This window comes from Canis aureus, chromosome 12 (genome assembly GCF_053574225.1).
Source record: "Canis aureus isolate CA01 chromosome 12, VMU_Caureus_v.1.0, whole genome shotgun sequence".
Classification (NCBI taxonomy): domain Eukaryota; kingdom Metazoa; phylum Chordata; class Mammalia; order Carnivora; family Canidae; genus Canis; species Canis aureus.
In genome coordinates this window covers 16,961,723-17,022,026 of record NC_135622.1, presented here as the reverse complement: position 1 = coordinate 17,022,026, position 60,304 = coordinate 16,961,723, and the positions used below count along the sequence as shown (strand labels likewise).

General features: G+C 43.4%; 2 long non-coding RNA genes across 2 annotated transcripts; one reads left to right on the top strand and one right to left on the bottom strand.

Moving 5' to 3' along the window:
• Positions 1 to 524: 524 nt before the first annotated feature.
• Positions 525 to 46,137, bottom strand: LOC144280712 (uncharacterized). The gene is made up of 6 exons (XR_013349107.1): positions 42,155 to 46,137; positions 17,395 to 24,756; positions 12,434 to 12,634; positions 11,123 to 11,282; positions 1,093 to 1,173; positions 525 to 693 (listed from the first exon to the last, which is right to left on the bottom strand). It is a non-coding gene; the product is annotated as an uncharacterized LOC144280712 (long non-coding RNA).
• Positions 26,723 to 40,323, top strand: LOC144280713 (uncharacterized). The gene is made up of 3 exons (XR_013349108.1): positions 26,723 to 26,852; positions 35,180 to 35,338; positions 37,102 to 40,323. It is a non-coding gene; the product is annotated as an uncharacterized LOC144280713 (long non-coding RNA).
• Positions 46,138 to 60,304: the final 14,167 nt, after the last annotated feature.

Sequence of the window (60,304 nt, the reverse complement as noted above, 5' to 3'; positions counted from 1 at the left end):
GGGTACCATCTGCACACTCTCCCTCTGCCTTGCTCTAGCTGAGTGAGTATGGTAGCAATGGGAGAAGGGGGGGGGGTCAAAAGGTATAGACTTCCAGTTACATATGTATAAAAGATATTTAAAATCTTCTTATAACAAAAATGAAAAAAAGCATGAAAAAGATCGATAAACCTGATCATACCAATATTGATAATTTCTGAAGAACACAAGATGCCATAAACAAAATGAAAGAATATATAAAAAAACTCCTAACTATGAAAAACAAAAACATACAATTGAATATTAAAATATATGAAACACATTAATAGACATTCATGGCAAAAAATAACATGAATGACTGTGAAACATGAAAACAGGGATACCTGGGTGGCTCAGCGGTTGGGTGCCTGCCCCTGGCTCAGGGCGTGATTCACGGTCTCAGGATCGAGTCCCACATCGAGCTCCCTGCCTGGAGCCTGCTTCTCCCTCTGCCTATGTCGCTGCCTTTCTCTCTCTGTGTCTTTCATGAAGAAATAGATAAAATATTGAAAGAAAGAAAGAAAACAATTTTCGTCTAGTTAGTAATCAGGGAAATTAAAATTAGAGCAACAGTAACATTATCTCCTCTCTTGGGTTGCCTAGCTGGCTCAGTAGGTACAGCATGCGATTCTTGATCTGAGGGAAGTGATTGCAAGTCCATGTTTGGCGGAGAACCTACTTAAAAAAAAAAAAAAAAGAAAAAAGAAAAAAGATTATTTCCTCTCTAGATTGAAAGAGAGAGAGAAACACGAGTGAGGACAAGATATTACCCACACGCTGCTAACGGTATATGGTTTTAGTCTGAATTGAAAGGAAATTTGACAGTATCTCAGAACTTAAAGTAGACATATTCTTTGACTTAGTAATTCCACTTCTAATCTAACTCCCCCCAAAAAATCACAAATATACACAACACACAAGAATGCTCACTGCAGTGCTGTTTGTCAATTAAGAATTGAAAGAAATCTGATGGCTAAAAATATATGGCACATCAATAGCTAAATATACCATGGTTCCTCCTATCTTAAGATACTATACATAGACTAAAAAATAATGACATCCATATGTACTCACGTAGACATTCAATGAGAAGATACAGGTTCAGAAACAAGTAGTATCAATATCTTGTTATACGGCAGAAAAGAAGTGCCTTGCCTGAGAAAGCAAATTTTTGGTAAAGCATGAGTAGTCATGAAGGAATTAAACCTTTAATTTACCTTTTTGAGAATTTTGCTACAAAATACACCCTTACTATTGCATAAGAAAACTGGAATAAAGGAACATACCAGATATTACTTCTTCCCTTTACTAAAAAGGGAAGGGAACAAACCAAGAGAATGAAGGGCAAAACGCAAGCAATTACGTCAGAAAGGCATCCATCAGCTCTGTTCTCCCTCTCATTCTTCCCTAAAGGAAGAAAAGAACCACCACCAACAGCAAGCACCTAGCTCCACCAGGTGGCACCCCTGGCTCACGCTGTTCACACAGTTCTCTGATAACGCGCTATATAAACGGTGCCTGAAGGTGTAGTCCTAGCATCTGTCTTTGCCTCTTTGGGGACTGGAGAGTCTATTCCCATGTTGTTGATGGGGAGCTTTCTCCCACTCCCCACCCCCAACGACCTTTAGAAAAATATATTTATTACAATTGCATTCTGCAAATTAACAAAGCACTTTGAACTCTATTATTTCTTAAAGAAACTTTAAGTCTTAAAGTACCTAATTAGCATAGTACCACCCAAGAACCAATTTGAAGCCATTATCATCCAACTGCTACCAGGACCCTAACTCTGTAGCTCTTCGCCACACCACAACCAGCTTCCCAGCTACTGCAGGGCTCTTCCTTTCTGTGGTGAAGAGATACTAGAAAGTCATGTTGGGACACCTGGGTGGCTCGGTGGTTGAGTGTCTGCCTTTGGCTCAGGTCGTGATCCCGGGATCCTGAGATCAAGTCCTGCATAGGGCTCCCAGTGGGGAGCCTGCTTCTCCCTCTGCCTGTGTCTCTGCCTCTCTCTCTCTCTGTGTCTCTCATGAATAAAGAAATAAAATCTTAAAAAAGAAAAAGAAAGTCAATGTTACCACACTGGAGTAAACTTGGTATGGTTTAAGTGTAGATTTGAGGTTATTTCTAATCCTCCTTTGGAGCAGGGGTTCAATGGCAGTGGAGATTCTTAATGCTCAAAACAGCACAAAGTACATTGTATCATTGTGTTTCTTGGACATTCAAGAGCGGAGGTAGTGAGTTGGCAGTTGATGTGAGTCTCAGCTACAGTGAAATGGTCTGAACTAGACATAAGTTCCACTTCTGAGGGAATACAAATAAATAAGTATTAGAATAATATTTTGAGATATTTTTTCCTCTTGCATATTTCCTTTTTAATTTTTTTAAAAAAGATTTTATTAATTTATTTATGAGAGACACAGAGAGAGAGGGAGAGATATAGGCAGAGGGAGAAGGAGGCTCCCTGCTGGGAAACCAATATGGGACTAGATCCCTGAACCCTGGGATCACACCCTGTACTGAAGGCAGATGCTCAACTGCTGAGCCACCCAGGTGTCCCTCCTTTTTAAATTTTCTGAATTGTGCCCCAAACCACCTCTGTCCAAGAAGTTGGGCTTAGTTTAAGTTGATTGTCTCAGAAGCAAGAGCATTAGCAGGAAATAGCATGCCAGTCTCTGGCTAAAGCCCAAACTCCCTAAGGAGATTAAGTGAGATCCCTCTGAAGGTAAATATCACAGTAGAGCTAAAATCAGAATGAAGAGTTCCCTTGGCTGAGAGGGAGGGTGTGTGTGGGGTAGGGTAAGGGAGCTAGGAGAGGTCTGGTGTTAGAGTGTAAAGAGTTAGGAAGTTTGCGGAAAGAAATGGCCACAGCCTCCCACTAGTTCCTGAGTCCCAGAGGCCCAGAGGATTGTTTGGCTCTATCTTTTTGTCAAATTCTTGAAATCCTACACAAGAGAAGACTCATGCATGATGTTATCTGGGCAGAGTTCTTGGGTGAGTGGGGAGAGTACAGTGTGATAGGACTCCAGAGAGATCTTAGGGCACCTGCGGCCAGTGAGCAAGCAGTGACACCCCTGCAAGGGAATCAGTAGTTAATTCTCTACAACTACAGAGTCAGAGACCTGTGAGGAGGGGCAGGGATGGACTGGAATTTACTGGGATTGAATTTCTGCTCTTCCTATGGAACAGCAGTAATGCTGGTGGTGCTGGGGCTCCAAATAGAAAACAAGTTAAAGCTAGATGAGGCTACACCTCTTTTATAGGAATCTAAAGACTGAGGTTCCTCCCTGACACATCTTGTTTTCTTATCAATGCTGCACCGCCATGCTAACCTATGAGGAGATTCCTGGAAACATTTATACTTATTTTATCATGACATGGCCACATGACTCCACTGTTTCTGAAGGAGGTCTGGAAAAAGAATTATAGATGTGGAAAGAAACAACACACTCAGTTTAAAACTATAAGCAACCGGGCATATGGGGACTGACTGCCAGTAGAGAATAGTAGAAGCTTTCAATGAAAGGGTCACACATCCACACACACATTCTACTTTCGCATCATCTAGAGAATCTCCCAGGGCACCACAGAAGCCTTATCTTCTCAGACAAAATGTTCCCACGTAGTCAAGATTCTATTCTTTTTTTTTAGATTTTCATTTCATTTTTTAAGTAATCTCTACATCCAACTTGGAGCTTGAACTCTCTTATCTATGACTTCAATTAACACCTCTTTGCTGATGGCTTCTTGGTCTACTTCTCCCTTCCAGACACCTCTACCTAGCTTCAGATACACACCTGGCAGCCTCTGCCCAAGACTCATCCTACAGGTACTAGAACTCAGTACAATTAAAGCATAATTCATGTTTCGTTTAGTCTCAAAAAAAATAGGATAAAAACAATCAGAGCACTTAAAAGCACACAAGTTTATTAAATTGCCAGGCAAAGAGCATATACCAAGGGAAAAATTCAGTGAAAACTCTACAGTTGGGGAACAGCTAGTGATTTTTTAAGTAGTGATGCTAATTAAGGGTTAAGTGAGTCTGTATGTCTGTTCCATTGTTCACTGGTCAGGAAAGTATTCCAATAGTTTTGTTAGGGTCTATCTTCACAGGGTCACTCAAGTTCATGGTCCTTTATCTACTAATTGGGATGAAATATATTCAATGTTGTCATTTTCTAGGCCAGTATAAGTGGAAAGTTTTGTTTTGTTTGACGATTTTACTTTGAATCAAACTGTGGTTGAGCAGTTCAGACTTTCCATTTGACCCTAACTGACCACTGGCAAGCAGTTCCTGTATGGAAGATGCATGAGATACCCATATCAAGCCTGCTGTGATGGAGCATCTACTCCTGGTGCCTCTCCTTGATCCTTTACGACCTGGAAACCCACCATCTTTATCATTTAAAGGAATCAAGCCTTCCATTGTGCTATGGAATAATCTAATTCTGCTATAGAATGTTTGGTTCTGTCTTTGTCTCATTCTTGAAATCCTACACAAGAATCTCATGGGGTGTTTCTACAACGTATTTCAGGAGAGCCAACTTCACTCACATCTCAAATGACCATCCTGCCCTTGCCCTTATTTTTTGTCTTCTTTTGGTCACCTCAAGTCCCTGCTTAGGACACATTTCTCTTCCTGGGCCTGGAAACTCTTTGGAGCATGATGCTTTTCAATTTTTCCTCCAGCTCCATTGGCATGGCAAAACTTGGGTAAGACTGGCTCACATAACTAGCTCCTTAGAATCAACTAACCATGCCTGCTTCCTGCCTGGTTCAGGGAGGGAATTTATCACAAAGGAGGGAGGGTTTTGGAAGATGAAGGACATATAAGTAGAGGCAATGGGGAAAAGGCAGGAGGGAGTGGTAGCAGCCAAGGAGATCATGAAGAATCTGCAGGAATCCTGAAGAGGGCATTGGACTGCACATAGCATCACATAAGGAGCAGAGCCTTGTGGGAACCAGTGTTCCCACAAGAGGCAGGAATCCACACACTTCCTCTTGGCTTCAGGGTAATAAGAGGAGGCAAGTGGGCCTAGGGTGAGCTCTGGGAAAGGAAGTGTGGAGCAGGCAGTCCTCTCTGGCCTCACTAGGTCTTAGAACTCATATTGTGGTCCTTGAGTCTGGAAATGGTAGACCAGACAAAGGGATTCAAGGTGGAAAGGCAGCCATCCAGTATGGATTTGATGAATTTCTTAAGAATTAAACCTGGCAAACAGAGCAATAGAAACCAACTTGGGATCTTTATTTCAAATGTTACTCCCAGTATGCCCTGGACAGAAGTTAGTTGCATGAATTTTTTAAAAAATGAACATGATAGAAGTGAAAAGTGGTAAAAAGAAAGGAAGAAGAAAGAAAGAAACAAAGAAATAAAGAAAGGAAGAAAGAAAAAAACTCAAATTTAGAAGCAGATACTATGGAATCTGGGGCATAGTAGGTCAACCTGCGACAAACACTTAGTGATTACCTACTGAGTGCCAAACATTCTAGGCGCTGGAAATGAACAATGGAATAAGACTTGTCCTTGGCCTTCTGGGAGGTTTTGTTAGAGAGCATGTTTTTCGGATATGGCATGAATCCTGCCTTTCTCTTCCTTCTCTACCAAGGATTTTCTGACCATCCTTTTAGATTAAATTCAAATCTTACTTGCTCCATGAAACCTTGTCCAACGGCTCTAAGAAAAAAAAAATTAGCTCTTTTTTCCTCTTTGCTTCTAGAGCATTCTTTTAAACTTGTGTTATGTTTTTTGTACTTTATTGCTATTATTTGTTTCTATATTTGTCTTCCTCTGTGGAGTGTCTATAAGAGAAACACTTTGTGTTATTTGGATTTGACTCAGCTAGATTTATGATGTTAATTAAAATGTGCACATTGACTCATGAGTGGGTTTTGAAAACAGTAGATTGTGAGCAGTGTATTTTAAAAATGGAGAAGAGAGTAGAAACCATCAAAATGATCCAGACATTTTAAGGATGAATAACGTCTCATGAAATTTGTTTCTATTATCTATTTGGATGTTCTGAGTCACAAGAAAAATGTTCTTCTTATTGAGGACAATTTTTAAAAAATCAGACATTAGAGGCTCAGATATTTGGGATAGACTCTAAAGAAAGCTATATCCAGAGATTCTGAATCTTTCAAACTGTGAGAGGGATCTGCACCGTACAGAGAACACTGGGTCAATTGATACAAGTTCATAGCTTCAATGAGCAAATAAAACAACTATGGATTATGTTATGGAGGTCAACAAGCTATGTCTGTGAAGACAGTAAATATTTTAGGTTTTATGGGCTTTAAGGTGTCTGTCGTAACTACTCAACTGTGCAAGAAGCAGCCAGAGATAATATGTAAATGAATGAGTAGGACTGGATTCCAATAACATTTGAATTTCATATATATTCAAATGTCATGAAGTATTCTACTTTTGATTTTTTCAACTGTTTAAGAACGTAAGAGCCACTCTTAGCTAATGATGTTTTTAAAATATACCGTATCAATAGAAAATTTGAATGGATGCAGAAGCCCCTGCATCTATTTGAACTTAATAAAATTTGGCAGGGCCTGCACATCAGATGATTGCCATTAAAAAATAGTTTGTTACAGTCCCCAAGAGGAGAGGGCCCACTATGTCATGGTATGGGGAGCACACACAGGGAAGGACCAAGGTCACTCCAGAGGAATGAGGGAAATGCAGGCAAAAGCTTTCCCTGTGGTTTCTGTGGGAGGAAATGAGTGCGTCAGGGTAAGCAGGTTTAGAATTGCCTAGTTTGAATAATTTCAAACTGGCTCTAGGGTGTAGGATCTGTCTTTGGTTATCTAGTACCAGGTTCTGCGGTGATGAGGGCGGGTGGATGGTGACCTGGAGTGTGAGAGTCCAGTAAAGCAGGTGGTTGGGGTTGTGAGCTCTGGACTGGTTTATATTTGAAAAGTGTGCTTATTTGTTTACTGTCTTTAAGAATTGTAATTCTTAGGGAAGGGCTAACCCAGGGAACACCAGGCCCCAGGTGTCAGAGCATCAGAATAGAGCAAATAAAATACATGGTTAATACACATGGGCGATATAAAAACAAGGGGCAGGGGATGCTTCGGTGGCTCAGTCGGTTAGGCAGTAAAGTGTCCACCTTTGGCTCAGGTCATGATCCCAGGGTCCTGGGATTGAGCCCCACATCGTTGGGCTCCCTCCCTGCTCAGTGGGGAGTCTAGTTCTCCTTCTCCCTCTGCCCCTCCCCTCCACTAATGTTGTCTTTCTAACTCTCTATCTCAAAAACAAAAACAAAATAATAAATAAATAAATAAATAAATAAATAAATAAATTGGGGGCAGGTCAGATTTGGCCCATGAGATGTAGCTTGTCATCCCCTGGGGTAAGAGCCCAAAGCTTATGTTGAAAGTCAAACATGCAGTGGTTGTGAAAAATAAATACATGGTAAATTAATAGATGTAGTAAATCATGAAGCTTCTTGATCCTTGCTAGCAACCAATAAAGAAAGAAATTATAATTTATGATCAAAAACCCCAGCATCCATTCAAACTTAAAGAAGACCTTATCCTATTTGGCCTATGTATTCTGTTCATTCTGCTCCTGTAGTCCCCAGAACTGAATATTCCCTGGCCTGCTCTTTCTATCTTTACTGAGAAGGGCAACAGTCAGAAAACGGAACTTGAAATTCTCAAAGTAGTTGTCAACATGTTTATATCTGCACAAGCCTGCTAGGAAAATATTAGTGAGATCTCTGTCATCTCATCATTTCCCCCAGGCTAAATCAGTTTTTGGAGTTCATAATCTCATTATACCATTGTGAATTCCTTGAGGGCAAGGATGCTGTGTTCCTCCCCATGACTATCTTGCTCATGTCTTCTTATTGGACATGAGACCAGCCTGGAGCCCACACCTCCCTGGACCTGGTGCCTGCCCCAGTCTCCAGGGGCAGGTGCAATCTCTGGCAAGTGCCCCCTCGTCTGTAGCCCGGGAGATGGAGTCCCTAGATCCCAAAGGTTTCAGGCCTTTCATGTGCCCCTCCTGCTGTCTACAGTCACTCTTGCCTTTTCCCTGGCCCATTCCCCATTCTGGACGTCTGACCCTTCTCATCTCCCTCAGATGTCCTGCAAGTTGACAAGCCTGAGACTGTGAGAAATCACAGCCACCTGTTCCCTTCCCTCATGTGGCTGTTCACACCTGGTCTGTACAATGATCAGTCCTATCACCTTTTGCCATTGGTCTTGTCTATTAGGCCTCAGTTTCTTGAGGGTGGAGGGCCTGATGCCCAGGAGTTACTCCATAAACATTCACTGGGTGGATGCATGAGTGAATGAGCAAAAGCAAATGCATGCCAGCTTGAGAAAGAGGGAAGAGTTTTGAGGGCAGGTTTAGGAGTGACCACTGTGTCCTGTGAATGGGCCCCGAATATTCCTAGTGGCTTTGTAAATCTTCATTCATGTTTGATAGCATTTGGGAGTGGCAGCAGCTCAGCTAGAAAAGTGCCTCCTGCAGAGACTCTGCCAGGGAATTCTCAGCATGCCCAGGGAGAGAGGGAGTCAGAGGGAACTTTAGGGCGTTTAAAGGACGATCGTAAGTGCACATGTAGGGACGGCCAGAAGCCCTCAGTGATGCTCCTGCAGGGTTGCAGGGAGGAGACACACAATCCTGACTTAGACTATGTCATCTGGCTAGATTTTTCCTACACATTGTGGACATTGTCCACAATAATAACCTTTTTTGTCATATTTCCTTCATTACCACACATCGACTGATGACTTTACTGGAGTATGAAATTTATCTATTATTTTACTGGATATTATGAATAAATGAGAGTATTTACACTGGTTGATGGATCTAGGATGCCTTTTCTCTCTACTTTATTTTCAACATGTTCTATAATATGTATGTGCTCATTTCGTAATGGACTAAGAAACAAATGAACAGTCCGTACACAGCTCTTCTCTCCATCGTGTGCTTTTCTTTGTGTTATGTGGCTGGAGAGCTGTGATGCAATGTTTAGCATGTGGGCTCCAGAGCCACAGTGCTAGGGTCTATATATTGTGCTTTGTGAGTTTGGGCACTTCACTTAACCTCTGCGGGCCTCAGTTTCCTCATATGGAAAATGGGAATAACGATAGCACCCGTCTCCTATAATTGTTATGAAGGTCTAATGAGCAAATATGTGTACAATATTCTGAATGATGTCTCCAACATAGTAAGGTTCAAGTCAATATTAGCTATCATTTCTATTTGTGTATGACGTTAATACCTAAAAAGAAAAACAGCGAGCCTAACAACCCAAAATGGTTATAAAAGTCTGTTTACAGGGGTGCCTAAGTGGCTCAGTCGGTTGAGTTTGTCTGACTTTTGATTTTGTCTCAGGTCATGATCTTTAGGTTGTGGGATCATCAAACTCTGTGTCGGGGCTCCGTGCTTAGCAGGGAGTCGGCTTGTCCCTCTTCCTCCCACCCCCCACCACCATGCTTTCTCTCTCTCTCTCTCTCTCTCTCAAATGAATAAATAAATAAAATCTTTTTTCAAAAGTCTGTTACAGTGTTTTGTTGACTTATGACATAGGTTAGAAGACTTTCCATTCAAAATAACAAAAATAAAATAGTTGTGTTGCTCAAGCCAGATGCTAGCTATGGTAAGAACCCAGTTCTACCAGCCGGGGTCCTTCCCAGCTCTGGAAGGCCCAAGTTTGGCTGTGCTTGCACTGCCCTCTGGTGGAGATCTTGCGGGAGAGCTGGAGGCGAAAGGACCGCTATATTCTCACTGAACAACACAACCAAACAAAAACACATGCATATAATTCCCTTTCACAGCTTGGACAAAGTGATTTTTTAATGGAACTCTCTGTCTCATTAGGCAACAGCCTGCAGCATAGGGTGGGAGCAGACACATTGTGGCGTCGACTCTGAGTTCTGGTTGTTGAGTATGCTCTATGGGGTCTACTGATCTCTACCATGCTCTTCAATGCACAGAGCATCAGATCAATCCTTACAGCAACTCTTGGGATGGGCACATTGACCCCCACTTCAATGATGATGCTGAGATTTATGGAAAAGCAGTGACTTGCCCAACATCACACATCAATGTATTTGGTCATTGGTTATTCAATGTGCCAAGTAGAGCCAGGGACCAGAGGTTGAATAATCCCCTCCCAAGGGCTCAGAGCATGCTATGAGAAAACCATTAGGTATAGTGGTTGCTGGGGTGTAGGGGGTGGCCCAGTGGACCAAAGGGATTTATACAAAGTTGGTCAGAAGAATTCCCAGAAGTGGAGCAATTGAGCTCAGTCTTATTTTTTTTTAAGATTTTATTTATTTATTCATGATAGACACACACACACAGAGAGAGAGAGAGGCAGAGACACAGGCAGAGGGAGAAGCAGGCTCCACGCAGGGAGCCCGACGTGGGACTCGATCCCGGGTCTCCAGGATCGCGCCCCGGGCCAAAGGCCGGCACCAAACCGCTGAGCCACCCAGGGATCCCCAAGCTCAGTCTTAAAATAGGAGTGGCATCTTGCCAGGTGACAAAAGCCCCCCTGACCTTGTAAAATCTCCCTTGTGATATAATACCTTGTAATATATATATGACCGAGCATAAATGAATTCTAATATATATTTAATCTTTTTGCTTTGATCATTAAGTTTAAAATTTTAAAATTAAACAAGCAAGAGATCATTATTAAAAAATTCTTAAAATTACAGAAACAAAAATAATAACTATTTTGGTTTACATATCTCAGATTCTTTTTTTTCTGCACAAAGAACTGTGTATGTATCAACCTAGCAAGACGTCAGGAGCATTGTCCTATGTCAACAAACATGGACGTTCAACACATTTCCAATGCTTGCAGAGTGGTAAATCCTGTGGTTGCACCACAGTATATTTGGCCAATACCCTGCTGGTGGACATTAGGGCCATTTACTGAACAACTCTGCAGCTATGTCAAGCTGAGCTGGAGAATGGGGCCGAGATACAAGCAGCTGGGGACAAGCCAGGTAATAATTATTCAGTGACCCACCCTTGCCTTTCTTCTAAGTTATTTGCTTTAGATGTAGCTGCAATTTTGAAAGCTAATCTGGGTATTTTGCAAGAAAAACAAATAAGCAGAAGTACCCTTTGGAGCATTAAAAGTAGACGTGGTTTGTGTGCAGTGAAGTCTCAGAGGCTGGCTGAAGTGGCCTCTGGGAGCCGGTAGATGTGGGACAGCACCAGACTTTTCATCTTCCCAAGGATGTGTTCGTTACGGGCAGAGATTCTGAAATGCCATGTAACCCTGCAAATATAGACATTCCCTTGTCACCTTATCTTGTTTTGAAAATGAAATTTATGTCCACAAAAGTGAGGTGTGCTTATATCCTAATGAAACCTTACAAGAGTCTCTGAGTTCCAACACAGGCATGAGTACTTTAGGTCTCAGTGGTGGGTCCTTGAAATCAACATACCTTGGCCACTTTCTTCCCTCTCTTCCCCTTTTCTCACCCCTCTCCTAGTTTTTTTTTGAATACTTACTTTGTGCCAGGTGTTTCCCAGCTCCCGGGGTGGAGGAGTGGGGGGGATTGGGGGCCGGGGACACATAGTGGAAATGTGCTGACCTGACCTGTGAGGACCTTGTTCACAGTCCCTGGGGCAGTCGACAAATCTAAAAATGCATGTGTCAGGGCAGCGTGTGTAGGTCCGAGGGAAGCAAGTGTAATTGTGTCTACAGAGGTCACAGAGGTCTGTGGAGCCGCTGAAGTTTGAGATGCATCTTGCCAGGAAGGCAGGGGGGACATGCTCGTGTAGAGGGACCCAGGGTGAAATCAGCAGTCCTACTTGCACAGAGAGAAGTACAAGGCATCTGGGGTGCTGGGAGCCTGCTGGGGGTACGGCCGAGGCTGGAGAGAGAGCAGGGCTTTGTAGGGCTTGGAGACAGACAGGTTTTCTGCTCCACATGATGAGGAGGCACCTAAGGACTCCTAGTGAAGAAATTACAGTGTGTCATGAGTCATGACCCTTCTTGGGTTCCTTGCCTTCAAGCGAACTCTACTCCGAAATGACCTTCCCATCCCATCTCCCTTTTCATCTGGCTCACTCTGATTGCTCCTACATGTTTCAGCTCAAATGTCCCTCCCTCCAAGAGTCTTTACCAGAGACATCCCTTTTGGTTCTGACACCGCTACTCAGTATTCACGTCACGACCTGTCATGAGCCTCTGACACCTGTAAAGTGAGGATCACAACACGGTCTCTCTTCTAGGCGGGGGCAGGATGTGAGGGAAGGGAGAGGGGCTTCCGACGATGGTCACTGCTGATTGATCTGTGTGACAGCAGCAGGGAGGTGATTGGAACCAGGTCAGGGTCCTGAGAAGACTGCACACTGGATGGGAGTGTGAGGGGCACTCATTGGCAGAGGAGGGATGTGAGTAGTGGGGGGCGGAGATGGTACCTGGCAGATGGCTTGGGGATGGTGGTGGGGCAGAGAGGGCCGAGGACTGCTGTGATAGGGAGAATCAGGCCAGTTCAGACCCAGAGCTTCCACTTCAGTCTTTGCCCCTGAAGAGCAGTACCAGGCTTGGGGCAGCCCTTGGAGGGTGGCGTCCTCCCGGAGCGTGGAGAGCCTCACAGGGCAGGCCATCACCACGGAGTCCTCGGTGAGGAGAGGAAGAGAAAGAGAGAGAGAGGAAGAGAGAGAGCCTCAGGGATCTCTGAACTCAGGGGCACCCAGGCTGCAGTGATGCCCAGGCCTTGGTCTACTTCCTGTTCCCACTAAGTGTCACAGCAGAGGCACTAGACTTTCTCTAACACGACTGGGGGGCCATCGAGGGGAGAGGCTCTAGTTCCCCAGCAGAGCATGGAACAGAGAGAGGGCCTGGGAAAGATTTGTTGCATACATTGCAACATCTATGTTGAACAAACCTGGGTGGGACATGATCAAAATACATTTTTATTTATTTATTTTTTAAATAATAAATTAATTTTTTATTGGTGTTCAATTTGCCAACATACAGAATAACACCCAGTGCTCATCCCGTCGAGTGCCCCCCTCAGTGCCCGTCACCCATTCACCCCCACCCCCCGCCCTCCTCCCCAAAATACATTTTTATTTTTGTCCTACCATCCTTTTAAAATTTGCCCAGGACTCTTGCCTTTTCTGTTCTCACTCAGGCAATAACTATCTTGTAGTCACTTCAGTTGTGAATGGTCTCACTCAAATAATTAGAAAGGCTAGTTTGTGTAATAGTAATAATAATAAATCAGAATGGAAATTAGTATTCAATCTTGTCCCTTCCTCCTTGCTGTAGCAGATGGATGAAAACCTGCTGAGAGGCCGGTGGTCAACTTCTCACTTTCTCAGCTCCTGTCCCCACATCGTGCTGATGAAGGCTGGTAATCGGTTGAAGGTGAAATAACTAGGGGTCACGACAGGGTGTCCTGTGGTGGGAGTGTGGCTGAGGGAGCCTCCTCAAGAGGCAGATATCTGAAGCAAAGGCTCTCACCTGTACTGCCTTCATGGACTCTTCAGAGACCCCCTGCAGCTCCCTGTGACCATAGCCCCTGTGACGTGGGCATTGTGTTCTGTCTCTTTGGATGTCGTTCCCCTGAGCCCCTGGTTCGCTGGTGGCCCACTGTGCATGGAATCTCACTATTCCGGTCACTCACAGAGTCCTCACTGATGAGTCCTAGGAAAGCAGCCCTGTCCTGTGCGGCCTCCCCTGTCCTGTCCCGCTGCCCAGGCTGCCTCAACTCTCAGAGCACTTTCTGCACCCCCGGTCTGTGTGAACACAGGGTGGGATCTTCTGGTACATCTATGGAAGGCCCCTGGTCAGGCTCAAGGGGAGGAGGCCACCCCTCAACACTCCTTGAAAAGGAAGTGGGTACTTGGCCACAGCGCCCTGCAAAGAAATCTTTTCACAGCGCCTCCCCTCCTCTCTTGACACTGCACAGACCTCTCTGTATTCTCAATTAGGGGACAGGGCTCAGGGATCACAGAACCTGCTGGAGATTTCCTCTGTGAATTCTGATATGGGGCCTGGCTCACACCTAACTCTGTGGGGCCCAGTGAGACAAGGACAGACAAAGTCCCGTCTGCCAGGTCTCTGAAAACCCCCCTTTGCAAGTGGACAGTCAAGTTCAGGCAGGGGGAGTTCACTGTTCTGAGAGTGGGGATCCCACAACCGCGGGGAGGAGGGGACTGGACAGCCCTAACGTCGAAGCCGTCTTTATTCCATTCACCTGGGATCTCCTTTAAGCCATCATTTTTAGGTGGGGCTATTGCTGGGACTAAACCCAGCAGAGTATGGGAATGGGTAAGACTGCGCCATCAGCTTGCTGTGCAAACGTGGGCCTCTCTCTCGTTTTTCCCAGGGCCTGGCGAGGACCCCCCCCCCCCCCGACCCCCGCCCTCAGCCGGGGGTGACCCTGCTTGAGCTCACGAGGTCGCATCGGCTGAGTCCCGCCTCCAGGGCCGCCAGCTGGTCCCAGGAGCCCCGGGGCAGCAGGCTCCCCGGAATCGAGCGCGCCTTTGTTCTCGACTCAAAACGCAGGTTGAGCTGTTCTGTCTCCCGGTCTGGGCAGCGAGCTCCTGGCATCCACCTAGACCTCTAAGAAAAGTACCCTGGGTGACCGGTTAGGGGAGTCCAGGCCGCCCCATCTCTTCCCTGCCCCTCCCTTCCACCTCTGCTTAACAGCCCATGAAGGCCAAGTTGGTTTTCTGAGTCTCCAGGCCAAGAAGAAAGAGGCTGGCACTTGTCTCACGAAAGCAGGGAACTACAGGTGTGATCTTTTAATCTTTCGCAAGCCCCCCCTCTTGTAAGTCACTCTGCCTCAAAGGAAAACTGTGTCTAACACGCTTTAAGATCTGGAACAGTCTGCAGCCCTGACCTCCAGAGCAGACCTCTGGGAGCGCCTTTGAAATTGGCGCAGTGTCCAACCCCTCCTACTTAAGGAAGTGACTTTAGATTCCAAGGGCTCCTTCATGCATGGCAATTCGTTTTTAAAGCTTCCAAGGGCAAAGGGTGGACTGACTCCGTGGAGATGCAGAGTGGGGAACCTAGAGTTCTTGTTGCAGAGATGGAAGTCACAGAGTGCCGGATGTCATTCCAGTGACTAAGCCACCTCTTCACTTTACTGAATAGGAGCCAGGCACTGAGGGGAGCAGGGCAGGAGGATACATCCCACAATCCAGGATAACACTGGCTGCTATCTTTGAACGTGGGCATAACTCAAAGCATCCGGCGGCGGGGCGTGGGGGGGTACTGCATATGTTATTTCTAATCCTCATGTCTATTCAGTAGGTATTTATTACCCCCCCCCTTTTATAGATGGGGAAAGTATGGCTCAGAGAACTTAAGGAACCAATCCAGTGTCATATAGCTAGTTATTAGCAGAGTTGGGATTCCAATCCAGATCTTAGGACTCTTAGGACTCTATGACTCTACGACTCATTCTCATCCCATCGTGCTATGTTGCCTCTCAAGAATGATATCTGTCTTGGAAGAGGATGGCAAGAAGATAGCTAGGAATGGATCTTGCCTATTTCAGGGGGTCCTTGCGAAATCCCAAGTTTAGACAAGTGATAGCTTTGCCTGTGAGTCAGCCATGAAAATCATTCTGACTTATGGTCCTTGGCAGATAGAGTAGGTGGGGACAAGGGCACAGAATGAGCACAACCGCTTCTTTTTCTTGGTAGCACGTGGGCTTCTTGTTAATCTGCATCCACTTTCACATCTCCGTGTCTTTGCCCCCACTGCTCTTCTGCTTTGGCTCTCTACCCTACTCCATGTGGGGAAAGTCCATCTCCTCTGCAGAAGAGGGCTTGCTTTTCTCATGACTCCCCTAACACCAGGTGGAGTTAGGTACTCCCTCATCTGTGTTCCCATTGTTCTTGTCCAGGCCCCATGCAGCAGACATTATTCAAGGCATTATTCATTGTTTGTGCAGACCTAGGGCTGCCATGGTGGGAGGGGAATTCTCTTTTACAAGACAGAAGCAGATGCCAGGAATGATCAGAGCCCCATCCGTTGGAGAACAAGGAGATGTGAAGGGATCTCCCTCCAAGGGCGGGGGGTCACGGCCAGGGGGAGAAGTTGGGCCAGGAGCCAGGCACCTAGAGAGGGCAGTGGGGGCGAGCCCAAGTCAGGTCCAAAAGTGTGTGAGGCGCGGTGCCCGCACACAGATGGCCAGTCCTCAGTCAGTGGTTGATGCAAGGGGGAGAAGATGAAGTGATGAGCAGCCTTCATAAGCCAAACCAGAGGCTGTGTTGGTCATGGGCAGTTACCACAGTCCGGGCTGAATTTGTCATGCTCCTGGAACTTCCCTCGGTGTTTCCCAACTGGCGTCCCTGCCAGTGTGACCAAAGACCTGGACCGCCTGGATGGTAAACCACCCCGAGCCTCCCGGCCAGCCGCACTCTGAGCACAGCTCTCCCCTACAGGCTCCTGTCTCCAGGCCTCCACGGTGGTGCTACCAGAGGACTCAACCCCCCTGTGTGGGGGCCGGCCCCTACCCCTGGCTATGAACCCAATTGTGCCCCACACCCCCTTGTTTTTCTGACTGGGTGTTGGGAATTTCCTTGGTTAAGCCTCCAGGTCTTCCTTCCTTCTGGCTTTAATGAGCTCATTTATTTTTCTTTTTCACTTAGCAGGTTTTAGGGCTGGTTAATGAGTGGTGGGGTTCTCTTTAAGAGCCAAGTTAGGCCAAGCTCAGGGCACTTTTCTTGCCATTTCCAGTTCCCAAGTCCCCAGTGTCTCTTGCAGTCTCTCCCAGGCTCTGGCAGCCATCCTCCTCAATTCCCCTCTGTGGAAGTTTCTGGAATACAATGACACATCGGCCTCGGGGCTTTATTTTGTTTTGTTTCTTCACATGTCTTCCCTGGGACAGTTGTTTCAAGATGATCTTGTGCTTTCTAAAGAGAAGAAGCTGTCAAAAGCCCAGGAAAAGGGACCCATTTTTAAATGCAGAATTTCCCCTTTAGGTTTTATCTGAAGCTTTTGGTAGCTTTTGGGGTGGGGGTGGGGGGTTGGCTGTGAATTCCAGGGAGACTTGCCAGAGGCTATTTAAACCTCCTTTGTGTAAAGTGTTGTAAAGAGCTGCCAGGAGGGAGCACTAATAGAAGGGAACTTGGAAGCCTTGCTGTGGTGGTTGGCACTTGGGAAACTTTCAGCCCAGAGAGAAGGAGAAAGAATGCAGGGTCCATGTGGCAAGAACAGGGATCCATAGGGACTCAATGGCTTACTCAGTTCCCAGAAGCTCCTTGAGGTAATGACTTCACAGCTGCTTTGGTGAATCATGTACCACAGAAAGTTTAGCCCAAGGAATCCTCTTGCCTGTTTGTTCATTCATTTATCCATCCATCCATCCATCCATCCATCCATCCATCCATCCATCCAATAAGCAAAGATTGAGTACTTGCTGTGAAGCAGGCACTGGCCTAGGCCCTGGGGTGGCAGGAGGAATGATTGGACACAGTCCTAATAAATGTCCACAGGTCATCTCCATACAGTTCAGGAAGTGAGGATCCTATGCAAGAGAGTCAGATAGAGAGTGGGAAGGCACCAGAGGATAAGTCACAGAAACCTCAGCATGCCATGCTTCAGTAGTTTGCAGGACTGTTGTTAACTCCTCATTTCCTGCTGAACTCCTGAAGCTTAGGTTCCACACTCCCCTCCTGAGCTCCACTCCCCACTGTGAAGTCACAGCCCTCAGCCAGCCTCTGTGAAGGGTCTGAGCTGGGGGTGGTAATGGGTGGCCTGAGGTGCTTCCATCCCAGGTGAGAGCAAGGCTCTTGGGGCCAAGTGTCCTTGAGGCCCAAGATAAGTTTTTGAAGCTTTTTGTCATCTGACCCTAGCAAAGATCAGAGAAAGGGGAGGCAGCCTGCCTTTAGCTGTGTCAGCTGTGGGTATTAGTTTGCTAGGGCTGCTGTAACAAAGTCCCACAGAATAGGGGGCCTGAGGAACGCAGTTTATTGTCTCACAGTTCTGGAAGCTAGAAATCCAAGATCAAGGTGTCACCAGCGTTGATTTCTTCTGAGGGCTGTAAGGGAGAATCTGGCCCAAGCCTCTCTCCTAGCTTTCGGTGGTTTGCTGGCAATCTCTGGCGTTCCCTGGCTTTTAGCAGGCCCACCCCAACTTCTGCTTTCATCTTCACAAGGTTTTCTCCCTGTGCATGTGCCTCTGAGTCTGAAATTTCCCCTCTTATGAGGCTTCCAGTCATATTGGATGAGGGCCCACTCTAATGACTTAACTAATTATATCTGCAATCACCCTATTTCCAAATAAGGACCGACATTCTGAGGTCTTGGGGGTTAGATTTTAAAGGCAGGAGTTTTCAGGGGACATAGTTCAATCCCTAACACCATGTTTCTGACTTTATTGCCCTCCTGCTACCATCAGCAATGCCTATGAGGAGGGCGCCAGAGTACCGTACCTCAGAAAAGCTCAGGGGTGGTGGGTGCCCCAGGGAGAGATCAGAGGGTGGCCTGGAAGCAGGGAGACATCTGCAGGCAGGAGGGCGTTAGTGCTGAAAAGGAGTATGGCCCAGGGAAGCCTCCTGAGTGGCTGAGGAGTGGCAGCTAGCGGTGCAGGGATTTGATCCTCTATGCCTTTGGGCCGAGAGCTGGTAGGAACCTGAATGGAAGGAAAGCCCCAAGCAGGCAGCCCTTTGCCTGGGACAGAGTTGCCAGAGGAGGGCAGGGGCAGGCTGCCCCTAGGATCTGAGTGAAGTGATCCCTGGAACTTGTGGGGAAAAAAAAAAGCAACCAAGGTCCAGAGTTCTGAGGTACTTTCAGATAGTCTGGCGGGAGAGAACTGGTGGCGTGTGGGGCTGCTCTCAAGGGTGCCTGTGATGACCGAGGCTTCATGAGTGACTTGGTGCTCCTTCGTGCCACCATCCAGAATCTGCTGAGACTCTCTTAACCACATCCTCTTTGAAACACAGAGGAATTTAATTAAAAAGCATAATTATACTGTATCATTGTAATAGTTCACTTGTGGACTTTGACAGATAATTCTGAAAAGGAAAACTGAGAACATTTACCTCACCAAATATTAAAATTTAAGATAAAGTAATTGTCATTGAAATAATATATTTTGGCACATGAATAAATGGAATAATGGAATAGGCCCATGGAATAATGAAAGAGGCTAGATTTCAGGAATGGACATAGTATGTTGACATTTCAATTCAGTGGGAAAATTAGGATTGATTCAAGAAATGGTGTTGACCTAATCAGCTCTCCATCTGGGAGGAAAAAGCAAAGTAGACACCACCTCCTATGTATTGCTCTCATAGGCAGCAGTAAATCTCAGATGGGTTTGGTTTAAAGATGTAACTGTAAATAAACAAACGCAAAACATATTTGAGGAAAATTTAGTGGAAAATTCACTTTCCAAATTTCCAAATTTGTGTAACTTTGGAGGAGAAGGAATATTTTTAATAATTGTGGAAATCCACAGAACTGAAGGGGGGAGAAAGGACACATGCTTGCTTTTTTTTTCAGATTTTAAGAAAAAAAAACACGATAAGGAAAGTCAAATGACAAAGGATAGATTCAGCTAAACATGGGTAGCATGTACGAAAAGATGTTATCCTTAATTTACTCAAAGCTCATGTAAACTGGTAATAAAATGACAAAAGGCAGGAGGAGCATAGGGAAAAACAAGAACAGGCAATTCACAGAAAGAAAATAAAGATTTAAGTGGAGTCGAAAAGGATTGGTCGGAGAAAGTCAAATCTGATGATTTATTTGTCAGATTGGCAAAAATTTAAAACACCAATGACATCTTGTGCTTGAGAGAATGTAGGAAGATGAGCACTTTTACACTTTGCTGATATGAATATGAAATGCTGAAACCTCCAGGAAAAAGAACCTGGCAATGCTTATTAAAGTTCAAAATGCCACCATTGACTCAGCAACCCTGTTTTGGGCAGTTATTCCAGTAGATTTAAAATACCAGTACCCAAGAATAGATGGACATGGATGTTGACAGAAGCACTCTTTGCTGTGGCAAAATATAGGGCAATGTATAGCCATCCACCACCAACAAAATAATGGAATAAACATGGTGCCTCCATGCCGTGGGAGGTCATGTAGTTACCACAAAGAGTTAGATTTACCAACATATTCATCTGGAGAGATGTTAATCTATTAAGTGCAAAAGCAAGTTGTAGAAAGTGTGTATACTATGACCCCTTTTCATAAAAAATTTGAATAAAAGCAAATAAGACTTAACACACACGCCCGTTCTGTGTGTGCAGGTACTTACTCCAGTGGGAGAAGGGCGCCCTCACAGCGTGTGCTACCTCCAGGCAAGGGCATGGGATGGCATGAATTTTAACTTCTTGTTTCTGTATCTTTGGCCTTTATGCTTATTAAAAGAATCATGTTTTTGCTTTTTTAATTAAAAGCAATTGGGTAAAGGCAATTTTAAAGGGGGGAAAAAAGGGACAAAGTGTTTAGAACACTTCAGTGACTCACTGGGCCCTCAGGATACAGTCCATTTTCTTTAATGGACTTACAAGGCCCCTGGGATCTGGTGTCCACAGGCAGTACCAGCCTCTATTTCCTTTTGTTCTGCCTTTTTCCCTTCTGTTTTCCAGCTGTGCAGGCCTAGGAGCATTCCTGACTGCACTCTGCTCATGCTGCACACCTTGAACCTCCTTCCGTAGGCTGGGCAAAGTACCCACCTACCCATTCTTATAGCTCCTGTACCGATGTCTCTGGTATTGTGGCATTGTGGGCTTCCCCCTTAGTCCCCTGTTAACTTAGTGGATGGTAATTACCAAGAGGCAGGAGTAGCAAGTGTCACGGTATCCCTAGTGCCTTGTCTAGCTCACTGTAGGTACTAAACACAGTACATGTTTGTTGAACGAATACAAGAAAGAAGGATGAAATGAATAAATGGATACCTGGCGTCAGAAATAAAAGCAAAAAACATAGCCTGTGCCCTCAAAATTGCATGGTGCAGAGAAAGGCATATAAACAGCCCGGTTATAATGTAAGAAGATAATTATCATTACAGGTCTGAGGGAACATAAGCTGCCCAAAATCGCCTGGGGAGGTGGGGGAAGTTTGGAACGTTTCACAAGTGAGAAAACATTTAATCAGAGATTTGAAGTATGAACAGAAATTTACCAGGAAATAAGAGGATGGAGTGATGTTTCTGGCACACGGACCAGCCCCTGCAAGGGCATGGAGGCATCAAAGAGCATGACATAGTCTGAAAACCTCAAGTGATTTAATATTGCACCAGCATAAAGTTCAAGGTTGGGGAAAGGAGTATGTGAGAAGATAAATGGAGGCAGTTATTCCGGAACCAAATCATTCACAAAGGTCGCTGAAAGCCAAGCCTGTGAGTTTAGAGTTTAGAGGGGGCAGTACTATGGAAGGTTCGAGCAGGGGTATGACATGAGAGGGCTTAGATCATACCAGCAGAACTCGAAGGGGAGGTGAGGGTGGGGGCGTCAGATGATGTCAGATGAAGGGAGACTGGCCAAGTGTGCACAACAGGAAGGAAGTCTCTACAGTCCTCCCTGGCGAAGGCACCAGGCTAGGCCAGGGCAGGGACTGGAGCAGTAAAAAGAGGTCAAGTTGACATGACTGGGCACTTGATGGGCTGGCATGAGGACGGGGAGGGAGTCCAAGTGGACTCTCAGATTTCCAATTCTGCAGCTGGTTTTCTTTATTACAACACGGATGACCAGAAGAGAAGCAAGTCTGAGAAAAGCAGAAAGAGGAGAACTGCTCTGTTTGGGCCATGTTGAGATTATGCCTTTCCTAGGGCTGCTAAGTGCTGCAAACTTCATGCCTTCAAACCACAGAAATGGAATTTTCTCACAGTCCTGGAGGGTAGAAGTTCCAAATCAAGGTGTGGGCAGGGCCAGCTCCCTCTGAGACTCTGGGTGGCATCCTCCCTTCCCTCTCCCCAGATTCTGGTGGTGGCCGGCAGTCCTCGGTGTCCTTGACGTCCTTGGCTTCAGCTGCAGGGCTCTGGTCAGTGTCTGTCCTCACGTGGTGTTCTCCCTGCATGTGTCTTCCTTTTTTTTTTTTAAATTTTTTTAAATTTTTATTTATTTATGATAGTCACACACACAGAGAGAGAGAGAGAGAGAGAGAGAGAGGCAGAGACACAGGCAGAGGGAGAAGCAGGCTCCATGCACCGGGAGCCCGACGTGGGATTCGATCCTGGGTCTCCAGGATCGCGCCCTGGGCCAAAGGCAGGCGCCAAACTGCTGCGCCACCCAGGGATCCCTGCATGTGTCTTCCAATGGCACTTTCCTCTTCTCCTGAGGACACTAGTCATATCGGATTAGGGCCCACTGCCATGACCTCCTCTGAACCTGATTATATCTGCAAAGACCCTATTTCCCTATAAGGTCACATTCACAGGCACTGGGGTTAGGACATCAATACAGCCTTTGGTGGTGGTGGTGGTATGGGGCGGGGTGGGGGGGGCACAATTCAACCCATAACACTGAGTTTGAAGGTCCATGGGACCTTGGGTGGAGGTATCCAGGAGCCCTCTGGTTAGATGGGAGTGAAGGCTCAGGGGAGATCTCGGGCTGTATCTTTATTTAGAATCTGCCATCAAAGAGACAAGCATGAGGTGATCACAGCAAGCAGGCAAGGGGCCTGAGAAGAGACTCCCAGGGGAAGTCATGGTCAAGGGGCTGTAAAGGGCAGAGGATCCCTCGTAGGATGGTGGTGGCTGAGAAAAAGGGCTAAAGTGTGATGCGTGTTAGAGGGACTCTGGGCATGGCTGACACTGAGCTGGCCTGTGTCCTTCCTTTGCCGGGGGCTGACCATCACCCACTGAAGTACCAGCGTGTATTTTTTGTTGCCTGGTCCTTTCACGTCTGAATCTCTCTCCCACGTTTGACACAGCTTTTTTTCCCCTTATTCAGGAAGCACTGGAGCCCTGCAGCCATCTCTTGTAGGAGTCAGCAGGGACTTTAAGAGATGTTGTTGGGGCAGCCGCCTCCCTAAACTCAGCACTACAGTACAGCATTGATAAAGCAAACAAGGCTGGCTTGTTTGTGTTTTGCGTTTCTTCAGAAATGAGCTGGCAGTTTTGTAATAACACAGAGGAATTACACTTTACTACATCACCAAAATATTCCCATATGGCCATAAAAGTGTTGTCCAGAGCATATACAGTCTTTCCCCTCCCATCACACATACCCACTCAGCCATAAGAGAGCTGCAAAGCCAGCTCTTGGGTATCAGAGAAAGCTACAGAGTCTCGAATGTGAGACAGAAAGTCAGGGCAGATCAGAATGACTCAGCCAAGGGCTTCTGGAAGGTGTGCCTTTCAAATATGGTAAATAACAGATTGTGCAGGGTCCCTGGCTGGTTTCTTCCTTGTTGCAACCAATGCATCTGATAGGCTTATGGTGGACACTCAACAAATATCTCCAAGCTTGGGTGAGCTAGGATGTGAGATGTGTGTCCACACTGGGATCAGTAAATGACTGACCAGCAATGCCCAGCCGATGTGGCACTCTCCATCCACCGATACAGTGTGAGCAGGAGTGAGACGCTCGCACCTCACCTTTTCTTTTCCCCTGTGGGATCCCGACAATCAGTGGCCAGGCCTACTGCAGATTGGCAGTGCTGGGCTAACCCTGCTCATTCCAGCAAGACCCATCTTCTCTGGCTCTGGAAAATGCATAACAAACAACAGCCAGAGTGATTATTTGCATTATGACTTAATAAAAAACAATGGCTGATATTTATCAAGTGCCTGCTATGGATCAGGCTCTGTGCTAAATGATTAATATGCATTATTACAAGTAACTTGCAAAAACTCTGCAAGATAGGTGCTATCTATATCGTCATTTTAAGACGAATATAAATCTTAAAATGATGAAGTCACTTTACTCAAGTTCTTGCTCTAGAATGTGGTCTTGGGGGTGTTTGCACCCAGACCATGTCTGGGACTAGAGCCCACCCACCCGCTGAAGCCCTTTGCTGCGCTTGTGAGATTTGCCAATCTCCTGGTGAGATTTCTTGTGAAGTTCCTGTATGTTTAATTTAGGAATTATTGCCTAAGAGATGGGGTGAGAATGGTGTGGACAGTCAGGAAGCCCTCAGGGCTGCTGCTGTCAGGTTCTAGGAATTAGGACACAATTTTGGTTTTAGGAAAACAAACAGTGGTGAGCTTAGCAGGAAATGCAGAAGGGCCTGAGTGCCCAGGCTCATTGCTGCCCGTGAGCTCTGCATGTTTGTCAGGTTCTGTTCAGCTGTCACCGCATGCCAGTTTACAAAGGGCATGGACTCGCAGTCTGGGCTTATCAGTCAGCAAATTATGCATCGGATTCAGTGACTCATAGCCTTTGGAGATTAGTAAGGCCCTCAAAGATAATCCAGTTTGAGTCTTTGATTTCACAGGTGAGAAGTGTGAGGCCCAAAGGGCAGAGCAGGGCCTATGACAGATTAAAGATGGCTGCATATTCTTTGACACTTCACCCACAGGAGGAGAACTGTATCCCTCCCCTCGAATCTGGGCAGGCTCTGTGACTGCTTAGCTTATAGAAGGCTGCCCAAGTGATACTGTACCGGTTTCTGGACTCAGGCATTAGGAGACCAGAAGGTTCTACTTCCTGCTTTGTGAACATGGACTCTTGGAGCCCAGACGCCATACCATGAGGAAACTCAAGGAGCATCTTACACAGACAACGTGGAGAGGTATTGGGTCAACAGCCCTTGCTGATGTTCAGTATTTTGTGGCCAACGTGGAAGTGGGTCCTTCAGCTCCAGTCAAGTACTCCTTCCTAGAAGCACATGGAACAAAAATAGCCATCTCTGCAGAGCCCTGCCGAAAACACAGATTTTGAGCAAATGAAACACTTGTTGCTATTTTAAGCCACTACGTTTGGGGCACAAAGTCTGCTGGACTTAAATGTTTTCAGCAAAAGTTACCAAATCTAATGATTGTGAAAATCCCTGGATCTGGAGGTTGGGTATATAGATTCTTGGGGCACATTTCAGCATATATTGAATTAGAATCTTTAGGGGTGAGACCCAGACATTTCCTTTGTGTTTGTTTGTTTATTTCCCAGATGATTCTGAAGATCAGCCAGCTTTGAGAGTCACTGATCCTGAGTTGTTTGCAATTGGGAAAAATGTCCCAGTATTACCTGTGTGCACAGATTATCCTAAACTAGATATTAGTGGAATGTTTCTATTTAGATTAAAATCCCTGGGTGTGATGGGTTATTTCTATTCTGCAGTTAAGCCAACCTGGGGATCCCGTGTTCTTAAAATACTTACACTTCATTTAACTTGGTGTTGGCCTGGATGTCTCTGATGTCCCTGGAATGGGCAAATGTGTGCAAATAAAAGGAATTCATTAATCATTAATGTTGTTTGTTAAATATTTATGGCTTTCTCCTCTTGTAATATAGTAAGATTGCATTTCCTGGATCCCCATGATTGAATGGGACCATATAAATAACTCTGGTTAATGAGCAGAAGTGATATGTGTCACTTCTGGGCCAGAGCATTTTATTACAAGTGCAAAACCCTCCAGAATTCTCTCTCACAAACTACATTGTGAGTGACAATGTTCTGGGTTGTTTTAACAGCACAGTTCCCTGAGTGAGAATGACGTATAGGGCCTCCTAGCTGACCTACAGCGGACATATGGTATTAGCAAGAAAGGAATTTTTATTGTTTGAAGCCACCGAAATTTAGGGAAGACTGTATTATAACATACTCTAGCTAACCAACTGATAAAGCCAGAGATGGTAGGCTTATCATTCTGAAGCCTCTTCTCTCTGTCTACTGGGAAGGATCATGCCCCATAGCTAATTTAAATTATTTTTCGGGATCCCTGGGTGGCGCAGCGGTTTGGCGCCTGCCTTTGGCCCAGGGTGCGATCCTGGAGACCCGGGATCGAATCCCACGTCGGGCTCCCGGTGCATGGAGCCTGCTTCTTCCTCTGCCTGTGTCTCTGCCTCTCTCTCTCTCTCTCTGTGTGTGACTATCATAAATAAATAAAAAATAAATAAATAAAATAATTTACTTATGTTTAAAAAAAATAAAATAAAATATTTTTCTTCTTTAAAGACTTCTTAATCACAAAGTTCTATTGCCAGTCTTGCATGAATGAACACTTTTTCCCCCAGTAAACTTGTCAGGGACGTGTCAGTAGTCTCAGAACAGCCAGTAAGTGTTGAGAACATGATGTTATCAGTTGAAAAGTAATGGCTTTTGTTTGCCCTATCACATGGGATCTGATAATGATGAATCCTGGGGCATAAACTAATTTTTTAAAAAGTGAACTTAAATGTCTAAAATATATTGTGTAATACTATCTTTTCAAAGGACTTTCTTAAAAAAATAAAAAATAAGAAAAAATAAAGGGCAGGGCGCCTGGGTTGCTCAGTGGGCCAGGCCACCAACTCTTGATTTTAGCTCAGGTCATGGTCTCAGGATGGTGAGATAGAACCCCATGTAGGGCTCCAGGCTGGGCATGGAGCCTGTTGGGGTTCTCTCTCCTTCTCCCTCTGCCCCTCCCCCTGCCTCCCTCTCTAAAATAAGTAAGTAAGTAAGTAAGTAAATAAATAATATAAAAGGCTTTCTAACAAGGCATGTTTCTTGACTTTTCTGAAAAGCCACTGGTGTGAGATCCTCTTTTGTCAGTGAAATGAACGTGGGTTTCCTACACTCAACAAAGTTGTGCTTTATATTAAGATTTTATTTTCAGAGATCATTTTTCTCTCATTTTGTAGCAGAGAAGCTGAGAACCCTGGTATTCAAAGAGAGGAAGTGCTGCGTTGTCTCAGGAGCCAGCATGAGATGCTGCACCTATGCTTCGACCTGTCACTGGTCGCATTCCTTTCCTTAAGAGAAGAATGGGAACTGAGTAGGTATTTCTTTCTTTTTTGCAAAGAGTCCCCAATGCTTCTGGGTATTCAAGGTGGTGGGTTTATTTCACTATTTAACAAATAATTAAATATTTCCTTATTTGATCTATGTTTGAATTTGGTTTCTGAATTTAATATCTTTAATACTTTATTCAAGTAATATGCATATATATTTTTTTAATAGATAATTTGATTATTGCGAATAATGCTGAAATCCCTCCTTTGCTAACTCCCATTTCCCATTCTCTTTTCCAGGGTGGATTGCTGTGATCAAAATTATATATGTATTCCTTTGATTTTTTTATACATATGTTTGCATACATGAATGTACCTGTAAAATTATGTAGTATTTTTGCATTTTATTTTTTTTTACATACATGGAATCTAGTGTACCTACTGTCTGAAAATTTCTTTTTTCACTTAACAACATATCTTAGCTTTCTATGTCAGTATAGAGAAATCTTATTTTTTTTTAAGATTTTATTTATTTATTCATGAGAGACACAAAGAGAGAGAGATACAGAGGCACAGGCAGAGGGAGAAGCAGGCTCCATGCAGGGAGCCCGATGTGGGACTCGATCCTGACACCCCAGGATCACGCGCTGAACCGAAGGCAGATGCTATTGCTGAGCCACCCAGGCGTCCCTCATTATTTTCTATAACATGGATGTGCAATAGTATATGTAATAATTTATCTATTTAAAGACATTAAGGTCATTTCCAAGATTTTGTATTCCAAATAGAATGGCCACAAACATCTTTACATGTGATTTGTGCACATATGTGAATGTTTCTGTAGATTTCATACAGAAAAATGGAATGGTTTTGTCAAAACTCTGGAACTTTTTTTTTTGCCTATTTATTTATTTGGTTTCAGAATTCAGTGATTCATCAGTTACATATAACACTCAGTGCTCATTACATTAAGTGCCCTCCTTAATGCCCATCCCTCAGTTACCCCATCCTCCAACACTCCCCTCAGTTTGTTTCTTAGTTAAGAGTCTCTCATAGTTTACCTCCCTTTCAATTTTCATTTTATTTTATTTTTCCTTCCCTTCTCCTATGTTCATCTGTTTTATTTCTTAAATTCTACATATGAATGAAATCATATTTGTATTTGTCTTTCTCTGACTGACTTATTTTGTTTAACATAATACCCTTTAGCTTCATCCATATCATTGCAAATGGCAAGATTTCATTCTTTTTGATGGCTGAGTGATATTCCAAGGTCTCTATATACCACATCTTCTTTTTTTTTTTTTTTTTTTATTGGTGTTCAATTTACTAACATACAGAATAACACCCAGTGCCCGTCACCCATTCACTCCCACCCCCCGCCCTCCTCCCCTTCCACCACCCCCAGTTCGTTTCCCAGAGTTAGCAGTCTTTACATTCTGTCTCCCTTTCTGATATTTCCCACACATTTCTTCTCCCTTCCCTTATTTTCCCTTTCACTATTATTTATATTCCCCAAATGAATGAGAACATATAATGTTTGTCCTTCTCCGACTGACTTACTTCACTCAGCATAATACCCTCCAGTTCCATCCACGTTGAAGCAAATGGTGGGTATTTGTCATTTCTAATAGCTGAGTAATATTCCATTGTATACATAAACCACATCTTCTTTATCCATTCATCTTTCGTTGGACACCGAGGCTCCTTCCACAGTTTGGCTATCGTGGCCATTGCTGCTAGAAACATCGGGGTGCAGGTGTCCCGGCGTTTCATTGCATTTGTATCTTTGGGGTAAATCCCCAACAGTGCAATTGCTGGGTCGTAGGGCAGGTATATTTTTAACTGTTTGAGGAACCTCCACACAGTTTTCCAGAGTGGCTGCACCAGTTCACATTCCCACCAACAGTGTAGGAGGGTTCCCTTTTCTCCGCATCCTCTCCAACATTTGTTGTTTCCTGCCTTGTTAATTTTCCCCATTCTCACTGGTGTGAGGTGGTATCTCATTGTAGTTTTGATTTGTATTTCCCTGATGGCAAGTGATGCAGAGCATTTTCTCATATGCATGTTGGCCATGTCTATGTCTTCCTCTGTGAGATTTCTGTTCATGTCTTTTGCCCATTTCATGATTGGATTGTTTGTTTCTTTGGTGTTGAGTTTAATAAGTTCTTTATAGATCTTGGAAACTAGCCCTTTATCTGATATGTCATTTGCAAATATCTTCTCCCATTCTGTAGGTTGTCTTTGAGTTTTGTTGACTGTATCCTTTGCTGTGCAAAAGCTTCTTATCTTGATGAAGTCCCAATAGTTCATTTTTGCTTTTGTTTCTTTTGCCTTTGTGGATGTATCTTGCAAGAAGTTACTATGGCCGAGTTCAAAAAGGGTGTTGCCTGTGTTCTTCTCTAGGATTTTGATGGAATCTTGTCTCACATTTAGATCTTTCATCCATTTTGAGTTTATCTTTGTGTATGGTGAAAGAGAGTGGTCTAGTTTCATTCTTCTGCATGTGGATGTCCAATTTTCCCAGCACCATTTATTGAAGAGACTGTCTTTCTTCCAATGGATAGTCTTTCCTCCTTTATCGAATATTAGTTGCCCATAAAGTTCAGGGTCCACTTCTGGATTCTCTATTCTGTTCCACTGATCTATGTGTCTGTTTTTGTGCCAGTACCACACTGTCTTGATGACCACAGCTTTGTAGTACAACCTGAAATCTGGCATTGTGATGCCCCCAGATATGGTTTTCTTTTTTAAAATTCCCCTGGCTATTCGGGGTCTTTTCTGATTCCACACAAATCTTAAAATAATTTGTTCTAACTCTCTGAAGAAAGTCCATGGTATTTTGATAGGGATTGCATTAAACGTGTATATTGCCCTGGGTAACATTGACATTTTCACAATATTAATTCTGCCAATCCATGAGCATGGAATATTTTTCCATCTCTTTGTGTCTTCCTCAATTTCTTTCAGAAGTGTTCTACAGTTTTGAGGGTATAGATCCTTTACATCTTTGGTGAGGTTTATTCCTAGGTATCTTATGCTTTTGGGTGCAATTGTAAATGGGATTGACTCCTTAATTTCTCTTTCTTCAGTCTCATTGTTAGTGTATAGAAATGCCACTGACTTCTGGGCATTGATTTTGTATCCTGCCACGCTACCGAATTGCTGTATGAGTTCTAGCAATCTTGGGGTGGAGACTTTTGGGTTTTCTATGTAGAGTATCATGTCATCGGCGAAGAGAGAGAGTTTGACTTCTTCTTTGCCAATTTGAATGCCTTTAATGTCTTTTTGTTGTCTGATTGCTGAGGCTAGGACTTCCAGTACTATGTTGAATAGCAGTGGTGAGAGTGGACATCCCTGTCTTGTTCCTGATCTTAGGGGAAAGGCTCCCAGTGCTTCCCCATTGAGTATGATATTTGCTGTGGGCTTTTCATAGATGGCTTTTAAGATGTCGAGGAATGTTCCCTCTATCCCTACACTCTGAAGAGTTTTAATCAGGAATGGATGCTGTATTTTGTCAAATGCTTTCTCTGCATCCAATGAGAGGATCATATGGTTCTTGGTTTTTCTCTTGCTGATATGATGAATCACATTGATTGTTTTACGGGTGTTGAACCAGCCTTGTGTCCCAGGGATAAATCCTACTTGGTCATGGTGAATAATTTTCTTAATGTACTGTTGGATCCTATTGGCCAGTATCTTGTTGAGAATTTTTGCATCCATGTTCATCAGGGATATTGGTCTGTAATTCTCCTTTTTGGCGGGGTCTTTGTCTGGCTTTGGAATTAAGGTGATGCTGGCTTCATAGAACGAATTTGGAAGTACTCCATCTCTTTCTATCTTTCCAAACAGCTTTAGGAGAATAGGTATGATTTCTTCTTTAAACGTTTGATAAAATTCTCCTGGGAAGCCATCTGGCCCTGGACTCTTGTGTCTTGGGAGGTTTTTGATGACTGCTTCAATTTCCTCCCTGGTTATTGGCCTGTTCAGGTTTTCTATTTCTTCCTGTTCCAGTTTTGGTAGTTTGTGGCTTTCCAGGAATGCATCCATTTCTTCTAGATTGCCTAATTTATTGGCGTATAGCTGTTCATAATATGTTTTTAAAATCGTTTGTATTTCCTTGGTGTTGGTAGTGATCTCTCCTTTCTCATTCATGATTTTATTAATTTGAGTCTTCTCTCTCTTCTTTTTAATAAGGCTGGCTAATGGTTTATCTATCTTATTAATTCTTTCAAAGAACCAACTCCTGGTTCTGTTGATCTGTTCCACAGTTCTTCTGGTCTCGATTTCGTTGAGTTCTGCTCGAATCTTTATTAACTCCCTTCTTCTCTTGGGTGTAGGATCTATTTGCTGTTTTTTCTCTAGCTCCTTTATGTGTAAGGTTAGCTTTTGTATTTGAGTTCTTTCCAGTTTTTGAATGGATGCTTGTATTGCGATGTATTTCCCCCTTAGGACTGCTTTTGCTGCATCCCAAAGATTTTGAACGGTTGTATCTTCATTCTCATTAGTTTCCATGAATCTTTTTAATTCTTCCTTAATTTCCTGGTTGACCCTTTTATCTTTTAGCAGGATGGTCCTTAACCTCCATGTGTTTGAGGTCCTTCCAAACTTCTTGTTGTGATTTAGTTCTAATTTCAGGGCATTATGGTCCGAGAATATGCAGGGGACAATCCCAGTCTTTTGGTATCGGTTCAGACCCGATTTGTGACCCAATATGTGGTCTATTCTGGAGAAAGTTCCATGTGCGCTTGAGAAGAATGTGTATTCAGTTGAGTTTGGATGTAAAGTTCTGTAGATATCTGTGAAATCCATCTGGTCCAGTGTATCATTTAAAGCTCTCGTTTCTTTGGAGATGTTTTGCTTAGAAGACCTATCGAGTATAGAAAGAGCTAGATTGAAGTCACCAAGTATAAGTGTATTATTATCTAAGTATTTCTTCACTTTGGTTAATAATTGATTTATATATTTGGCAGCTCCCACATTCGGAGCATATATATTGAGGATTGTTAAGTCCTCTTGTTGAATAGATCCTTTAAGTATGATATAGTGTCCCTCTTCATCTCTCACTACAGTCTTTGGGGTAAATTTTAGTTTATCTGATATAAGGATGGCTACCCCTGCTTTCTTTTGAGGACCATTTGAATGGTAAATGGTTCTCCAACCTTTTATTTTCAGGCTGTAGGTGTCCTTCTGTCTAAAATGAGTCTCTTGTAGACAGCAAATAGATGGGTCCTGCTTTTTTATCCAGTCTGAAACCCTGCGCCTTTTGATGGGGTCATTAAGCCCGTTCACATTCAGAGTTACTATTGAGAGATATGAGTTTAGTGTCATCATGATATCTATTCAGTCTTTGTTTTTGTGTACTGTTCCACTGAACTTCTTCTTAAAGGGGAATTTTAAGAGGCCCCCTTAAAATTTCTTGCAGAGCTGGTTTGGAGGTCACATATTCTTTTAGTTGCTGCCTGTCTTGGAAGCTCTTTATCTCTCCTTCCATTTTGAATGAGAGCCTTGCTGGATAAAGTATTCTTGGTTGCATGTTCTTCTCATTTAGGACCCTGAATATATCCTGCCAGCCCTTTCTGGCCTGCCAGGTCTCTGTGGAGAGGTCTGCTGTTACCCTAATACTCCTCCCCATAAAAGTCAGGGATTTCTTGTCTCTTGCTGCTTTAAGGATCTTCTCCTTATCTTTGGAATTTGCAAGCTTCACAATTAAATGTCGAGGTGTTGAACGGTTTTTATTGATTTTAGGGGGGGATCTCTCTATTTCCTGGATCTGAATGCCTGTTTCCCTTCCCAGATTAGGAAAGTTTTCAGCTAGAATTTGTTCAAATACATATTCTGGCCCTCTGTCCCTTTCGGCGCCCTCGGGAACCCCAATTAAACGTAGGTTTTTCTTCCTCAGGCTGTCGTTTATTTCCCTTAATCTATCTTCATGGTCTTTTAATTGTTTGTCTCTTTTTTCCTCAGTTTCCCTCTTTGCTATCAACTTGTCTTCTAGGTCACTCACTCGTTCTTCCACCTCGTTAACCCTCGTCGTTAGGACTTCTAGTTTGGATTGCATCTCATTCAATTGATTTTTAATTTCTGCCTGATTAGCTCTAAATTCTGCAGTCATGAAGTCTCTTGAGTCCTTTATACTTTTTTCTAGAGCCACCAGTAGCTGTATAATAGTGCTTCTGAATTGGCTTTCTGACATTGAATTGTAATCCAGATTTTGTAACTCTGTGGGAGAGAGGACTGTTTCTGATTCTTTCTTTTGAGGTGAGGTTTTCCTTCTAGTCATTTTGCTCAGTGCAGAGTGGCCAAAAGCAAGTTGTATTGGGAAAAAGAGAAAAAGAGAGGAGAGAAAGAAGGAAAGAAAAGAGAAAGAGAAAAAAAAAGGGAAGAAAAAGAAAAAAAAAAACGAAAAAAAAAAAAAAAAGAAGAAAAAGAGAAAGAAAAAGAAAGGAGAAAAAAAGGGGGTGGGGGAAGGAAACAAATCAAAAAGCAAAACAAAACAAAAACAAAAACAAACAAACAAAAAAAGAACCACCGGGGAGTATCTTCTGATTCTGTGTTCTTTAAGTCCCTTGGCTTCTCCTGGAAGTTGTCCGTCTAGCTGGTGTTCTGGGGGAGGGGCCTGCTGTGCTGATTTTCAGGTGTTAGCAGTTGGGGGAGCTGCTGTGCCCCTGCCTGGTGCAGGGCTCAGTGGGGGTTGTTTGCCCCGTGAGGCCGCAGGAGGAACAGCCCCAGTGGCGGGGCAGCTCTGGAAACCTGGATTCAGCTCCGGCAGGAACTCCGTCTGCAGGGCCTGGAGGCTCCGGGGCGGGGCCGCTGATCTGCTCAACTGGGGCAGGAGCGTCCTCGCTGTCCTGGGCCCTCCCGGCCTCTGCCTGTCCCGGGGGAGGCGGGATCCTGGGCTGTGTCCCGGCGCCCTGTGCTCCGGGGCCTGCGCTGTTGGATTCGCGCTCCCGGGCCGCGCAGCCCCCTCCGCGGAGCCGCCGCCCGAGCCCCTCCGAGCTGCTCCTGGAACCGCGCAGCCCCCTCCGCACGGAGCCTCTTCCTCTGCCCGAGCCCCTCCGAGCTGCTCCCGGGGCCGCGCAGCCCCCTCCGCGGAGCCGCCGCCCGAGCCCCTCCGAGCTGCTCCGGGTCCCGCCGGGTCCCGCCGTGCGCGCTGCAGCCCTTAGGGAGCTCGGCGCACTCTCCTGGGTGCGCAGTTGCTGTTACTGACCCGGGGAGCCCGAGGGCCTCCTCGCCCTCCTGGGTCCTGCTCCACCTCCCTGCGAGCCCCTTTCCGCCCGGGAAGGTCGGTGCAGCTCCTGCGTCTCCGGGACGGGGCTCTCCTGTCCTGGGGACTCTCGCCCCGGCCTCAGCCCGGCTCCTCGCGGGGCCCCTCCCCCTCGGAGGCCTTTGTTCCTTTATTTCTTTTTCCCCGTCTTCCTACCTTGATAGAAGCGCGAACTCTTCTCACTGTTGCATTCCAGCTGGTCTCTCTTTAAATCTCAGGCCGAATTCATAGATTTTCAGGATAATTTGAAGGTTTTCTAGGTAGTTTGGTGGAGACAGGTGATTTGGAGACCCTACTCTTCCGCCGTCTTGCTCCTCCCTATATACCACATCTTCTTTATCCATTCATCTGTTGATGGACATTTAGGCTCGTTCCATATTTTGGCTACTATGGACATTACTGCTATAAACATTGGGGTGCAGGTGCCGCTTTGGATCACTATGTTTGCATTCTTGGATAAATACCTAGAAGTGCAATTGCTGGGTCATGGGGTAGCTGTATTTTTCACTTTTTGAGGAACCTCCATACTTCTTCTAGAGTGGCTGTACCAGCTGACATTCCCACCAACAGTGTAAGAGGGCTGCCCTTCCTCCGCATACTTGCCAACATTTTGGAACTTTTTTTTTTTTTACATTTACAATGCTGTGCTGTATTTTTTGAAAAAACCAAACCAAACAAACAAACAAACAAAAAAACAAAACCTCACACATAAGAGGACCCATGCAGTTAAAAGCTGTATAGTCAGTGGTTGCTACCTGTCCTTTTGTCAATGCCTCTTCCATTATTACCGGCAACGGTTACTTGAAGTTTGTCTTCTTGCTGCCTTTCACAGATAGGGCTCATAGGTTTATTTCCTCCATGCCCTGGCACATTTGCACTTTTATATTGTGGTCTTTCACCTTTCCTGTACTTCCTGTCCTTCTTAGGCCACTGCAGGCAAGAAACTTAGTTCCTGCAAGTCAAAATGAACCCAGGAAGCATGTGGTACACACTGTGATCAGCTACCACTGGCCTTCATAATTCCCAGAGCTCTTAGTTTGCATCTTCTGCCCAATCTCAGCTTCTTTTGACTTTTCTCACACATATTTTGAATCTATGGATTAGGGAGAAGAAAAAGAAGACTCTTCTTTTAAGGACATTTTCTGGAAGTTAGAAGCAGCCCCCAATACTTTCGTCACACTGTATTGGCTGGAATCCACAAACCATGGGAAACAAACCATCTTGGAACTTTCATTTTAATAGATATCTTCAATTTCCTTCCAAGTGAGTATATCATTACATGAGAGCAGCCATTTCTCACTATTTTTGTCATCCTTTTATTTTAAGAAACTTTTATCTCAAAGGTGAAAATACTTTATTTGCATTTCTCCAGTTAACAGTGAAATTAAACTGTTTTTATATTTTATTTCTAGAAATTCCTTAGAATCTTTTCTCGTTATCCTATTGGACTGCTTATCTTTTTCTTATTGATTTATTGGCATTTCTTACATTTTTCTGCATACTCTTCCTTTATCTGTCACATTCATTGCAATGATTTTTTGAGTATTTCTTTCAACTTCGTTTGTGGTTGTTTTTTCTGGCTGCCTCATTGCCTCTGTTATCCATTAGTCAAGTTCTTGTATTCCTTGGGTCTGGTGGCTCTTTGTGAAGGTGTAGCTTTCCTCCAATGTTTGATGTTTTGTGATGGTGAGCAATTCTTTGTACATGTTCTTGTCTGTTAACTGCGATGCATGCATTACCTGCTCACTAGCCTGCATAGCACATGGTGAGAGGTAGGAGAGAGAGGCATTGCACGCTGCTGGGCTCATACTCCAACATGCCTATGGAGCACCTAGTGAGGAGCAAATTGCTGTCAGGTGTGTTACCCTGATAGCCTCTTAGGCACGAGAGAGCTCCGCATACTTGCTGGGGGTTGTGAGCTGCCCAAGGCAAAAGTCTGTTTCTCTGTTGACACACACATGCTCGTTCCTAAGCACAGATAGCTCTGTTGTTTGCTGTCTGATCCAAGTGGATCAATCCAAGTGGGAGGCTTGGATGGGAAGAAGGGAAGATGGAAGGAGGAAGGATTCCACACACTTGGTGTCTCTTACTGTGAAAGCCTAAATAAGAACTCTGTTAGTGATTGCAGGACCCTCCTTTCCTACCCTCCTGGTAGGCTGTGCCCTATTTTTGCTTTGCGTTTTGTAGGTGCCCTCTCCTGTGTGCATTGGGGTTGTGGTTTTCTTCTTCAATCCAACCCTATCTGTATTCCAAGTTTTAGTGACTTTTTTCCTGATTTCTGGTTCACAGATGGCACATCTTGTTTTTTTAGAGTGGACAAGCCTTTCTAAGAATTTGGAGCAGAGGTTGCCATGCAAAATCTGTCAGCTATCTTGAATCAGAAGATCAGAAGTCATCCGATGTGATTTATATTGCACTATTCCATCAGATACTTCTGAAATATTAAATGCCTCTCTTGAGCTGCAGAGTACGGGGAGGTTAGAGGGTTTGTCTCATTAATGTAAATATTCTCATCTAGCCACAGTCATGCTAGACTATTTACATAAAACAGTGTAGATAGACGGAAGGAACCCAGACAGTGCAAAAAAAAAAAAAATCTATCTTTGGATTTATCTCTGACAGTATTGTGTATGGAATTTCCCCAAAGGCCCTATCCTGACTTAGGAGCTGCATGTGTCCATTGTTTTTGAATATCATTTACATATTCGTATCCTAGTCAGTTTTTAAGTTGCAACAGTCTTCAGCCCTCACTAGTAAGTCCTCTGGGAACAAAACTGTCCTCCAAAAAACCTGGCTAAGCGAAGTGGAAACAAACAGACCGTAAATCTCACAGAACAGCCTTGGCTTTGTGGCTTGTGGCTGGGGGCAATATTTGTGTAAATTGCTCATGCCCATGACAAATATGTGCCCTTGCAACTTCTCCTTGATGAGGCCATGCCTCTGGTGAATAGGGAAAATCCTGCTCATGAGTGGTGGGCCTCAGCAAACAGCCCTTCATTTCTCCTTCCCCTCTGCCTCCCTTTCAGGTGCCCGGACTCTGTGTTAGCTCCTTCTACCTACAAGCTTGGGACACGATGAACAAGGACCAACTCTGCATCTCAGTGAGCTTCAGGCAATGTGTTATTTGGGCCTGAAGTGATCCTGGGTCTTGCCCCTACCGACCAATATACACAATCCCTTGAAAAAATTTGGTTCACGAGTCACAGGCCAGCCTCCACAATGAGAAGTAGAACTGGCATCGACATTTAGGTTAACAGAGAAGATAGGTGAGATAATTTGAATCGTTTCCATTAACCTATTTGGAAATTTTCTCCTGTGAATGTTGGTATCTATTTTCTTACACGACGAGAAAGAAAAAGGGAACGAGGCTGAATTTTCTTCAGATGGTATTTTGAGAGATATTTGAATAACTTGAAGCAGAGAATAAAAGTTTATTTTATTGAATGTAGTCAGAAGAGGTTAACTGACTTTGTTCTCAGATCACCAATTTGAGGAAATTGAACATATCCTGAGAGACCCTATTTATCAGGCTCTTGATGGCTGGGAGAATTTTACATCCTCGTTGAAATGACAAGATGTGAATACACTAACCTTGAAACTGCAAGGAGAGAGAGTCATGAGGACCTCTCATTTATTGAAGGAAGTAAAGATATTTTGAAATCAAATTGGACATATCTTCCTTTATCAGACTGCCCTGGATTCAGAGAGAATACAGATTGGTGGAAATTGCAGATATTTGATGGAAATGAATTCATAGTATTAAAAGAAAGTCTTAGATTTTTAAAATGCATGTGAATCATTATGTTTCTGTAGCTACTCTTGGAATGGACACTTCAAGATATTCAGAACTGCTGAACATTAGCTTCCAGCAATCTGACTGTTTGGGTTAAAAGTGTATCCACCAGGAAGAAGTCATAATCCTGAGGTTTTGGAGACAGTGATAAACCTAGTAGACTAAACTACGAATATATTCCTTATGTTTGATAACAACTAGCCTGTTGATACCAGTTCCATAATTAACAGGGGTGAAATTGAACTCACATTAGTAACAGGCCTCTAACTGTTTTATGGAAACAAAATTTATTAAAGTGTGTTTTAAGGGGACACCTGGGTGGCTCAGTTGGTTGAGTGGCCAACTGTTGAGTTTCAGCTCAGGTGGTGATCTAAGGGTCCTGGGCTCTGCTCTTTGTCACTATCATGGGGGGGTGGGGAGGGCGGTCGTGCTCAGCAGGGAGCCTGCTTGTCCCTCTCCCTCTGTCCCTACCCCTGCTCATGTTCTCTCCCTCTTTCAAATAAATAAATCTTTAAAAACTGAAACTAAAAAAAAAAAAAAAATGATGCGTTATGGTATTAGAGCTAAAAAGCCCATATTTCTGGCTAACAAATGCATTATCAGTAACACTTACATGCAGTTCACATACATCTGTGGCCCAGCACCGGGAAAATAAAGTACCCAGCTGGATGCGGGTGCCTTTGGAGAGATTCTGACTCATGGCTGGTTTCCACAACAGTTGGAGGACGACTAAATGCCCAAGGATGATTGTGCAGGATGGGTGCAGGTGCTGGTATTATTTGGCCAGACTTTCCCCCCATATAAATGGGATGATGCTCTCTTTCATCTTTGTGCCTGAGGTTCTGTTTTCATCAGCATTCTGTAAGGAGCCCCCATGGAGGGAATGACCAGCTCATCCAAGCAAAGGCTGCACAGGATCCAATGCAATCCCTGTGTACTTTGTGCTCTGTGTTTTGCCTGTGGCCATTTCAGCTCCCTGACTCGGATTTTCCTTGGTCTTTTTGGGATGGCTGCATGACGCATTGTTGGTAATGAAACTTAAATCTTTACTCTGGATAAACGCCATCCTAAAATATACGCTTTTCAGCTTGGATTATTGCCACACTTATTTTACAAACATTTGTCTGCACTAAAATGTGATTTTAGTTTTTTGTCCAAGATCTGTGACAGATTCTAATCCCCCTCACCCCTGGCCTTGTTTTCCATCTTTATAAATGGGACACTCCTCTCCAGTTGAGATATCTTTGGCATACTTTTCTATCTTGCTGGCCCTCTTGCCTTTAAGCCATTTGTGACTGTTTAGAAGCAATACAGACTTTTTTTTTTTCAGCTCTAATGGATTAAGCCATAGGTCATGTTCTAAAAAAAAAAATCCTTATGAGTGGTTTTATGCTGTACAGTCCTCAGACATTAATTTGCAGCCCTTCAACATTATATAGTCATGCAAAGCCTGGGGGAGAGAGGGGAGAGGTTGGCCTCTAAACCGTTTAAATGAAACTAGCTCGAATCTTTTTATGGATTTTTTTTTATTATGAAAGTCATATAATACCTATTAGAGAAAAAGAAAAAGAACCCAGTATCGAGAGAAAATGTGTATTCATTTTTAGTGTCTTTTTTTTTTTCTATTCACTTAGATTGCACGGCAATTGGGGCTACAACTCAGATTTGTATCCAGCTTTTCCATCTCATATTACATCATAAATATTTCCTTATGGTAATACTAACTTCACAAACATGTGTAATGGCTTCAAGACACGTAATCATAGAGATGTACCATAATTCAATAGCTCCTATATCATTGTTTCCAAATTTTCATGAGTGTACATAATGATGTAATGAACATCTTTGTGCATATGGCTTTCAAAAATTATTTTCCTAGGCTGGTAGTTTGCTGCCTAGAACTAAACTCCAAACTCTAGGAAAGTCTCTCCAACATGAAATTCAAATATTTAAAAAAGAAATCTGAATAAACCCCTTAGACTCATGGTACATTTAACAAAAGAACTGACATAGGTGCCATACATTGACTCAAATATAGACTTTTTCCAGATGTCCCTAGTTTTTTTACCAAGGTCTTTTTTTCTGTTCTAGGATGCAATCCAGGATACCATAAAACTTTTAGGATTTAACTTTTAAAACATGGTAATAGTAGTTTACTCGGAAAAAGAGCTGAGTTGTGTGTTTTCTGGGTCGTTGCATAGCTAATAATGTCTTTTTGACTCTGACTCATAAATGGCAGCCTTGTGGGTAGGATTCTTGAGTCATAATCCCCCCTCGCATTTTCCTCCTTTATTATTATTTTTTTACAGATTTTATTTATTCATTTATTTGGAGAGAGAGAGAGAGAGAGAGAGAAAGGAGCAGAGGGAGAGGGAGAAGCAGACTCAGTGCTTAGTGCAGAGCCCGATGCAGGGCTCGATCTCACCACCCTAAGATCATGACCGGAGCTGAAACCAAGGGCAGGATGCTTAACTGTTTTCCTCTTTGAAATATTCGGATTTATCACATTTCTTTTACATTTCTTTTTCTTCAGTCTGATCACTTTGAGTTTTTTTCCTATGATCTCTCTCCTCATATGATCTTGCTCCTTGTGTGATACTTGGCAAAGCTTCACAACTCTGATTGCTTGCAGCTTGTCAGAATCTCATTGGTGGTTTGCTGTCTAGCACTGGATCAAAACTCAAGAAGTTTCATCAACAAAAAATACAGTAGAATTGCCACTACTTCCATCTTCAACACTTGGCTTTTTGACACGCGCATGATCACGATACCTCCTTTGGCAGCTAGATCACTTTGTTGCCTCATACTGAATGTCTATTCAAATAAAATGTTAATATCAAATAAAAAGTTGGTAATAACATGAGGAAATGTTGATGATATCATATGATATGAATATTTCCTGTTCAAATAAAATAAAATGCATGGGTTATTGATCTATCTTAACCCATGCATTCTCAATGGGAGGGATTAGTGGAAAAATCTCTACATTACAATGGTTTATGGCTCTCCAAAGCTCAGCCTTACCCAACAAAATCTTATTCTTTAATATTTAATTTCTTTTAGGAGATGTTAATTAAAGTGTTTTCCTTAGGAGAGGTGATAATGAAATTTATACAATTGTTATCTCCAACAAAATACAGATTGTCCCAATCAGATTGGCCTCCCAAATATAGGGAGGCCTAAATGTATAAATATCTTTACTATAAATTGACCCAAACCATCAATTATCAATAAACTATTAAACGAGGCAGCACCTTGGTCATAAAATTAGTGGCTTGGCACAGACCGAAGACTCTTCTTCATAGATAACATGATATCATTTTGAATACAGACATATAATATAATGAAAGACTCTGCTAAAATGAAGACATACTAGGGCTAATGGCATTTCCTTGGTTTATCAATCAATGACATAAGTTAAATAGTAAATGAAATCCATCTGTAACAACTATTAATATATCTTTCCCAGTCCTTAATGATCTTTGCATTCTCTCTCAATGCTTATAAATCGTCACCACCACCACCATGATCATCATCACCACTAATTTTTATTGAGCAACAAGCACTTGTAGTTTCAATGCTTAATGTCTTACATTCATTACCACTTATAATCTTCACAAAAAATCCTGTGGAATAAATATTAATAACCTCATGTTACAGAAGAGAAAACTGAGGCTCAGGGAAGATAAACAGATTTTCAACTTTATATTTCTCTTAAAGGGTGAAGCCAGCTTTTAAGGCCTGCCTGGTTTCAAAACTCATGTGAACATTGTCTTTCATTCATATTGTCATATTTTTATTTTCATAGTCATTAAAAGGTTCTAGACTCCATCTAATTAGTATAATTCCTGGGATCTGCTTTTCACTCCGTTTGAAATTTTGGATACTATTTTAATAATCTCCACTTTAATTTTTTGGGAACTACTAACTACTTCCTTGATCATATTCTGCACGTTCCTTTGGTACTTTGGCATGGTATAGATTTCGGCCCGGAGAATTAACTTTACTTAATTGGAACCAGTTTACCATTCTAGCATAATTAGGGTTAGAATTTAGTATAGAAAGAGTTTGAGAACCATCCAGATTAGGTCATGAAATCCCTTGGGGCTGAGCTTTTGCTAAAGAAAAAAAAGCCCTCCTCAGTAATCCTGGCTCTGAGGGAACTCTGCCGAATGAAACCATGTTCTAGTTTCAGAGTTAGTACAGCTGCAAATTTTATGAATCACTTGGCTCTATCCTATATGAAGCCCCGGTCAGGTTTTCCTAAGTTTTGCCCAGGGATTGACCTGGCCATGATCAACGTGTGAGGTAGATAGGTTCTGGGGAAGAGAAGACTCCTTTTAAGGCAGCTGAAGTTGGCAGATTGGTGGCATTTAGCATGGCTCTCGCAGGATATGAGCCTTCTGACCAGCTCTGGGTCACCGCTCCATTATGGCCTTATTCTCTTAGAAACTCTGAGGCTTCTAGGTTAGCCCAGCTTCAGTGCTCTTCTGTTTGACTCAGTGCATCTTAAACATAGGAACATAGGAAAACATTGAAACATGTTGATGGATTCACGTGTTCTGATAGCAAGGGCAGTAGGTCTTCTATTTCTTAATTGGGGAAAAAATACAAAAGAGCTACAGAGAATGAGCATGTGCCAAACTCCAAAAACAAATAATGGAAACTCATTGTCCTATTTGCTTTAGTTTCTTTTTCTTTTGAAAGAAATAAAATATTACAATAAAGTTGAACTATTTTTTGCTCACATCCCCAGTTCCATTCACCTCCTTTCCTCCCCAGAAGCAAGGACTGCCACAAATCTGTCATGTAAAATGTACATACATATATATTCACAAACAATATATTATTGTTTTTCATAAAATGTACAGAAATGGTCTCATACAGCACACAGTGTTATGCGACTTTACCACTTGATATTATATTGTTGAAATGTACTTTTGCTGATATATAAGATATGTAATTCAGTCACTAACTGTGTTATGATATCTTATTATGTATATCAGTACTTAGCTATTTTCCTTCGGATGGACCTTTGGGATGTTTCTGAGATCTTATGCTTGCAAACAGAGGTCTCTTCTAGAGTGTAGGGGCAGGATTACACCTGAGGAATTAACCTGTGTTGTCAACTTCCAGGTTCCAATTTTTATGGAGCAATTCTCCAAAGTGCTTGAATCAAATAGTACTTGCATTTGCAGTTTTGACAATTCCTGTTTTTCTTTATTGTAGCCAAGAGGAATATGTCAGGCTTTCTTAGCTTTTGTCCTATTGAGAAATGTTAAATGGAAGCTCAGTGTTATTTTGTTTCATTTTCCCTGTACTGGTTTTCATATGCTAATCATCCCATTCATGTGACTCAGCAGCTATGAGGAAGAAACACTGGTCCCTCTCAAAAAAAGTGGACTTTATTGTCCTGAAGCTTCAGTTTTGATTTAATCAAATTAATTGGGCTTTTATGATTTTCACTTTTAGTACTTTGTTTAGGGGTTCCTTCCCTTTCCAAGGTGATACAGATACTGTCCTTTTTAAAATCAATCTGGAATTTATGTTTGAATGGTTTTAAATGGATATTCAATGGTATTTTTTAGCTATGAAAATTTCTAGATAGAAATTAAGTTGTCTCAGTTCCATATGCTAAATAGCCTTTTCCCCATTGATTTATAATGCCTCATCTACTTCATACCCAAGGACTTTATACATCTTTATACATCTACTTTATACTAGGTCTATTTCTGGTCTATTTTATTCCACTGATCTGTTTGTCCATCTCTGGGCTATTATTCTTGCTGTCTTAACTTTACAGTAAGCCTAGATAGCTTATAACAAATTTTCTTTTCCAGAATTATTTTAGCCACATCTTGGCTTTTTGTTTTTTCCTATGTAGTTTAGAAAAGAACAAATTTCACTGAAAATGCCTATTGAGATTCTGATTAGAATTGCACAGAATTTATAAGTTGAGTTCATAAGAATATTGTAACAGATATCTTCTACTTCTTCCCTCAAATTTACCCTTTTTAAAAAATAAGTAAAATATTATAATAAATTTGAGTCTTTCTCTTTCTTACTGTCTTACTCTGGACATCTGACTTTTACTCAACTACCTTTCTAGGTAGTTTTAATGCATATTGAATTAATGTATAATATTAATTTATGTACCTTTCTAGGTATATATTAATGTATAATATTATAATAATATATGCTAGCACTCTATATAGATTATTAAATAAATGAATATAATATCCAAAGAGTTAAGGAACAGAATAATATTCTTAAAGGAGAATAGGAATTGTGAAACAAAAACAATTTGGATATGAATCCTGAACATAGGAAACATAGGAAAATCTTGGCATAGAAAAGAAAGAAGAATCAGAAATCCTGGAAGTGTCAGTATATTCTCTGAAATTTAAAATACAAATCAGGGATGCCTGGATGGCTCAGCAGTTGAGCATCTGCCTTTGGCTCAGGGCATGATCCCAGAGTCCCGGGATTGACTCCCACATCAGGCTCAATGCATGGAGCCTGCTTCTCCCTCTGCTTATGTCTTTACCTCTCTCGGTGTGTTGCTTATGAATAAATAAATAAAATCTTTAAGAAAATACAAATCAATACATAAGATAAGCTCTAGATTGGGAACTCTTTAGAGACAATTGATGAATTGGGATATAGTATAGTAGGAATCACATGGAAAGCTATAGAGCTAAAGAGATTAAAAATAAGAATGTGATGTGGAAGGCAGGCAAAAAGTTTCCAACACAAATGAAATAGGATATAAAGAAGTACAAAATAAAGGAAATGGCATATGGCAGAAAATCAGAAGCAATAGTAACAGAACGTCAGAACTATAAAAAAAAATATGAGTTTTAAGACTGTAAGAGCAGACAGGGTTCTGAGTAGGATGAAATAAACTCACAACTAGACATATTAGTGGAAATTCTAGAACTTGAAGGATAAAGAGAAATTGTTACCAGTTAATAGAAAAGAAAAAAAAAACCCTAGTTAGACTGACAAAAGACATTTCATTAGTAGCACTAGATGCCAGAAGACAATACTACCTTTAAAGTTATGAAGGAATATTTCTGCCAACCTAGAATTCTGTACCCAATCAAGTTTTTGTACAAGAGGAGAGAAAATAAAGATACTTTCAGAAACCTAAAAAGCATGAGCTTTTAGGCTTAATTTTTATAGACCCTTGGAGAAAGTTACTAAAGGAAATACTTCAGCAAGAAGATACGCAAATTTGTACTAAAGAGATGGGATGTAAGAAATGAGGCAAAGCTTGTAAAATCTATTGCTAAATCCAATGAAATAATTTGAAAGAGTTAAGAAAATGAAACTAGGCATGCCTAGGTGGCTCAGTCATTAAACATCTGCCTTTGACTCAGGTCAAGATCCTAAGGTCCTGGGATAGAGCCCCATGTTAGGCTCCCTGCTCAGTGGGGAGCCTGCTTCTCCCTCTGCCTCTGCCTGCCATGCCCCCTGCTTGTGCTCTCTCTCTCAAGCTCTCTTTCTCTGTGTCAAAAAAATAAAATCTTTTTAAAAAATAAAAGAAGATGAAACTAATATAAGAAAGCTGTGGATTTCAGCGAGGAGATGATATTCGTAAGGCCTATGTCATCTTCAAGATGTGGCTGGGTGACAATCACTAGGAACAAGGCCAAAGATACTTCACTTGAACAAGCCACAGCCTCAATTTCCAGTAGCCTTCGTTCATGCAGCAAGCCCAGCTCTGGTCTCTTGTCAGGGCACGGGGTGTTTTTTAAGTCCCTTCACCCTTCAAGAGTTGAAATTCCTTGTCTTAGCTCCGACTGCTATGTTAAAACACCATAGGCTACATGGCTTAAACAACAGACATTTATTTCTCGGAGTTCTGGAGGCCAAGATCCAGGTGCCAGCCGATGGGTTCCTGGTGAGGGAGGGCTGGCTTTCCAGCTTCAGATGGTGGCCCTCTAAGCGTGTGCTCACGTGACGTCTTTGTGTGCTCCTGGAGAGACTGAGAGTTGGTTTTTCTTCTTCTAAGGGTGCTAATCCCATTATGGGGACTCCGCCTTCATGGCCTCAGCTAAACCTAATCACCTCTCAAAGATTCCATGCCTAATCCTATCACATGAGGATTAGGGTTTTAACGTATGAATTTTGAGGGGATACAAACATTCAATCCATAACATCCCTAAAGGGGTAGAATTCTAACCCTCTCTGGCCATTTCTGGATCCAAAGTTTTGGGGCTTCACCCCCCTGTTCATTCATGGAAATGTTTACCTTGATTGTGAGCGTGCCTTACCTTACTTTAAACACATTTTAAACTGTTTTTACTGTCTTTGGAGCAGAAGGTAGAACTTCAAGCCAACATGTGTAGTATAATGCATGTTTCATGGACTGAAAACCCCCTAAAGTTTCGGCAGGACCACCTGTGGCCAGCTCAGCATCAGCACCACCTGCTTCCACCCACAGATTCCCTGCATCACTAAGGAAAGGTCAGAAATGACATTTCCCAGAGTTGCTTTCTCTTGATGATCTCAGAGGAGTGTCAATGAAAGGCGTTTGCCTGAGGTTGGCAGGCAGAGGAGTAGGGGAGGCCATGTGTGCTGAGATGTGAGGGTCTCAGAAGCTGCAGGGTATTCTCCCATGAATGAACCCCTTGGGGACGATAGGCAGCAGAAATAGCCAACAGTGGCCTCTAGAGAATCTCTTGCTCCAGAGTTGCTGGCCAAGACGGATGGTAGAAATTTCTCAAAATTTTCTGATACTTGAAGCAGCTTCCAAGTAAGCTCTTCAGATCCTCTTATGATGGTGATACAGGCTGAGATAATCACAAATAACCTCCTTGACCTTTGTTCTCTTGTCCTGCAAACAGACGTGAAATCCTCAAATGTCCTGTTTTTAAGTCTTTAGATTAGATCAAGGAATGTGCTAGTCAGCCCGGAAGATAGCCCCAGTGGTTGCTTTTTGCTGGTATTCATGGCTTGGTGGAGTCCTTGCTAGACTGAATCAGGGATGGCTCTGCGTGAGCCATAGAGTCAGGTGGGAGGGTTGGTGTGTGACTTCCGAGACTAGGTCACAAAGGCGTTGTGGCTTCTGTCTTGGCCTTTTGGAAGGCTTACTCTGGGAAAAGCCAGGTTTCAAGTCATAAGGATACTAACAGCCTCTGGAGAGGCCTGATGAGGAACCGAGGCACTCCACCAACAACCAGTAGCAATCTGAGAGCCATGTGAGTGAGGGGGCCTTAGGTGGATCCTCCAGTTCCAGGTGAGTCTTCAGATGATCTAAACCCCAGTCAATCTCCTGAGAGATCCAAGCTAGTATTCCCCAGTTGAGCCACTTCCAAATTCCTGGCCCCTAGAAACTGACAAATAATCAATGGTTATTGTTACTTTAAGCCACTCAGATTTTTGAAAGGGGTGTGATGGTGCAGGAAGAGGAAACCAATACAAGTAGCTTCTATTTTCCTGACCAACCCCTTATTTAAAAATTTTTCATTCTTTTGCTTCCTATACTGTCTTCTGTGCCTATGCAGTCACTGAATAATGGAGTTAGACTCATTGTCATTTTTTTTTGCTGGATTTTGACAAGCCCAGGCAGCTTGTGTGTATACGCGTGTGTGTTTTTAAAGTAGGCCCCATGCCCAATGTGTGGCTTTAACTCATGACCCTGAGATCAAGAGCTGCATGCTCTACTGACTGAGTCAGTCAGGGGCCTCAGCTTCTGTTTTTCAAACTGGTTGCCGATTTCCGGCTGGAAGTGTTGTTTGTATCTCCCAAGATTATCACCATGCCCAATGCCAATGCCCATTCATTTGGGGAATATAAATAATAGTGAAAGGGAATAGAAGGGAAGGGAGAAGAAATAGGTAGGAAATATCAGAAAGGGAGACAGAACATGAAGACTCCTAACTCTGGGAAATGAACTAGGGGTGGTGGAAGGGGAGGAGGGCAGGGGGTGGGTGCACTCTTCCTGCAGAAAGAAGATGGCAGATTTGAGAGTGGTCAGATGTGACTGGTTGAGCCTCATCTTTACTATTTTATGGCTGTATAATCTTGAGCAACTTTCTTTTTTTTAATAACAATAAATTTATTTTTATTGGTGTTCAATTTGCCAACATACAGAATAACACCCAGTGCTCATCCCGTCAAGTGCCCCCCTCAGTGCCTGTCACCCATTCACCCCCACCCCCTGCCCTCCTCCCCTTCCACCACCCCTAGTTCATTTCCCAGAGTTAGGAGTCTTCATGTTCTGTCTCCCTTTCTGATATTTCCTACCTATTTCTTCTCCCTTCCCTTCTATTCCCTTTCACTATTATTTATATTCCCCAAATGAATGAGAACATATAATGTTTGTCCTTCTCTGACTGACTTACTTCACTCAGCATAATACCCTCCAGTTCCATCCACATTGAAGCAAATGGTGGGTATTTGTCATTTCTAATGGCTGAGTAATATTCCATTGTATACATAAACCACATCTTCTTTATCCATTCATCTTTCGATGGACACCGAGGCTCCTTTCACAGTTTGGCTATTGTGGACATTGCTGCTAGAAACATCGGGGTGCAGGTGTCCCGGTGTTCCATTGCATCTTTGAGCAACTTTCTAAAGCTTTCTAAATTTTCCCTTTCTTGACTCTTTAATATGAATAATAGTACCTACCACACAAATTTGAAAGCAGGTTATGTTTTAAGACTATATTAAGAATTTATGGGCAGCCCAGGTGCCTCAGCGGTTTAGTGCCACCTTCAGCCCAGGGCCTGATCCTGGAGACCCAGGATCGAGTCCCATGTCGGGCTCCCTGCATGGAGCCTGCTTCTCCCTCTGCCTGTGTCTCTGCCTCTCTCTCTCTCTCTCTGTGTGTGTCTCTCATGAATAAATAAATAAAATCTTTAAAAAAAAAAGAATTTATAACATAGTGTCTGGCACATAGTAATCATTTATTAACAGTTTTAAGGATGATGATATGATGATGAAGTAGTATACACTTTGCTGTTTGGCCAAGGCCTCCCATGAGTACTTTCCTGTTTCAATTATCTATTGTTATATAACATACCAGCCCCAAATTGTATTTAACAGCAAGGGCCATTTTATTGTCTCTCACTATTTTGTGGGTTGACTGGGATCACTTGAGTGGATCTTCTGCTCCATGTGGTATCAACCACAGTCATCTGGGGCCTTGACTGGATTGGAATATGTAAGATCGCTTGCTCACATGGCTAGCTTTAATACTGTCTGTGGGCTGGGAGCTCAGTGAGGGCTTTGATCAAAGAGCCTACACATGGCTTCTACAGATGGCTTGAGCTTCTCACAGCATGGTGTCTGGATTCTAAGAGACAGTGTCCCAAGAGCAAAAGTTCCAAGAAGCAGGAAGCAAAAGCTACTGATTCTCTTAAAGTCTAAGTCCCAAAGAGGCACCCAAGTCTAAGTCTCAAACTGGCACCCCATGTTTCTGTTACATTCTATTTGTTAATCAGTCTTGAATCTGGAACCAGCTCAGATTCAAAAATAGGAAAAGTAAAGTCTACCTTTCCATAGGAATAGCCACAAAGAATTTGCCATCATTTTTAATCAATCATATTCCCCAATTTCCTTTCTAAGTAGCTTCCAAAATTCCCCTAAGGGGATCCTAAGGAGCATAAATCTGCTAGTGTTTCCAAAATACATCTGATTATTCTTTGCCTCTGTGTTCAGAGTAAGCCCATTCCTCTCCATAAAGCTTTCCCTTAGATACCTTTACCCTATGGAGCCCCGTAAGAGCTGACTGTTAAGATCGGCCACTGATTAGTGCCTCCTGCACAGTTTTATGACAACACAGGTACCTGTTAATTCCAGACTTGAATACTAATGTTGTATGTAACTTCCCAGTGAGTGTTTTGTTTTTTTAATTTTCTTGGCTTTCTGCAAAAGCCTGGTACAGGTCTTACCATTAACCAGTACTCAGGAAGTATTGTCTTATTTGAATGATATACTGTGGGGAGACAGAGGTAGAAGGGAGCTGACATGTATTGACCACTTAGAGAGTCAAGCACGACACTGAGTTTACATGCATCACTTTATACATTTTCCGTGACTATTCTAGAAGGTCAACATTATCATCCCCAGCTGACAGACAAGGAAACCGAGTACTAGCCTTCCTTCACCCCGGGGAAGTGGGAGAACCAGAACTGAATGCAGGTCTGTTTGGCACCCAGGCCTTTCTTTTTCCTTCATCGGTGTTGGCCTGCCTACAACTCCCTCGAAGTGAAACTATCTGGGAAAAGAGGGGGAAACCGAGCAGCTATGGACTGTGGTTTTTAGAGCATTTGAACCATAAACTCCCCATGGCAAGGGCATGTTCTTGTCAGCCTCTCTGTGTGCAGGCATTTACCACTGCCTGGGATCAAAGCTAAATATTAACCCCAGCCAGCTCTGCGTTTGCTCTCCGTTTGCAAACTCTCAAGGCTCCCAGCGGCTTGGGTCAGAGACCCTCTGTTATTACTCCCCTTTTTACAGTTTCTGGGCATCATGATGACATGTTTGGAAACACCATGGCATGTCTGTGGTGATTTAACCTCACCAAAATGCCTGGATCCTCAGCTTCTACCGGTCTCCTGGCTCCAGGATTGCATGGGAGCCCCAGCTTATGCCTCCTGCTTATGCCTCCCTTTGAGGAATCTCAAGAGAGTGCTTGTGGCTCCTTCTTCGCAGCTCAGAGGGGAGAAAAAAATGCTGGCCAAGCATTTCCAGAGGGTTTCAGGGGATCAAAGAGAGAAAAGCAAACACTGAGGGAAAATGTGCTATTTATTCTTGGAACAAAGTTACATTGGCAGCTTTCTCCTCGCCAGTAATGCTTGTTTTCCTGAAAGGATTACACACACGTTTGCTTCCTCCCATAGGATTTAACCACCACTCAGCTCCTGACCTGCAACTCCTATCTCCTGTCCCCTCCCAACCATGCTTTCAGTTTTCTCACAGGCTGGGCAAAAATTAAAGAGATTAAAATCATCCATGAGAGAAAGTGAGTTAGTGCAGCTGCTGTAAATGCCCATGTCAGCAATCCAAGTCAGCAGTTTAAATAAACTTGGCCATGTGAGTGGTGTTCTGGGCCACAGACGAGAGGATCCCAGAGACTTTAGGTCTCTTTCCCTGGGGAAGGAATAAGGAAGCTTCGTCTGAATGAGGAGGGTTGCCAGGTGGAGCTGTCTTTCTTTGGGAGAGCAAGTTCATTCTTACTGCTTTTCATGGACATTTCTGCCTTTAATTAAGTGATGAAGCAAAGTCATTGAAGGTTGTGTAGCAGAATAATTTATTGAGATGTGTTTTTCTATCTTATTCTCTTGGCTGTACTCTTCTCTGCCTCAAGAAGGTAGGGAAGATCCTGGTGTGTCCTTGTCTTTGAAGACAGACTTTCTATTTATTTATTTATTTATTTATTTATTTATTTATTAATTATTATTATTATTATTTTGAAGACAGACTTTCTAACAGAAAGCATCCTCATTGTGTTTCTGTTTTAGCTGCCTGTAATCATTGAAGGGAATGGCAGTGGTGTTCTGTGTTGGGCATGGGGGTGAGAATTGGGGGGCGGGAGGATGGAGGTGCAGTGGGGGGAGGGGTGGCTTCGAGTTTCTGAGGGTGTGCATCCTGACTGGAAGCTAAGGGAGTCCCTGAACAGGAAAGAAAGGACGGGATCACTGGGATGTTCATAAAGTGTGAATACCTGGAGTCTGCTTTCCCACAGCACCCATGATGGGTGCTGCCTGGGGGAGGGGAGGAGTGAAGGGGGTATAGAAATAACTAGATATTAAGGGCAGCAGCCCTGAGAATGTCTGTGGAAAGGAATTCCAAGTCCCAGGCCCCAGCAGAACCTGCCTCCTGGTTCCATGCCGGCTTGGACAATAAACCTAGGTGTGGTGACAAGTATACACAGAGTCTGGAGGGAACTTTTTTGCATATTTTTAATGGTATAAGTCACCAGGGACCTTCTCTTGACCCTGGGGAGGTGGCATGCCCCATTAATGCCTGAGATGACATTTCCCTATGGACAGAGTAGGAAGCTCAGAGCAAATCAAATTAAATTAAAAAAAAAATAGAAGTATGGGATGTCTCTTGCACCCTAATCACGTAGTAGCACCTACTAGGTGCTAGGCACGGTGCCAAACTCTGGAGCCAGATGAACAATCACCTACTGCCCTGGCAGAACTGGGATCCCAGCAAGGCATGAGCTCAGAGCTCACGATGTAGACATGTCACCGGTGCTGCAGATTCTCCAGGGGAGGTGCTGCCTCTATTTTGAGGGCAGGGAAGCCTTCTCAGAATTGCTCACCTTTGTTCTGAGTCTTAAAAGATGAGCTGAAATTCCTCAGGGGAAGATGGGGGTGGAGTCAAGAACATTTTGTACAAAGGTCCAGAAGCATGAAACAGCAATGACAGGTTTGGGAGTCTGTGAAGAGGCTGATATGGTGAAAGCATGACAGGTTGTTTCTGGATGAGTGGGAGAGGCAGGCAGGGGCCAACCCACAGGGCTTTGCATCCCAGGCTAAGGAATCTAGACTTTATCCTGGAAGAGGTGAGAGAGCCCAGAAGGATTTCAGTGACAAGGACAGATGTGTTTGTTATGAAGCAAAGCCAGCTAAGGAAACTCACAAAGGACGAATGATCACAAAGGAAGGAGGAGACCTATGAGATGTGCCAGGGAAGAAATGAAAGGTCAAGCATGTGTAGATGGAAGGGGCCAGAGGTGAACAGTACTGCAGGAAGGTCACCAACACAAGCTCAGGGGCAGCCACTGGAGTTTGAAATCTGGGGGCTGTTGGTGACTTTGATGAGGGCAGCTTCAGTGGAGTGCCAGGGCCAGACCAGACCACAGTGAGCTGAGGACTGAATGGAGGTTAAGAAAGTAATGGAAGTAAACATACTCCTTTGTTCAAGACATTTGGTTAGGAAAAGTTTCATTTAATAATAATTTATTAATGTGCTTTAAATGCTGGAGCAGGTTCAGGCATGTTCAAAGTTGAAGGGATGGAGGCAGTGGGAAGATCAAAGACAAGGGAAGAGGAAGTAGAATGAGAAGGAAAGTTCTGGTAAAAGGGATGTGTGGGTGGGTCAGTGGTTGAGCATCTGCCTTTGGCTCAGGTTGTGATCCTGGGGTCTTGACATCAAGTCCTGTATCAGGCTTCCCTCAGGAAGCCTGCTTCTCACTCTGCCTGTGTCTCTGCCTCTCTCTGTGTGTCTCTCATGAATAAATAAGTAAAATCTTTAAGAAGAAAGAAAAAGAAAAAGAAAAGAAAGAAAATAAGTTCTGGCAAGTAGGGGCTTGAAGTACAGGGAAGACCCCTGACCTGACCAAACTTCCCATGTGCTGAGGGAGTTCAGGTCACACATCTGTGTGGAAGCTCTGTCACCCTGTACATCTCATTACAAGTAAACCCTTATGCTTCTGAGAAGTGCAGTAAACCATTAAAAATAAAGCAAATGGATCATATTGTAAATACATTATCGCCAATTTAAAGAATTCCAGGTGGGGGATTTTAGGTGAAGCAAATGAATCAAGCCTTTCATTTATTTGTCTCTTCTTCTGTTAGGACCATAATCTTCGACTCCTTGTTCACACTCAAAGTAGATCCCAAACTCCATCAGCTGTGCCCAGACACAGATGGCTGACTGGTTGCTAGTTGTAAATATCAGTTTAGTAATGGAAATCACTCTAATTTAAGCACAGGGTTAATGAACAGCTGCCATCCATTTGGTTTGATTAGATCTAGCACACCTGTGCATAAGGACACCATGTTCCAGAACTTGCTATCATGAAATTTCTGAACCAGAGATCGGATTAAATGGATGCACTGTTGGATGCACAGTAGTTTGGGGTCCCCTCAACCATCCACATGGTTAGCAGACTCTCTTCAGAGAAATGAATAGTTTGGCACATTTTGTTGTCTGACCTGTGTTTGCCCATTTATCTTTCAGACCAACTCATTCTAATTTGGCTATGTATTTCTCAAGCTCACACCTTCCACAATTATAGGAAACAAGTCTTGGAGGAATTTGGAATCACTGCAGGCAGTCTTATATGGAAGTACTGAGAAAGGACTCAGGGTCTAGTTCAGTTATGCTGGTAGGTTGGGCTACTTTAATTTAAATATTTTTAAAATTTACTTATTAGAGAGAGAGAGAGAGATTGAGCACATGAGCAGAAGAGGCAGAGGCAGAGGGAGACAGAAACTAGAGCAGACTCTCAAGCTGAGGACAACGCCTGACACAGAGCTCAGTCAAAACCAAGAGTTGGACTCTTAACTGACTAAGCGACCCAGGTACCCCTTTAATTTAAATTTTATACTGTTTTGAACAGAATGTTTCTTACTCCTCTAAAAATATGACTTTATTGGCCACGTATGAAGTGTAATTTTTTAATAGGTCACAAGACTAAAATTATAGTAAGATGTCTCTATTTTATAATAATGAATCCACAGTATTTTCAATAGAAAAGTAGAAAGATATTTATCTTATAGGTAACTTTTTAGGGTCACGTATACTGTGGCCAAAGATCAAATTTCCATTTTCTTAGAGAATAGCTATTAGCAATTTCATTAGACGTGCTTCATAGTTACATCTTTTCATGTTTTTATAATAGAAACCTGTCACTTTTATAGTGGATTCCTGTTGGTTGGAGAGTGTTCGTACGAATGATTTATTAAAGTTCCGTTCATGTTTATTTAACCCTGTTGGCAGAGATGAAGAAAGTAAAGGAGGCGTCAGCCCGCACATGAAAATCTCCCTCTGGAAAATGGAGGGAAAGAAAAAATGCAAAATTTATACTAAGCTATGTTTATGCTTTAATTGGTGGATATGTTTTGATTCAAGACCCATCGTTAATCAGAGGTAAGGTTGTATTGGGCAGCAGCAACTGGCTAGAGAAATATTTTGATTTCTACTCCAGCACTCCAAGTAAGATACACTGGTTGAGCCAAGAGTATTTAGACTTCAACTCTTCTGACTGGGGCCTGTGAGGAAATAATTCCATGAGAGAGAAGCTTCCACTTTGAAACTGAATAGAGACCATGCTTAATTGATGCTTGCCTCTCATTTTCTCATCCCTTTTGAGCACATAACATTTTAAGAAAGGTGGGGGAGGTGATTAGCACATCGTGGGGGGACTCATCTGTATAGCTTCTATTCCCTAGGTTTTTTTCCTTCTATTAAAATTTCTTTGAGGGACGCCTGGGTGGCTCAGTGGTTGAGCACCTGCCTTTGGCTCAGGGCATGATCCCGGGGTCTGAGGATCTAGTCCCACATCAGGCTCCCTGCATGGAGTCTCCTTCTCCCTCTGCCTATGTCTCTACCACTCTGTGTCTCTCATGAATAAATGAATAAAATCTTTAAAAAAAATGTCTTTGAAACCACTGACTGGTGTGCCAAGCACCCCTCATATTCCTCTGTACAGGTAAAACTTCACTTGGGGAAAAGAAAGAGAAAGCCTGGGAACATGGATATTATAATTTCGTGTCTGCATCTGGAAATCAGAACTTCAGAGAGGACATAACTGTCAACGTTGATTTATTTGGTGACTAAAGGCATCCATTAGACCTTGTAAAAAGTTGGTGAAAGGTTGGCCTGTACGTGTGCGGTGCTGCATTCTCTGACCTTTGGTGCCTGGGAGGTGTTAGTAGCCAATGCTATGAAGACGAGTGGTTTCATCTCAGTAGGCTGTTGCGGAATGAATGAATTTAAATGCCATCTGGTTAATGGCTATCCATGGGCTTTCACAGAAATCCCATTGCTTTGTCAGGGAATGTAATGACAAAAGTGAGACGGTGAGTTAAACAACAACAAAGAAAGACAGAAAAGAAATTGCCCTGCTTCTCCAAACTAACGTTTTAAACAAGTACACATTTTCTTTTCAAGCTTACTTTTGTAAGATGAGTAAATACGAAATGACCATAGGGCAAAGCATCAAAAAAAAAAAAAAAAAAATTCGGCCTCCTGATTTTCCCGAAGTGACATCATTAATGGTGACACATTGGTGTCTCTGTCTGCACATCTATTAGCCTCTCATTGAGCCATGAGGCAATTTCCTTTGTCTTGCATTATTCCTTTTACACGACTGCCTTGCTCTGACACTCCTGGAGATCATTTACTACTTCTGGAATTCTTAAGCGCTAGATTTTTGAAGGCTTCTTGTAAATAGCAGTGCCATAGGAGAAGGGGCAAGGATTCTGGTTTCAATCATTTGTACTTTCTTGGGACAGAACCAGATTTCCTACCCTTGACCATGTGGGGATGACCTCACTCACTCAAGGCTGAGATAAATCTAGGGTTTTTTGTCAATTTGGCATTGTCTTAATGTGCTTCGGACAAGGGAGTGATTTCAATATTTTCCTTTTCCTGATGACTTTTGGAAACTATCCACTACTAGACTGAGGTTCTTACTGTTTTGTAAACTCCTCCTGTTAGGACCTAGATTTTGTCTCATTTCCTACAGAAGTGGTTCTTAAAACTGATTGCATGCTTTAATTACCTGTAGAAGTTAAAAGGGAAAAAAAAGTCCCCCCCCCCCCAAAGATTCTGATTCAATTGGTCTGGTCTAAAGCCCAGCTTATTATTTTAAAACACTCCTCAAGTGAGGATTGAGTGTCAAGTGTAGGTTGTCTATGGTGTCTGGACAATTTCCCATGAAGGGTAGGTGGTCTCCAGGAAATGACAGTTAACCGAACTACATTGATAGATAAATGGGCTACACAGGGGCCAGACGGTTTAGGGTGAGGGCATATCTGGACATACCTCATTGCAGCTCATTTTGGGGTAGAAACATAGGGGCTTGAGAGTATCACCTTAGTTCAGCTGGTAGCTTGGCTTTATTTTGGTGTCTGCCTTTGGGTGTTGTACCTTAGTTTCCTTATCAATAAAATGGGGACAATCAAAATCTGAGGTCATATTTTTGTTTGAGGCAAAACCAGTAGTAAAAATTGGCCACAATGAACTTTGTGTAAAATGGTCATATTGTTGTCATAGAAACACGGATGCGAGCTTTGGAAGTGCAAGTAGCAGGAATGTGTCTGGGGGGCCTGGTCAAACTCAAGCTAATTGATGAGGCTCAGCGATGACGTAGACATAGGCATCCTCCTATCCAGTCCTGGCATCGTGATGTTCCTGAAAGAATGCCACAGCCTCCCCTCACTGATGGTTAACATGACCACATCTCCTTTGTGCTAACTGAAGAGACCTTCTCCTGAGTTGGATGTGCTGTAGCCCACGACATCAGTGTGTGGGGAGGTGGAGCCCTGCGTACTCTGCAGGGAGGACCAGGCCTGCTGGCAGCCCCCTCAGCAAGGCTGTTCACATTGGAGCCCAGCTCACAGCCCTGGGCCTGGACCATGCCGTGGTTACCACAGATCCTGGTTTCCTGGGATGAACCTTTATCTTTTTCTTTTCTTTTCTTTTTTCCTTTATCTTTTTCTAATTCCTCACCCCTGGCTGTAACTAGAGCTGCACACTGTACCTATGCACACGGACTCCCTCTGCCCCTGCCCAGCTAGGCCTATGGATCTCAATCCAGGCTTGTGTTCTCATTTACCTCCACTCTTCAGGCCAATCCTATGGACCCTATGGGACCAGGAGCAGCAAGCTCTGCAAGGCAGCCACGAACACCTGCCCTCATCTGGCATGGGAGCTTGATGCCCCTTCTTGACTTCTGACCTAGAGTCTGAAACGCTGTATAATGCTACTCTTTTTTTTTTTTTAAAGATTTTATTTATTTATTTGAGAGAGAAAGAGAGAAAATGAGCAGTGGGGAGGGGCACAGGGAGAGAGAGAGAGAGAGAGAGAGAGAGAGTGAAGCAGATACCCCGCTGAGCAGGGAGCCCAATGCAGGGCTCGATCCTAGAACCTGGAGATCATGACCTAAGGCAAATCAGACACTCAACCAGCTGAGCCTCCCAGGTGCCCCCATGTAGTGCTATTCTTGCATTATGCCCTCTTAGAGATGGAAAACAGATCTCCTCTTTTATGATAGTTGTGCTATCAGTGAAGTACTGGATCCTTTCATCCTGGGATAAAGAGCCCCAATTACTTTCGATTTCTCTTAGTTTACAGGTTATATCCCCTCATCTCCTCTCAGGCTCTGGGGTGTCCAGCCACATACAGCACCTTAGTAAAAAGGCAGTGACAGACAACTATTTTACGGTGGGGAAAATGAGGCAGTTTTGATGATGTGTAGCCGTACGAATGAATGGGGCTTGAAACAAGGACTCCTTTTTCCCTGGAAGGGGCAGTGTTGGTGGGGGACGTGCACAGCAGGGGCAGTGGTAATAAGGTGTCCTCCCTACGAAGCTGGAGCTGCTGGGACAAAGAGGTGTTCACTTCATGATGCCTCGGTGTTCTCAGTTATAAAACAAGAAAATAAGGAGAGCATTTCATCTGTCAAGATGCGTGAAGATGAAAAGAAATACAGGTGAAAAGGCTGGGTACAGGGTCTGGCAGCTGAGAGGCTAGTGTATGTCAAATGCACACACATACAGATGTCTGTGCACCACCCTGAAGCCAGCAGTCTTGAGAAGGCCTTTCCCAGGGCTCGGCCATAGCCCACAGGCTACCTGAGGTGGCTTCTGGGAGCATCTGTTTCCTTAGGACCCTGGAGCAGTCACTCGAAAGCCATTCCTTTCAAAGGTGGTCTCTATGCAAGGATGTACGTTCTGAAGAATGACCCCTAGAAGACTCCCAAGAGCTCCTGAGCCTCCTATGTTGAGCTGCACAACAGAGGCAAGGGCTGCCTTAGACGCAGCTTTCATCCCCCTATATCCCTCTGTATCTGTGATTCCTAAAACCAGCGGGGTGCAGGGGCTCAACAGTATCTTCTTCATTATAATGAAATGAGCTGATCCTAAGCAGGGTATTTAGCCCAATGCCTGTGGGCACTAAGTATTCAACAAATGTTAGTGGATCTTAACAGCAGTTTTAAACCCAAAGCTAGGTTCATGGGTCAGAGCATTGCCAAATGTCCTTCCTCCAGTTTAGGAGGAGAAATGAATAGGCCCAGGATTAGGGCCAGACTATAGTAAGCCAATGCCATTTATTGGCATCAGTGTATTTAATTATTTATTTGTATATTTGGCACACATTTATTGAGCACCAGTTATGTGAGTGGCCCTGTGCTCAGCACACAATCCTCTGGTCCCTCGTGATCATGCATGGATGGCTGCGCATGGGACCGACACACATACTATTCCACCAGGAAAATCCACTTGTCAACACTGCCTTCCATCTGCCTGCTGATAAAGCTGGAGAGTTAGGAGAAGCTCTGATCATGGCTCCTTGCAAGCTGGGGGGTGGGATCTGGAGTTAGTCGGGTGTGTCTTTCACAGATAAGGAGAGTGACACCTGAGAGGTGCCTGAGAGGGGAGCACATGCCTAAGTTCAGAGAGTAATTTCAGGGCCATCTGAGGCTAGAATCTACTCTCCTGATATGTTTAGGAAGCAAGGGCCCTTTCCAGCGGACCAACCGCCTCCTTGTGAGAGCGAGATAACTAGTCTTTATATTTTCATTTACACGTGGGTGTTCTTTTCCTTTCTGAAGAAGTGCATTTCAAGGTTAAGTGCAGTAGCTCTCAAATAAGTCTAGAACAGTGGTTCTCCACTCTGACTGTGTTAGATCATCTGGAAAGCGTATCAAAAATACTAATGTTGGAGCCCCACCCGCAAACCAATTAAATAAGCATTAGTGGGGGTGCAGCAGGGGCCTCATATTGATTTTTAATGCTCCTCAGGTGTTTCTAGTATACATTAGGGGCCTCGCAGTCTAATATATACGATCATTCCAGTATACAGTCTGGTCTAGAGAGCAGTGCTTCCACAATTCTATTGCATATTTGAATCTCTGGCGATCTTGTTGAAATGCACATTCTGATTCAGGAGGTCAAGTGGGACTGGAAAGTCCCTAGTTCTAATAAGCTCCCAGTTGATGTTAATACAACCAATCTTGGGAACACATTTGGGTATTGGCGCCAGAAGGCACCCTGGATTCTGTTCCTCCACTGGTGGGTCCCCAGTTACTCCAGCCTGAGGTCTGGAAGTTACTTCTTTCTTTCACCCTCTCTCCTCATCTACAGCAGCTCTTGGTTACCAGGGCCTATCAATTCCACCCCACTGTTCCCTGGGGCTCCCATCCTTTCTTGATGGATTGGCTCTTTTCCTGTTTCCCCACCACCATTCCCAGCTCTGGCCATGATCTCGGCTAGCCGGCCTCCTGATGGGGGGGCTTTCTCATTCCTTCTTGCCTCTGCCCATGCTGTTTTCACTCCACAGAATGCTCTTCCAATCCCTGACCTCTCTTAAAGTAAGAGACTGTAGCATCCCTGGACCACCTCTCTGCTTGCACTCCTCACCACCACGACTGTCTAGGAACAACATGCCCTTCGGGTTCATTTCTGCATTTCCAGGGCCCGGCTCAACGCCTATCGGGCTCTCAATAAATAGTTGCT